At 33.8% G+C, this 72,089-nt stretch overlaps 3 protein-coding genes and 1 non-coding gene across 19 annotated transcripts; 3 read left to right on the forward strand and 1 right to left on the reverse strand.

Moving 5' to 3' along the window:
* The first annotated feature begins 26,909 nt into the window (after positions 1-26,909).
* LOC112804140 (vignain) lies at positions 26,910-30,129 on the forward strand. The gene is made up of 4 exons (XM_072198520.1): positions 26,910-27,831; positions 28,480-28,715; positions 28,988-29,132; positions 29,604-30,129. Exons 1-4 carry the CDS (start codon positions 27,390-27,392, stop codon positions 29,855-29,857), a joined length of 1,077 nt encoding a protein of 358 aa, XP_072054621.1. The 5' UTR covers positions 26,910-27,389; the 3' UTR covers positions 29,858-30,129.
* A 1,051-nt stretch (positions 30,130-31,180) lies between these two features.
* LOC112804157 (uncharacterized) lies at positions 31,181-38,412 on the forward strand. Of its 16 annotated transcripts, none has more exons than XM_072198521.1 (11): positions 31,181-31,321; positions 33,408-33,498; positions 33,664-33,824; positions 34,099-34,195; positions 35,397-35,564; positions 35,777-35,826; positions 36,065-36,128; positions 36,419-36,554; positions 36,761-36,904; positions 37,245-37,378; positions 37,981-38,412. In XM_072198521.1, the coding sequence occupies exons 3-6, from the start codon at positions 33,784-33,786 to the stop codon at positions 35,810-35,812; spliced, it is 342 nt and encodes a 113-aa protein (XP_072054622.1). In that variant the 5' UTR covers positions 31,181-31,321; positions 33,408-33,498; positions 33,664-33,783; the 3' UTR covers positions 35,813-35,826; positions 36,065-36,128; positions 36,419-36,554; positions 36,761-36,904; positions 37,245-37,378; positions 37,981-38,412. The 16 variants fall into 16 exon arrangements, 15 of the variants coding, with proteins under 15 accessions (XP_072054622.1, XP_072054624.1, XP_072054629.1 ...); XM_072198523.1 differs by having other exon boundaries at positions 33,721-33,824; XM_072198528.1 differs by lacking the exon at positions 31,181-31,321 and having other exon boundaries at positions 31,328-33,498; positions 35,744-35,826.
* Positions 38,413-39,942: 1,530 nt separating this feature from the next.
* Positions 39,943-46,378, reverse strand: LOC112726840 (uncharacterized). Its single transcript, XM_025776404.1, has 8 exons — positions 46,190-46,378; positions 45,877-45,895; positions 45,695-45,761; positions 43,097-43,149; positions 41,830-42,174; positions 41,435-41,670; positions 40,097-41,341; positions 39,943-39,960 (listed from the first exon to the last, which is right to left on the reverse strand). Exons 1-8 carry the CDS (start codon positions 46,376-46,378, stop codon positions 39,943-39,945), a joined length of 2,172 nt encoding a protein of 723 aa, XP_025632189.1.
* Positions 46,379-54,896: 8,518 nt separating this feature from the next.
* On the forward strand, positions 54,897-55,004 carry LOC112711639 (small nucleolar RNA R71). Its single transcript, XR_003157561.1, has one exon. It is a non-coding gene; the product is annotated as a small nucleolar RNA R71 (small nucleolar RNA).
* Positions 55,005-72,089: the final 17,085 nt, after the last annotated feature.

A 72,089-nucleotide genomic window follows, 5' to 3' on the forward strand; every position in this document is an offset into this window, starting at 1 on the left:
TTTATTTTTTATTATTTTTATTAACTTTTTATAATTATATTTTTATTTTAAATTTTTAAATAAAATAAAATAAAAATAAATTATATTTTTATTTTATTTTAATTTATTATCAAATAAATTAATTTTTATATTTTTATCTTTTGTATTTTGTTTTTAGTGTCTTATTTTATTCTATTTTCGTTACCATCGCAGCCTTAACTACGAGTTTTAAATTAAATTAAATTAAATGCGTCCCATAATTAAGATTGTTATTATTCATTGTGTTGTGTTGTCAGGTGTGTTCCACAGAAATAATAAATATTTCAATTTGATAGCTGCTTGTATAATTCGTGCTACCAATGTAGTGTATTATTGATTTGTATTAAAGCTAAGATAACACTGTTTCACTGTTTTGCATCGCCTAATTAGTGGGATCCTTAGTTCTTCTTTTGGTCAGAGATACGCACTCACACGCCTCATGCTGGGATGCTAACCTTAATACTTTTTATAAGAAGCCAGCATTTCAACTACTTTAAATACGTTTTAAATTCGAAAATTTAAACTCTAATAAGTTCTATTCCATCAAGGGATCAACATGAATATACTATACTATACTAAATATTTAGTACAAATTTACATAAAATTGTCTTTTTTATAAAATTGATGATTAAAATTTATTAATTAAAAATTTAATCAAACTATTAAATTATGTAAAACTGTTACAAGATTGATTTTCAGTAATTCACCAACCAGTATCTTTTAGGGTGTAGAAATTAATTTTTGCAGCAGTTTTCAGCAATAGCTAATATAACCATTGCTAATTAAATATATAGTATCAAATTATTTGACAGTATTTTAAACCACTATGATCGATATATCTAAATAGAAATTTTCTATTCATTTATAATCACTCCTAAATCCCATTTTAAATTGTCACAAAAATATTGTATTTTACAGCACAAATCACCACTATTTTTTATTATTTTTATTAATTTTTTATAATTATATTTTTTATTATTATATATATTTTTTAATTTTTTGTATATAAAAAGGTAAAAATAAATTAGACTTTCACATTTTGTTTTTTCTTACATTTAGTTTACTACAAAAAATTACAAGAATATTAATTTTTGTGTCTTATTATAATGTTTTGTTTTATCTTTTTCTTATAATCAAATTCAGTCTTAGAGACTAGCCATCCAAAAAACACTTCAATTTTCTTTTAAAGATTTGTATCCATCAGTTTTTTGTTTGGATAAAATTTTTATTTATTTTTAAAATAAAAAACTAAAATTAGACGACTATTTTTAATTTAAAACTTCTAAAAAATTTCAATTTCGACTTCATTTATATCAGGGTAAATGCTATTTGGGAGTGGATCATTTTCAGTAAAGAAAAAATTAGATGGTGTTAATTGTGATCTCTCACTCTTCATTGTTTTCTCTTTTATATTCAATTTTGGTCCCACTTATAAAATTAATAGTAAAAAATCATACTGTATTTTTTCAAGTGTTAAAAAAATTAGAAAGGATCTATTTCCTTACTCGATTTCTAATTATTTGTCTGTAGGACATATCGCATTCTAATCATTACTAACTTCAATTAAATTTCTATCCATCAATATAAGTGAACTGATCGATCCATATGATCAGTTACGAACAAGTTACTTAAATAATGTGTAAGTTAAAAATTGAGTTGTCAAATATAAGTACTATATGTCACTGAAAATTAAGTATATTTGATAATTTAACCTCTAACTAATACATCATATAAGCAATCTGTTCGCAACCAATCACGGAAATAAGTCAATTCACTTATATTAATAGGTGAAGACTATTAAAATTTAGTCAAAAACTGAAAAGGATACTTTTATATCACTTTCGTACATTATTATACATATACCTCAGCCACATATATATACAACATTAATTTTCATTAATCGAATGAATATCAATACGGTAATTACCTGGAAGACTAATGGACCAATATAATTTGACTGGCATTATATAATATCTTATTTCCCTTTAAAAACCATCATATATTTCTATGTCGGATATATAATTTACATTAATCGCAATAAAAGCGTATCCCATATTTGCTGGGTATATTGATTTTATTTTATAGTATATTTACTCACTCTTATTTTTTTTTAAAAAATAATTTCCAACACTAAAACGTCTAAAGTGTGTTAATTCTTATTTTAGTTCCTGAAATTAAAAATTTATATTGATTTAATCTTTAATTTTTAATTGTTACAATTTAGTCCTTCAAATTTAAAAAAGTACATTAATATAGTCTTTTGTGTATTTTTCGTCGTCAAAGCTATTAGCGAGATGACTCCAGTCTTGCCGACATATTAAAACAATGTCATACGTATTTTGCCCCTAAAAAAAGTACTAAGCGACGTTGTTTGAGAATTTGAACAATTAGTATTGTTCAAAAGGAAGGGGTATAACATTTTAATATTGTTCAAATTTTCAAACGACGTCGTTTAGTGTCTTCTTTAGCATCAAAATGCGTACAACGTCGTTCTAATATGTCCAGCATGGCAAAACTTGAACCACGTCACTAACAGTGTTAAGTTCCGGCTACAGAAAACACACAAGGGACTATATTGATTCACTTTTTTTTAATATAAAGGATCAAATTATAGCAATTAGGAAGTTAGAGAGTATATCAGTATAATTCACCAATCTCAAGGACTAAAATAGGACTTATTTTATAAGACTCCAGATTTTTAAAAATTAAATAATAAATTATTTATGATTCATTATATTTAAGATTATATTTTCAGAAATTTTTATATATAAATTAGAAAATTTATCATTTATAATTTAAAGTTTTAGTAATTGAAAAATAATGAGAATTTTATATGCTTTAATTTGAATATATTGATTTTGAACTTTATTTTATGAATAAAAAATTAGTTTGATTATCTCTAATTTTTAAATTAGAGTACTCAATTGAAAATAATGTGTAAGTTGAAGAATAATTAGTATTTTCAAAGCAAAATTATATTGGATTAGATTGATTTTAAATTATTACTCTACCCTTTAGTTTTTGTTAAAATTTCTATTCTACCCAAACCCCTAATTTCCAAAACAACTCACCAAATCTTAATACACACTACACTCACACCCTCACCTCTACACAACCGTCACTCATCCCCAGTGGTCAGAAGAAAGAAAACAAAAAGAGAGAGCGACCCCGCGGGAAAAGAGGAAGAAGAAGGAGAGGGGATGGAGAAATGGGACGATGTTGGCGGGACTGGGTGTTGCCGATACTGTCGTCATCAAACCAAGAGGAGGAAGAGAGAGAAAGATGTGACACGAGGGAGAGAGGAGTCGCTGCCATCAAGTTTCACCAAGTCCCAGCCGATTGTGTCCCATCACCACCGCTAGAGGGTCTCCGTTGTCGACACTTGGTCACCGTTGCCGAGCTGTACGTCGTCGTCGCTATCAGATCCACTGTCACATTGCCATCGCATCACCGCGAGAGAAAACTAGAAGGAGAATGACGCCGGAACTACCACAGCCGCCATCGAGCTTGCATTTTCGTTGCCGTCGAGCTGCTCCTGCCACCATTTAACTTTACCGTTTTCGTAGATCATTCTTGGTTAAAAAATGTTCTGGTTCCATTTTGTGCAGTATATCGTTTTGCTCCAAAAATGTTTTTAGTCGTTGTTCTGTTAAATGATTCTAAGCGTGATTGATTGTGAATATTATTGAAATGTGATAACTGACGGTGGTTTGTCCTGGTTATGTGATAAGGTTTAGGTGTTATTCCACTTGCGTGATATGATTTTGAGCACAATCTTATAAGGACGGTGATACGTAATGCTCACTTGAGATGTGTGCATAAGGCTCAGTGGGAACGACAATACATAATGCCCACTTTCTCTCAGGAAGGTGAGAGGACACTCTCCGTTGATGTGAGACGGCACTCTCCGTTGTTTGGCACGATTTATACCTCTAAGAGAAGGTGAAATGACACTCTCCGTTGAGATAATGGTACCATGATTTGTATAATTCCTCCTGGAGATGCCATTGGGAGACTGATCCAGGATGTCAACCAAATTTTGTGACGGGTTTAGCAGATAATCAGCATGTGAGCTCATGGCTAATAGGACAGACATACATCATACTGCATTTGTTTACATTTTTTGAGTCTGTATAATTACTTGGTTTGCCTAATTGATATTTTGTTAACTACTAATTGTGCTACTTGTTATACTTGCTCTTTTGTGCGATTATTTGATTGCTATGTGATTGTGACTCGTGGTTTCAGATTGTCGTGGTTTGTGTATATTTTGGGTCGGAGACCGTGATGTGATATTATGTTAGGCCAGAGGCCGTAATGTGATTATGTGTTGGGACGGAGGTTATGATTTGGTTATGTTATATTGGATGAATTAGCTGTGAGTTTGTTGAAATTACTTCTTCGATATATGTAGTGAAATGCTATGATATATTTGTTTTGATTGGAGTTTTTATAGGTTGAAATATAAATTTGGATTTTGAGTAATTAGCTGTTGATTTGTAAGATTCATAAGACGAGTGATGATCACTACGGTTATATATATATGTATATATATATATATATATATATATATATATATATACATATATATATATATTCTCTTGTTACAATTTTTAAAACTCCTCTGGTGAGATTGTGTGATTAGGTTTTTACTCCCTACAGCCCTCTGTTTTTCAAAAAATGGACAAAGAAAAAATTTCTAAGTATTTTGGTTGCGCTATATTTGTTTTTAATGCCTTTGTGTTGTTGTTGTAAAGAGGAATAGGAGTTGTGTAACACCCTAACTACCAAAGCTCACGCTTCCGGCTGCGCAACTCTGATAGCTCGGACATTACGATGACACTTATACTATTTAATACTAAAATATGAGCCTCTTTAAATCTTTAAACCGCAATACCGCTCCCAAGAATACTTTCATTCGACAACGTACATCCATAGATACCATATAACTTACAAAAACTTATAAAGGATACATCCATATAGATACATATATTTATATATAATATCACAAGCAGTATCCAATACAATTCCTATCCCTCTTACAGAATATCTCAAGATAAAGGCGAGGGTACAATAAATAATAATCTAAAGCAATACAGAACATCTCAACAACAATTAAATAAACTCTTTGTGACTTCTGCGCCCACATCCTGAAAGGGAAAAAATGTAGGGGGGTGAGAACATCATCCTCGAAAGGGTTCTCAGTAGAGGGTTTTTGGGAATTACTGTAATAGGATACATGAAGATAAACCGTACTAGTGATTTATAACCGTCTTATGCCTCTTTTCAAAAACAACAGTTTACAATAAAAGTAAAGTCGGAAATCCTTTCTAAAAGAGGAACCATTCAATTCTCAAAACTCAAAAGCCTTTCAAAAAGGTTTAACCATGCTGAACTAAATTAGCATTTCATACATTTCCAAAATCAGAAACACAAAACCGAAACCAATCATCGGTCCATCTCATTTCACCCACGGTCCTAGGCCCAAACAATCCAACCATCAACCAATCACCACAGTCCAACGGAGTCTCAGTAGCAATCACAAATAGGAAGATGCAAGTACAAACAAACAGTTATTGCAAGTAGAACAATTAGCAATTAATCACATAGGCAAACCAAGTACAGTATGCACACCAAAACAATGTCACATAGATGCATATGATGCATGCCTGTCCCTAGTGGCTGATAATATCATCTGTCGGTTATATAGCCAACCCGACACATCCTGGTAGCTAACCATGGACAGAAACACCCATCGCGGAACAAGTAGGTTTGAGCTACAACCCCATTGCTACTACCCGCTCAACCCAGAGCCAGTGGAATAACCACTACTGCGGCTACTACCCAGGCGGGTGTTTAAAAGCTCAACCTGGAGCGAGTGGAATCACCACTACTACCGCTACTACCCAGGCATCACAGTCTCTGACCTGGAGCAAGTGGGACGAACCACAACCCTTGCTACTGCCCAGGATCTCAATCATACATTCATTCAATTCAAAATCAATATTCATCCCAGCCATCCGGCTCACGGTTCAATACAGAACCAGTCAATTTATCAATATATACAGCCCTTCGGCTCAAACTCATAATTCATAATCAGCCATACGGCCCATAACTCATTCGGCAACCAGCCATAAATCAATATCATACACAGTCATTCCGGCTCACGGTTCAATCCAGAACCAGTCAATATTCATAATCATACACAGCCATTCCGGCCCATAACAAACAGCACTTCCGCCATTCAACATCATCAAATTCATAAAACCGGCATTTAAGCCATAAATCACTTTTCTCAAGCCATTTCACTTTGAAATCATATTTCAACTCTTTTCAGCTTTGGCTTTTAAGATCTCATTTCTCAAATTATCTCAAAGCCACTCCCGGCATTCTCTTTCCAAAACTTCCAAAATCATGGAAAGTTAAAGATTCATTTTGGGAACATTCAAAATCACTCATCCAACAATGGGATTTTATAACAAAAATTTCTCGCCAGAGTCCCGAGTCTTTAGGGAAGGTCAACTTATATAAATTCCTTAAAATTTGTTGAAACTCTTGAAATCATAGATTCTCGGTTCAAGTAAATAAAAACTGAATTTATTATGAAACCGATCATACAAAATCACAAGTTCCAACCCGGTCCAAAAATTGACTCATTTGAAACGGAACCGGTTCATTTGAATCAAACCACTTTCAGGTTTCTTTTTGGAACCCATTTTTCTAACTCTTTCAAAATGCCTCAAACTTGATTACTCAATCAAAAGTCTAGATTCCTTTAAAATCACTAAAAGCTCCTTTTTATATTGAAATCAACATTAGAGCATCATTCTTTCCTTCAGTGATTCAAACTATACAAACAGTTCATTTCTAAATAAGTCGAACTCAACGCATAAAGTTCATTAAATAAATTAAGCTTGAAAATATAAATATTCTCTTAATAAATCAAATAATACAATTTCTCAAATCCAACCCTTTTTAAATAACTTTACAAACAAGAGTAGGATTTTATAGAAATTTCGGCAGCACCTCCCCTAAAACTTGGACTTTTGCCACCCGGTTCGGGTCTCAACTAAACCATTTCTCATTCCTTTTCAACAGCTCAAAACCAGAAATCAATTCAAAAGCAAGCTAAATCCAATAGTCGCCTCAGTGGCATATCTCAAGGAAACCATTTCAAAATCAACTCAATATCAACAGATTTAACTCATTTCCAAAGCTTAAAAGAATCGGTTCAGAAATAAATCATTTGTCCAAAACCAAGTCAATTAAAGTAAACCAGGCTGAATTCAAAAGTGCATTCGACTTCTCAAATCATCAAAATAATTAACTCAAATCAAATCAATCCTCAACGGATTAAACTTAGATTTCAAATCTTTAAAGAATCAACTTCAAACATTACAATTCACAAAGTCGCACAACAATTCAGCCAAACCAACATCCATAATCATTCGAGTCAATCAAATAATACATAAGGCAGATACAATCACAAAATACATAATAACTCACATCAGTATCCATATTTAATAATTCCAATACATAAAACATAGTTTTTGGAAAGCGCCCCTACCTCAAAACGCAATTCCATAGCCCAAACTCGTTAACGGATTCCTTTTTGCTCAGCTCAAAATCACCGGCAATCAGAACCTCGGCTTTGCTTGCTCTCTCAAAAGCAGAAATAGCTACAAGTGGCATAAACGAACCGGGTTCTAACTCCTAAAACCATTAACATCGCAAATACTTTATCGCACAGAACAGAACACTAACGCAGAGCTTTCGAAAATAGATATACTCACCGAATTAACAAAACGGAACAGCTGCGATTACGAACCGGCTCGGCAACAGCTCCAGCGGTGGCCAGAAGCTCCGGTGGGTCATCTATAAAAACCGTGCAACATCAAAACCTTTTCGAAATGCCAAATGACCGAAACCACAAATTTAAAACCCTTACCGAAAGGTCGAAACTCGCAGAAATCACTAAACAGAGCAGCTCTATCAACGGCGGCTTGTACCACAACGACCCAGGCAGCGGCATCAACAGAACAGCAACTCCGATGCTACCATTCCAGTGTGTTTCTTACTTCTGCTGTGACACAGCAACTCAGAATAAGCATGGCTGCATCACATTCATCGACGGCGGCTCCATTAGCAACCACCATAGCATCCTGGCCTCAGTAGCGGCTTCCAAAGGCAACGGTGGCGTGCTCAACACAGAACCCAAACAAAGCAATGGTAAGAACGGCGGCTCACCCAGCGATACGAGCTCCACCACCAGTGACCGAAAAACACGACAGCGGCATTTTCCTCCACTCAATGGCGTTCTCTCCCTTCATTGGCTTTCCTCCACCTAGAAGCAGAAACGGAGCTCCACCATGATTCTCTTTCGGAAGCTGGCAAGGTGGACTGCGTGGTGACCTCGACGGCGGCGGCAAGGGGCGTAGTGGCATAGGCACCACCCTCTGCTCCTCTTGCATGACCCGCTTCTTCCTCTGGTCGCGATTCACGACGGGAGCGGCAGCGCGTCCTCCTTTACCTTGCGTCGTTCTCTTCTCCACGGTGGACTCCATCAGGGACGGCCGCAGTACCAACCACGACAGGTTGACTGAGATGGAACCCTTGGCGGCAGAACAAGACGACATCCAGGCACGACCTTTCTCCTCTCGGCGCGCCACAGTGGCGACCACTCGTCGGCAAGTTCGGAGCAAGGACGGCGACGGCTGCAGCCAAGCGCGACGACAGCGGCGCTATCTTTCCCTTCTTCCCCGTCCCTGTGTTTATGTGTTGACTGTGAGTGAGGTGGCGGCAGTAAGGGGGATTTGCGGCGCTGAAGGTGTTGAGGGAGGTTAGGGTTTCAGGCTTGGGTGAGTTTGCTGAGGGTGTTTGGTGTGTGTGTGTGTATGTGTTTTTTTTTTCCAAAAGTTAGGGTTAGGGGAAATATAGTAATTGAAACCCAAATAAAATTCAATACTAATTATATATAGGAAATACTATTTGTTTATCAATTTCATAAATTATTTTCAATAAAATGCCAAAATCCAACAATGGGAATAATATAATTAACTTCTCTATTTTCCCAAAACAGCAGTATTAATATTTAAAATATTACTTATATAATCCAACTCATGTAGAACCCCTATTATTTCATAACTGCCAAATTTATAATCGAAATATAGAAAATAATCCAATAATTATAAAATTGGATAATAATCATAACTCATCTCAAATTCAATAAATCAAAACTCGCCTTAATTATCTTTAATAAAATAATTTCTGAAATTAAGGCTATAAATAACCATAGATTTTGAGACTTGATCATAATAAGACTTTTCAAAAGTTCTGGATCTTACAATCTACCCACCTTATAAAAATTTTTGCCCTCGAAAATTGATAAAAACGAAAGAAATTTCATAACAGTTCACCCTTGAACACATTTAAGGAAAAAGCAAAAATATATCCCAAAATATAAACATATATACGATTTTCAAATACTTTGATGGTCGTATGCATAAAGATACAAAGGTAGGAGTGTGATTGCAAAGCAAACGTTACAAGATAGGCTTAATGCACAAGGTCATATAATCTCAAGGCTTTACAAAGACTTGAGGTGCCAAAATAGGTGCAAATCAAGATAGGCCTTCACAAAGCAAGGTGGTAAAAGGCCGCAAAGCATGTTGGTATTTAAACCGCGACATAACGTTCGCTGACAAATCTTGTTCCCACTTCAGAACTTCAATTTTCCAACTCCACCAATCATTTTACAACCTCATAGCCAATCATGAGCCTAACACACGCAAGCTCGTTTGCAAGGGACAAAACACCCACAACTCATAACAAGGTACACCTATCGTTTCACCTTCCATATACACATATCACGTCTTAAAGAACTAACGCATCACGCTACTACGTCTACAAGTCGCACGTGATATCAAAACAATTCTCAAGTCTACTCAGAAGGATACAAGATTTAGAAAGGAGAGTCAAATGTCAAGGATAGCAATAATAGATTTGAGAAAATGTATCCAATCCCAGATAACCAAGGATACTCAAGCAATGAAGTTTGCTAGACACAATTCAATTGACAACCTTAAAGATAACCCTTGAATCAAAGAAATCCAATGGGATCAACAAGGAGAAGGATCAACACATTAGTTTGAAACAAATTCAAGCTGAGTCGAAGAAATATGAGGTTTATAGAGAAGAATCCCTCAAACCCAAGACAAAACTCACAGAACTTCAAAAGCACGATTAAAAACACTTCCGAATATATTGTTCATAAAAGAATCAAAAACTTGCAGGAATATCACTTCGCAACTTAGAAGAAAGTTAAGTAATAAACATTCTTCAAGAGAGTAACAAAGGCACAAACGTGGCTTTCTTTGATACAATTTCATGTTTGAAGTAGATCATGTAGAATTTTAAAAACAAAGTGCACACAAGTTTGGCTAAGAGCTCAAACATTTCCTCAAATATTTTAGAAAGATCATTAGATGCACAACTTAACCAAAAGCAATCATAAAACTCGGAAGAGAAATCAAATGCTTGTTCAAAAATTCCCAAAATCCATATTCAACCAAGCGTGTATAACATTTATAGCGAGGACAAAAGAGGAAGTTAAACTCTCTTTAGAAAAGAAATTCTGAGGTAAAATTTTACTTACAATCTGGTAAGGAAACAAGCGGTGCGTTACAAAAGAACATGTTTCCATTAAACAAGGAAACTTTTCAAAACCTCATTTAAAATAGTGCATGTCAACTTTAAAAAAATTTTGTCAAAAATTGAACAATGGTTTCAATCTCAATCAAGCAACAGAAAATAAATTCTGTTTAGAATTTCTTCAAAGAAAATTCAAAACTTCTTTAAAAGTTCAAAACAAGACTCCAAAGTGTTCTTGAAATCACCATCTCAGAAGGATATTCAAGGAGATTAAAATGTACTTAAAAGGAGTCAAGCCATTAAAGAAGGAATCTTAAATCAAAATAGTTAAAACAAGATCCACTAGACGTGAGACATCAAACCAGCTTTCAATTGATTCAAAAGAATACAAAAATCGTAGGAAAAGACAACTCAATCATTAGTAACTTCTCAAGGATAAATTTTTTACTAAAAACTCTGTTAGAGACAATGAGAAGATAAACGATGCACTAATTCAAAACGAATCAAACTGACTCACATAAGGATGAAATTTACAAGAGAAGGAGAACCAAAACCAATGGTAATGTTCACAAGGTGCAAAAGATTAGTTAAAGACAAAGTCAAGTATGGCGTCCATAGAGATGGAAGGCTTAAGAGAGAATTTAGTCCATTCGTAAGAAGAAAACTATAAGTCCAACATTTTCAAAAAAAGCAGCAATGGCATAAACAATGTGGTATGCTAAATCAAACTCAAACCAAGAATAAATCAAGTGTAGTTCATCAAACGAAACTCAACCGAGACAAAAGTGAGAAATCCTTTCCAAAATTTTGAAAAATACTCGAATACACATTCACTTAAAGATGAGCATTGGAACTATAGTAAAATCGATAGAAAGTCAAATTCTATTTTAAGAAAGTGGAGTTCCATAACATAGTAAAAGCACAGACGAGGTATTAGAAATAAATAGTTGTCAAACTATATAAGAAATCTTCAAAACTGCCCATATAGATAAGTATATATCTTTTTAACAGCAATTTTCATAAAAATCTCAAAATTGGTTGTAATCACTGTCAAATAAGAGAAAAACTGAATCAACAATTTCTCTAAGAATGGACTCGAAATTCGGAGATAGAAGGCACAACACACTAAGACAAGTTCAAAGCTATAGCAAGGAACACGTGAATCAAGAAGAACTCAAATAGAGGAAGATAGATGCAACAAGGATTCTAAACGAGCATACATATTTAAGATCAGTCAAGAATACATATGAATAGAGGAAATAGAGTTGGAACATCAAATTACTTTCCAAGAGGAGTGGCAAACAAGAACCTCAAGTTAGGCTATGAAAGAACAAGTCGACTCGAACGGAATTCAAGACACACAACTGAATAGGCTCGAGAAATAGTTTCCAATGTTCCCAAAACTCGCGATTCGCTTTACTCGAAACTCGTGTATCACCTATGATAACCCATCGGTGCTCTCATGTACATAATTCACTAGTATTAAGCCGGCCAAACTTAATATCAGGAATTATGCAATGCAAGACTAACAGCGTTAATCAATAGGCCGTCATGCGTTTAAAGCTCTAATTCTCGTCATCCGACAAGACCTAATACATGACAAATGCTCAGAGTATGCAATTGAAGCATAGTCGGTCCATTCCTTAGGCTCTACAGGAAGGACTGCTCTGATACCATAATGTAACACTCTAACTACCAAAGCTCACGCTTCTGGCTGCGCAACTCTGATAGCTCGGACATTACGACGAAACTTATACTATTTAATACTAAAGTATGAGCCTGTTTAAATCTTTAAACCGCAATACCGCTCCCAAGAATACTTTCATTTGACAATGTACATCCATAGATACCATATAACTTACAAATACCATATAACTTACAAAAACTCATAAAGGATACATCCATATAGATACATATATTTATAAATAATATCACAAGCAGTATCCAATACAATTCCTATCCCTCTTACAGAATATCTCAAGATAAAGGCGAGAGTACAATAAATAATAATCTAAAGCAATACAGAACATCTCAACAACAATTAAATAAACTCTTCGTGACTTCTGCGCCCACATCCTGAAAGGGGAAAAATGTAGGGGGGTGAGAACATCATCTTCGAAAGGGTTCTCAATAGAGGGTTTTTGGGAATTACTGTAATATGATACATGAAGATAAACCGTACTAGTGATTTATAACCGTCTTATGCCTCTTTTCAAAAACAACGGTTTACAATAAAAGTAAAGTCGGAAATCCTTTCTAAAAGAGGAACCGTTAATTCTCAAAACTCAAAAGCCTTTCAAAAAGGTTTAACCATGCTGAACTAAATTAGCATTTCATACTTTTCCAAAATCAGAAACACAAAATCGAAACCAATCATCGGTCCATCTCATTTCACCCACGGCCCTAGGCCCAAACAATCCAACCATCAACCAATCACCACAGTCCAACAAAGTCTCAGTAGCAATCACAAATAGGAAGATGCAAGCACAAACAAACAGTTATTGCAAGTAGAACAATTAGCAATTAATCACATAGGCAAAGCAAGTACAGTATGCACACCAAAACAATGTCACATAGATGCATATGATGCATGCCTGTCCCTAGTGGCTGATGATATCATCTGTCGGTTATATAGCCAACCTGACACGTCCTGGTAGCTAACCATGGACAGAAACACCCATCGCGAAGCAAGTAGGTTTGAGTTACAACCCCATTGCTACTACCCGCTCAACCCAGAGCCAGTGGAATAACCACTACTGCGGCTACTACCCAGGCGGGTGTTTAAAAGCTCAACCTGGAGCGAGTGGAATCACCACTACTACCGCTACTACCCAGGCATCACAGTCTCTGACCTGGAGCAAGTGGGACGAACCACAACCCTTGCTACTGCCCAGGATCTCAATCATACATTCATTCAATTCAAAATCAATATTCATCCCAGCCATCAAGTTCACGGTTCAATACAAAACCAGCCAATTTATCAATAAATACAACCCTTCGGCTCAAACTCATAATTCATAATCAGCCATACGGCCCATAACTCATTCGGCAACCAGCCATAAATCAATATCATACACAGCCATTCCGGCTCACAGTTCAATCCAGAACCAGTCAATATTCATAATCATACACAGCCATTCCAGCCCAAAACAAACAGCACTTCCGCCATTCAACATCATCAAATTCATAAAACCGGCATTTAAGCCATAAATCACTTTTCTCAAGCCATTTCACTTTGAAATCAAATTTCAACTCTTTTCAGCTTTGGCTTTAAAGATCTCATTTCTCAAATTATCTCAGGCTCATAAGCCAAATTTTCTAAAAGTGAGTTCCCTTTTTAAAACAAAGCCACTCCCGGCATTCTCTTTCCAAAACTTCCAAAACCATGGAAAGTTAAAGATTCATTTTGGGAACATTCAAAATCACTCATACAACAATGGGATTTTATAACAAAAATTTCTCGTCAGAGTCCCGACTCTTTAGGGAAGGTCAACTTATATAAATTCCTTAAAATTCATTGAAACTCTTGAAATTATAGATTCTCGGTTCAAGTAAATAAAAACTGAATTTATTATGAAACCGATCATACAAAATCACAAGTTCCAGCCCGGTCCAAAAATCGACTCATTTGAAACGGAACCGGTTCATTTGAATCAAACCACTTTCAGGTTTCTTTTTGGAACCCATTTTTCTAACTCTTTCAAAATGCCTCAAACTTGATTACTCAATCAAAAGTCTAGATTCCTTTAAAATCACTAAAAGCTCCTTTTTATATTGAAATCAACATTAGAGCATCATTCTTTCCTTCAGTGATTCAAACTGTACAAACAGTTCATTTCTAAATAAGCCGAACTCAACGCATAAAGTTCATTAAATAAATTAAGCTTGAAAATATAAATATTCTCTTAATAAATCAAATAATACAATTTCTCAAATCCAACCCTTTTTAAATAACTTTACAAACAAGAGTAGGATTTTATAGAAATTTCGGCAGCACCTCCCCTAAAACTTGGACTTTTGCCACCCGGTTCGGGTCTCAACTAAACCATTTCTCATTCCTTTTCAACAGCTCAAAACCAGAAATCAATTCAAAAGCAAGCTAAATCCAATAGTCGCCTCAGTGGCATATCTCAAGGAAACCATTTCAAAATCAACTCAATATCAACAGATTTAACTCATTTCCAAAGCTTAAAAGAATCGGTTCAGAAATAAATCATTTGTCCAAAACCAAGTCAATTAAAGTAAACCAGGCTGAATTCAAAAGTGCATTTGACTTCTCAAATCATCAAAATAATTAACTCAAATCAAATCAATCCTCAACGGATTAAACTTAGATTTCAAATCTTTAAAGAATCAACTTCAAACATTACAATTCACAAAGTCGCACAACAATTCAGCCAAACCAACATCCATAATCATTCGAGTCAATCAAATAATACATAAGGCAGATACAATCACCAAATACATAATATCTCACATCAGTATCCATATTTAATAATTCCAATACATAAAACATAGTTTTTGGAAAGCGCCCCTACCTCAAAACGCAATTCCATAGCCCAAACTCGTTAACTGATTCCTTTTTGCTCAGCTCAAAATCACCGGCAATCAGAACCTCGGCTCTGCTTGCTCTCTCGAAAGCAGAAATAGCTACAAGTGGCATAAACGAACCGGGTTCTAACTCCTAAAACCATTAACATCGCAAATACTTTATCGCACAGAACAGAACACTAACGCAGAGCTTTCGAAAATAGATATACTCACCGAATTAACAAAACGGAACAGCTGCGATTTCGAACCGGCTCGGCAACAGCTCCAGCGGTGGCCAGAAGCTCCGGTGGGTCATCTATAAAAACCGTGCAACATCAAAACCTTTTCGAAATGCCAAATGACCGAAACCACAAATTTAAAACCCTTACTGAAAGGTCGAAACTCGCAGAAATCACTAAACAGAGCAGCTCTATCAACGGCGGCTTGTTCCACAACGACCCAGGCAGCGGCATCAACAGAACAGCAACTCCGATGCTGCCATTCCAGTGTGTTTCTTACTTCTGCTGTGACACAGCAACTCAGAATCAGCATGGCCGCATCACATTCATCGACGGCGGCTCCATTAGCAACCACCATAGCATCCTGGCCTCAGTAGCAGCTTCCAAAGGCAACGGTGGCGTGCTCAACACAGAACCCAAACAGAGCAATGGTAAGAACGGCGGCTCACCCAGCGATACGAGCTCCACCACCAGTGACCGAGAAACATGACAGCGGCATTTTCCTCCACTCAATGGCGTTCTCTCCCTTCATTGGCTTTCCTCCACCTAGAAGCAGAAACGGAGCTCCACCATGATTCTCTTTCGGAAGCTGGCAAAGTGGACTGCGTGGTGACCTCGACGGCGGCGGCAAGGGGTGTAGTGGCATAAGCACCACCCTCTGCTCCTCTTGCATGACCCGCTTCTTCCTCTGGTCGCGATTCACGACGGGAGCGGCAGCGCGTCCTCTTTTACCTTGCGTCGTTCTCTTCTCCACGGTGGACTCCATCAGGGACGGCCACAGTACCAACCACGACCGGTTGACTGAGATGGAACCCTTGGCGGCAGAACAAGACGACTTCCAGGCACGACTTTTCTCCTCTCGGCGCGCCACAGTGGCGACCACTCGTCGGCAAGTTCGGAGCAAGGACAGCGACGGCTGCAGCCAAGCGCGACGACAGCGGTGCTATCTTTCCCTTCTTCCCCGTCCCTGTGTTTGTGTGTTGACTGTGAGTGAGGTGGCGGCAGTAAGGGGGATTTGCGACGCTGAAGGTGTTGAGGGAGGTTAGGGTTTCAGGCTTGGGTGAGTTTGCTGAGGGTGTTTGGTGTGTGTGTGTGTATGTGTTTTTTTTTCCAAATGTTAGGGTTAGGGGAAATATAGTAATTGAAACCCAAATAAAATTCAATACTAATTATATATAGGAAATACTATTTATTTATCAATTTCATAAATTATTTTCAATAAAATGCCAAAATCCAACAATGGGAATAATATAATTAACTTCTCTATTTTCCCAAAACAGCAGTATTAATATTTAAAATATTACTTATATAATCCAACTCATGTAGAACCCCTATTATTTCATAACTGCCAAATTTATAATCGAAATATAGAAAATAATCCAATAATTATAAAATTGGATAATAATCATAACTCATCTCAAATTCAATAAATCAAAACTCGCCTTAATTATCTTTAATAAAATAATTTCTGAAATTAAGGCTATAAATAACCATAGAATTTGAGACTTGATCATAATATGACTTTTCAAAAGTTCTGGATCTTACATTCTACCCACCTTAAAAAATTTTTGCCCTCGAAAATTGATGAAAACGAAAGAAATTTCATAACAGTTCACCCTTGAACACATTTAAGGAAAAAGCAAAAATATATCCCAAAATATAAACATATATACGATTTTCAAATACTTTGATGGTCGTATGCATAAAGATACAAAGGTAGGAGTGTGATTGCAAAGCAAACGTTACAAGATAGGCTTAATGCACAAGGTCATATGATCTCAAGGCTTTACAAAGACTTGAGGTGCCAAAATAGGTGCAAATCAAGATAGGCCTTCACAAAGCAAGGTGGTAAAAGGCCGCAAAGCATGTTGGTATTTAAACCGCGACATAACGTTCGCTGGCAAATCTTGTTCCCACTTCAGAACTTCAATTTTCCAACTCCACCAATCATTTTACAACCTCATAGCCAATCATGAGCCTAACACACGCAAGCTCGTTTGCAAGGGACAAAACACCCACAACTCATAACAAGGTACACCTATTGTTTCACCTTCCATATACACATATCACGTCTTAAAGAACTAACGCATCACGCTACTACGTCTACAAGTCGCACGTGATATCAAAACAATTCTCAAGTCTACTCAGAAGGATACAAGATTTAGAAAGGAGAGTCAAATGTCAAGGATAGCAATAATAGATTTGAGAAAATGTATCCAATCCCAGATAACCAAGGATACTCAAGCAATGAAGTTTGCTAGACACAATTCAATTGACAACCTTAAAGATAACCCTTGAATCAAAGAAATCCAATGGGATCAACAAGGAGAAGGATCAACACATTAGTTTGAAACAAATTCAAGCTGAGTCGAAGAAATATGAGGTTTATAGAGAAGAATCCCTCAAACCCAAGACAAAACTCACAGAACTTCAAAAGCACGATTAAAAACACTTCCGAATATATTGTTCATAAAAGAATCAAAAACTTGCAGGAATATCACTTCGCAACTTAGAAGAAAGTTAAGTAATAAACATTCTTCAAGAGAGTAACAAAGGCACAAACGTGGCTTTCTTTGATACAATTTCATGTTTGAAGTAGATCATGTAGAATTTTAAAAACAAAGTGCACACAAGTTTGGCTAAGAGCTCAAACATTTCCTCAAATATTTTAGAAAGATCATTAGATGCACAACTTAACCAAAAGCAATCATAAAACTCGGAAGAGAAATCAAATGCTTGTTCAAAAATTTCCAAAATCCATATTCAACCAAGCGTGTATAACATTTATAGCGAGGACAAAAGAGGAAGTTAAACTCTCTTTAGAAAAGAAATTCTGAGGTAAAATTTTGCTTACAATCTGGTAAGGAAACAAGCGGTGCGTTACAAAAGAACATGTTTCCATTAAACAAGGAAACTTTTCAAAACCTCATTTAAAATAGTGCATGTCAACTTTAAAACAATTTTGTCAAAAATTGAACAATGGTTTCAATCTCAATCAAGCAACAGAAAATAAATTCTGTTTAGAATTTCTTCAAAGAAAATTCAAAACTTCTTTAAAAGTTCAAAACAAGACTCCAAAGTGTTCTTGAAATCACCATCTCAGAAGGATATTCAAGGAGATTAAAATGTACTTAAAAGGAGTCAAGCCATTAAAGAAGGAATCTTAAATCAAAATAGTTAAAACAAGATCCACTAGACGTGAGACATCAAACCAGCTTTCAATTGATTCAAAAGAATACAAAAATCGTAGGAAAAGACAACTCAATCATTAGTAACTTCTCAAGGATAATTTTTTTACTAAAAACTCTGTTAGAGACAATGAGAAGATAAACGATGAACTAATTCAAAACGAATCAAACTGACTCACATAAGGATGAAATTTACAAGAGAAGGAGAACCAAAACCAATGGTAATGTTCACAAGGTGCAAAAGATTAGTTAAAGACAAAGTCAAGTATGGCGTCCATAGAGATGGAAGGCTTAAGAGAGAATTTAGTCCATTCGTAAGAAGAAAACTATAAGTCCAACATTTTCAAAAAAAGCAGCAATGGCATAAACAATGTGGTATGCTAAATCAAACTCAAACCAAGAATAAATCAAGTGTAGTTCATCAAACGAAACTCAACCGAGACAAAAGTGAGAAATCCTTTCCAAAATTTTGAAAAATACTCGAATACACATTCACTTAAAGATGAGCATTTGAACTATAGTAAAATCGATAGAAAGTCAAATTCTATTTTAAGAAAGTGGAGTTCCATAACATAGTAAAAGCACAGACGAGGTATTAGAAATAAATAGTTGTCAAACTATATAAGAAATCTTCAAAACTGCCCATATAGATAAGTATATATCTTTTTAACAGCAATTTTCATAAAAATCTCAAAATTGGTTGTAATCACTGTCAAATAAGAGAAAAACTGAATCAACAATTTCTCTAAGAATGGACTTGAAATCCGGAGATAGAAGGCACAACACACTAAGACAAGTTCAAAGCTATAGCAAGGAACACGTGAATCAAGAAGAACTCAAATAGAGGAAGATAGATGCAACAAGGATTCTAAACGAGCATACATATTTAAGATCAGTCAAGAATACATATGAATAGAGGAAATAGAGTTGGAACATCAAATTACTTTCCAAGAGGAGTGGCAAACAAGAACCTCAAGTTAGGCTATGAAAGAACAAGTCGACTCGAACGGAATTCAAGACACACAACTGAATAGGCTCGAGAAATAGTTTCCAATGTTCCCAAAACTCGTGATTCGCTTTACTCGAAACTCGTGTATCACCTATGATAACCCATCGGTGCTCTCATGTACATAATTCACTAGTATTAAGCCGGCCAAACTTAATATCAGGAATTATGCAATGCAAGACTAACAGCGTTAATCAATAGGCCGTCATGCATTTAAAGCTCTAATTCTCGTCATCCGACAAGACCTAATACATGACAAATGCTCAGAGTATGCAATTGAAGCATAGTCGGTCCATTCCTTAGGCTCTACAGGAAGGACTGCTCTGATACCATAATGTAACACCCTAACTACCAAAGCTCACGCTTCCGGCTGCGCAACTCTGATAGCTCAGACATTACGACGAAACTTATACTATTTAATACTAAAATATGAGCCTGTTTAAATCTTTAAACCGCAATACCGCTCCCAAGAATACTTTCATTTGACAATGTACATCCATAGATACCATATAACTTACAAATACCATATAACTTACAAAAACTCATAAAGGATACATCCATATAGATACATATATTTATAAATAATATCACAAGCAGTATCCAATACAATTCCTATCCCTCTTACAGAATATCTCAAGATAAAGGCGAGAGTACAATAAATAATAATCTAAAGCAATACAGAACATCTCAACAACAATTAAATAAACTCTTCGTGACTTCTGCGCCCACATCCTGAAAGGGGAAAAATGTAGGGGGGTGAGAACATCATCTTCGAAAGGGTTCTCAATAGAGGGTTTTTGGGAATTACTGTAATAGGATACATGAAGATAAACCGTACTAGTGATTTATAACCGTCTTATGCCTCTTTTCAAAAACAACGGTTTACAATAAAAGTAAAGTCGGAAATCCTTTCTAAAAGAGGAACCGTTAATTCTCAAAACTCAAAAGCCTTTCAAAAAGGTTTAACCATGCTGAACTAAATTAGCATTTCATACTTTTCCAAAATCAGAAACACAAAATCGAAACCAATCATCGGTCCATCTCATTTCACCCACGGCCCTAGGCCCAAACAATCCAACCATCAACCAATCACCACAGTCCAACAAAGTCTCAGTAGCAATCACAAATAGGAAGATGCAAGCACAAACAAACAGTTATTGCAAGTAGAACAATTAGCAATTAATCACATAGGCAAACCAAGTACAGTATGCACACCAAAACAATGTCACATAGATGCATATGATGCATGCCTGTCCCTAGTGGCTGATGATATCATCTGTCGGTTATATAGCCAACCTGACACGTCCTGGTAGCTAACCATGGACAGAAACACCCATCGCGGAGCAAGTAGGTTTGAGCTACAACCCCATTGCTACTACCCGCTCAACCCAGAGCCAGTGGAATAACCACTACTGCGGCTACTACCCAGGCGGGTGTTTAAAAGCTCAACCTGGAGCGAGTGGAATCACCACTACTACCGCTACTACCCAGGCATTACAGTCTCTGACCTGGAGCAAGTGGGACGAACCACAACCCTTGCTACTGCCCAGGATCTCAATCATACATTCATTCAATTCAAAATCAATATTCATCCCAGCCATCAAGTTCACGGTTCAATACAAAACCAGCCAATTTATCAATAAATACAACCCTTCGGCTCAAACTCATAATTCATAATCAGCCATACGGCCCATAACTCATTCGGCAACCAGCCATAAATCAATATCATACACAGCCATTCCGGCTCACAGTTCAATCCAGAACCAGTCAATATTCATAATCATACACAGCCATTCCAGCCCAAAACAAACAGCACTTCCGCCATTCAACATCATCAAATTCATAAAACCGGCATTTAAGCCATAAATCACTTTTCTCAAGCCATTTCACTTTGAAATCAAATTTCAACTCTTTTTCAGCTTTGGCTTTAAAGATCTCATTTCTCAAATTATCTCAGGCTCATAAGCCAAATTTTCTAAAAGTGAGTTCCCTTTTTAAAACAAAGCCACTCCCGGCATTCTCTTTCCAAAACTTCCAAAACCATGGAAAGTTAAAGATTCATTTTGGGAACATTCAAAATCACTCATACAACAATGGGATTTTATAACAAAAATTTCTCGTCAGAGTCCCGACTCTTTAGGGAAGGTCAACTATATAAATTCCTTAAAATTCATTGAAACTCTTGAAATCATAGATTCTCGGTTCAAGTAAATAAAAACTGAATTTATTATGAAACCGATCATACAAAATCACAAGTTCCAGCCCGGTCCAAAAATCGACTCATTTGAAACGGAACCGGTTCATTTGCATCAAACCACTTTCAGGTTTCTTTTTGGAACCCATTTTTCTAACTCTTTCAAAATGCCTCAAACTTGGTTACTCAATCAAAAGTCTAGATTCTTTTAAAATCACTAAAAGCTCCTTTTTATATTGAAATCAACATTAGAGCATCATTCTTTCCTTCAGTGATTCAAACTGTAGAAATAGTTCATTTCTAAATAAGCCAAACTCAACGCATAAAGTTCATTAAATAAGTTAAGCTTGAAAACATAAATATTCTCTTAATAAATCAAATAATACAATTTCTCAAATCCAACCCTTTTTAAATAACTTTTCAAACAAGAGTAGGATTTTGTAGAAATTTCGGCAGCACCTCCCCTAAAACTTGGACTTTTGCCACCCGGTTCGGGTCTCAACTAAACCATTTCTCATTCCTTTTCAACAGCTCAAAAACAGAAATCAATTCAAAAGCAAGCTAAATCCAACAGTCGCCTCAGTGGCATATCTCAAGGAAACCATTTCAAAATCAACTCAATATCAACTGATTTAACTCATTTCCAAAGCTTAAAAGAATCAGTTCAGAAATAAATCATTTGTCCAAAACCAAGTCAATTAAAGTAAACCAGGCTGAATTCAAAAGTGCATTCGACTTCTCAAATCATCAAAATAATTAACTCAAATCAAATCAATCCTCAACGGATTAAACTTAGATTTCAAATCTTTAAAGAATCAACTTCAAACATTACAATTCACAAAGCCGCACAACAATTCAGCCAAACCAACATTCATAATCATTCGAGTCAATCAAATAATACATAAGGCAGATAAAATTACCAAATACACAATATCTCACATCAGTATCCATATGTAATAATTCCAATACATGAAACATAGTTTTTGGAAATCGTCCCTACCTCAAAACGCAATTTCATAGCCCAAACTCGTTAACTGATTCCTTTTTGCTCAGCCCGAAATCACCGGCAATCAGAACCTCGGCTCTGCTTGCTCTCTCGAAAGCAGAAACAGCTACAAGCGGCATAAATGAACCGGATTCTAACTCCTAAAACCATTAACATCGCAAATACTTTATCGCACAGAACAGAACACTACCCCAGAGCTTTCGAAAATAGATATACTCACCGAATTAACAAAACGGAACAGCTGCGATTTCGAACCGGCTCGGCAACAGCTCTGGCGGTGGCCAGAAGCTCCGGTGGGTCATCTATAAAAACCGCGCAACATCAAAACTTTTTCGAAATTCCAAATGACCGAAACCACAAATTTAAAACCCTTACCGAAAGGTCGAAACTCGCAGAAATCACTAAACAGAGCAGCTCTATCAACGGCGGCTTGTACCACAATGACCCAGGCGGTGGCATCAACTGAACAGCAACTCCGATGCTGCCATTCCAGTGTGTTTCTTACTTCTGCCATGACACAACAACTCAGAATCAGCATAGCCGCATTACATTCATCAACGGCGGCTCCATTAGCAACCACCATAGCATCCTGGCCTCAGTAGCGGCTTCCAAAGGCAATAGCGGCATGCTTAACACAGAACCCAAGCAGAGCAATGGTAAGAACGGCGGCTCACCCAGCGCTGCGAGCTCCACCACCAGTGACCGAGAAACACGACAGCGGCGTTTTCCTCCACTCAATGGCGTTCTCTCCCTTCATTGGCTTTCCTCCACCTAGAAGCAGAAATGGAGCTCCACCATGATTCTCTTTCGGAAGCTGGCAAGGTGGACTGCGTGGTGACCTCGACGGCGGCGGCAAGGGGCGTAGTGGCATAAGCACCACCCTCTGCTCCTCTTTCATGACCCGCTTCTTCCTCTGGTCGCGATTCACAGCGGGAGCGGCAGCGCATCCTCCTCTGTCTTGCGTCGTTCTCTTCTCCATGGTGGACTCCATCAGGGACGGCCACAGTACCAACCACGACAGGTTGACTGAGATGGAACCCTTGGCGGCAGAACAAGACGACTTCCAGGCACGACTTCTCTCCTCTCGGCGTGCCATAGTGGCGACCACTAGTTGGCAAGTTCGGAGCAAGGACGGTGACGGCTGCAGCCAAGCGCGATGGCAGCGGCGCTATCTTTCCCTTCTTTCCCGTCCCTGTGTTTGTGTGTTGACTGTGAGTGAGGTGGCGGCAGTAAGGGGGGTTTGCGGCGCTGAAGGTGTTGAGGGAGGTTAGGGTTTCAGGTTTGGGTGAGTTTGCTGAGGGTGTTTGGTGTGTGTGTGTGTGTGTGTTTTTTTTCCAAAAATTAGAGTTAGGGGAAATATAGTAATTGAAACCCAAATAAAATCCAATACTAATTATATATAGGAAATACTATTTGTTTATCAATTTCATAAATTATTTTCAATAAAATGCCAAAATCCAACAATGGGAATAATATAATTAACTTATCTATTTTCCCAAAACAGCAGTATTAATATTTAAAATATTACTTATATAATCCAACTCATGTAAAACCCCTATAATTTCATAACTTCCAAATTTATAATCGAAATATAGAAAATAATCCAATAATTATAAAATTGGATAATAATCATAACTCATCTCAAATTCAATAAATTAAAACTCGCCTTAATTATCTTTAATAAAATAATTTCTGAAATTAAGGTTATAAATAACCATAGAATTTGAGACTTGATCATAATAAGACTTTTCAAAAGTTTTAGATCTTACAAGTTATAATGAGATATGTATGAAATTTGACATATTACTTGTATGAAGGTTTCTTATATGTGTATGTGAGTATAATAAAAAAAAATATTTTTGATTTTTCCCACAAAATAAAATTGATTTTTTAGTTTAAAGTCTCCTACTAAAATTGTCATAATACTCTTCATTATTAAAATGGTACAGTCAAAAGTGTGACATTTTGATAATGTGGACTGTTACATAACTCCTCCCAAGTAACACAAGCATTTGTTTCTTAATGAAAAAATTTTCATTCATCTAAATATTGTAAGTACTCAATCCTTGTTCACAATATAAGATTGTTTTTTACAGGTATTGTCTTAGTTTTTTAATTATTGTTTTATATTTTTAATTTTTTTATTACAATCCTTGTCAAGTATCAATTATTCTATTTTTTTATTTTTTATATTTTTTTTATTTTATATTCTATTTTATATTTATAACAATTATTCTATTTTTTTTATTTTATGGCATTTGAATTTGACCATCTTATTTAAAAAAAAATCATATTTTTTGTATTTTATATTCTATTTTATATTTATAACAGTAGGTATTTAAGAATATAAGATGTATACTAAAATTTGTAAAAATATCTTTAACTTAGTATTTAATTTCACACACATAACATTCATAATTTTACACTCATATTATCCATAATTTCATAAATATAATTTTCATAGTTAATATGTTTTTACAATTAATATTACTCAATTTCAAGCTATTTATTTTTCAAATTATCTCACTTATGCGTTAATGAGTCATGATTTGAAATTATTTTATATTTTTATTTATATTTTTTTCTATTTTTATTTATTGATTTTAATCTAATTAGTTAATAATTATATTTAAAAAAAATTTCATAATTTTTTTCATGTTTTATTTCTAATTTTTTATTTTATAACATATAGTTTTAATGTATAATATGACTTACATAGTAGAAATGTTAAAATATCTCTAATTTAACATTCATAATTTTATATGTATAACATCCATAATTCAAACATATAATATTCATAATCAACGAATTGAGATTAATTTATTATTATTTATTTTTTATTTTTTTATTTTTCAGGTCATAAAATAATAAGTTTTTTATGTTTTTGTTTTTTCAATAAATTAAAACTAATTGAATTTGAGATATTTGAATTTTTTTTTATAAAATGTAGTGTATTGATTTAAAATTTTTTATTTAAAAGAAAGATTTTATAATTGTTAAATGTAATAATAGGAGCAAATGAATTATAACTTAAATGGTATATAATTTTTTTATACTCATCTAAAGATTATTAAGTTGAGTCTTACTCCTAATTAAAAAAAATTGTAATAATAAAAAAGAAAATTTTAAATTTTGATTTACATAAAATTTAGATTAACTTTTGGTGTAATTAAGTGAAAGAAAATAATTCTATAAAAGGAGATTAATTATGTTTATTATTAAATTAAGAGAGAGCATTAATCTCCTATAAATGATTAAGTATATATTTTTATTTATCATTGGTGAGTTTCTGACTACTTAACATTACTGTTATTAATTAGGAGATCCTATACGTACTTCCTAGCTATGTGGATATGCATAAATAATGATGCTGTTACGAACACACAATAAGACAAAGTGGTTCATAACTAAACGTAACTAAGGCACAAGTACACTCATATAAACCTACCTATCACTCTCCATATGGTAATAGCGTGGTCGGCATGCAATCGAAAGATGACTCTTGAAGCACACAAATTAAAGATATCATTAGCCAAACACATACCCCAATTATGCACCAACTCTTATATTTATTTTATTATCCATAAGAAATCAAAACTTCTCAACTTTCCTTCCTTTATTTGATTATCTATATATCTAAAATCTTACAGGTGTGATATCGATGTATACAACGTGTACCAACAATAAATTAGTCTATCTCACTAATTGAAGTCCTTATTGCTTCCATCTTTATGCAAAATCAATACAAAATAATAATAATAATAATAATCCTTTTTTCTTTTTAAAAGAATGATAATACCATTCAAATTTATGGGTATCTATTTCATTCTTATTCGTTTGGAACGGATAATTATTCATTCTATATCAAAATAGATTTTTGGCTGAACAGATTTTTTGGGCAGAAGTAGGTATTATCTAAATTTGATTATATATATATATATATATATATATATATATATATATATAACTTTAATACATAATATGTAAAATAATTAGTAAAATAATTAATAACATTCTATTATATTTAAAATTTTATTTTAATTTATGTTATGTATGTGGTAATGGTTATATAAATTTTGAAATATAATTTTATTTATTGGATTTTAATAATTATGGGACGAGTAGAGACAGGCGAGTACCCACAAAAAATGGATTAAAATTCAACTTTTTACTATCCATAAATAGAAACAGGGCAGATTTTATGCGAGTTATCGTAGACTGAGACGGGGTCGGATAGAGCAAAAATCCGCTTCTACCCGTTCCATTGCCACCTCTATGGTTCTCTCTTAGCTTCTCCATAATCCTAGCTCAGTGTTCAACGTATAGTCCATGGCACGATCATGCATGATCATTATCATTATCGATGATTAATTGTTGATTCCCTTAAGGAACATGTAACTTCTTCCATTCACATTATCCATTGTTTTCTTCTTCTTTTTCTTTTCATTTCATTTCCCTAGCTATATAAAGCATCCCAAGCTCTTTGTTTTCTCCAACTTCATTCACATTCATCCATCGAATAATTGAAACCAAAAGCACATATACAAAGAAAAACACAATGAAGAAGCTCTTGAGTGTTATTCTATCCCTCGCTTTAGTCATAGGATTCTCCGAGAGCTTCGAGTTCCACGAGAGAGAACTCGAATCGGAGGAATCCCTGTGGGACTTGTACGAGAGGTGGCGGAGCCACCACACGGTTTCTAGAAGCCTCAACGATAAGAAGAAACGTTTCGAGGTGTTCAAGGCGAACGTGATGCATGTCCATGAAACAAACAAGTTGGACAAGCCTTACAAGTTGAAGCTGAACAAATTTGCTGACTTGACCAACCATGAGTTCAGGACCATCTATGCTGCCTCCAAGGTGGGACATCATAGAATGTTCCGCGGCATGCCACGTGGCAATGGGACCTTCATGTATGAGAATGTTGAGAGGGTTCCTGCTTCTGTGGATTGGAGGAAGAAAGGTGCTGTCACTCCTGTAAAAGATCAAGGCCAATGCGGTACACCATTATTTATTATTATTATTATTATTATTATTATTATTATTATTATTATTATTATTATTTTGCTCGAAGCGAGTTTTGTGATTTTGAAAGGAAATCTTAAGAGGCTAATAATATTTTTATTAATATTAATTTATATTTTAAATTAATATTTTATTTTTATACTATTAAAATTTGTCTAAATATTAATATTAAATTTTATTAATCGTATAACCTTGCTTATAAAAAAATATGATTAACTTAATAATTAATCAACAACTCACGTCATCATCAGAAATGTTAGAATATATATTCTAACAAGAAAAAGTGTGTATCACATGATGATATCATTTTTTATATTCCTAACAAAAAGTATTAGATTCAAAATTTTCTTCCTCGGCCCTTATTTTCAATTCCATTCATTAATTATTAGATTTTTTTTAGTAAATTGTCATGATTAAATTATGAAATGAAGCATTAAGTTTGAGTAGTATATATAATGTTTGAGGTTCAACATTCAAATATTGATAATTTTAAAAAAGAAAGTAATTTATAAAAATATGTTAGCTGTATGTACTATATTTTCAATTAAAAATGTTTAGCAAACTCCTAATGATGTTTCTGTTTGGGTTAAAATGAAAATTTTTTTGTGGTGTGGTACATCAGGTAGCTGCTGGGCATTTTCAACAGTGGTAGCAGTTGAAGGCATCAACCAAATAAAGACACGTAACCTAGTATCCTTATCTGAGCAAGAACTCATAGATTGTGACACAAACCAAAATCAAGGATGCAATGGTGGCCTTATGGATTATGCCTTCGAGTTTATCAAACAAAAGGGTGGCATTACAACCGAAACTGATTACCCTTACACTGCACAAGATGGCACCTGCGATGCATCCAAGGTACCTAACATATTTTAATCTTTTGAACTATCAACGGATATCAGGTATTTTAATCTTTTTAATTATATAATAATATGTCAGTAAAATAATTACATTTTATATTTATTGTATAAATAGTCATTTAAAAAATATGATTAAATTATCATGTAAAACATTTTACACCAATGTATCAATCTTAAACTCATAATTAAATTAACTACAGCATACAAGGTACTTGTTAGTATACAGCTAAAATTCTAACCCTTGTAAAAACACTTGATATATTGATGCAGGCGAAGAAGGATGTAGTGTCAATTGATGGACATGAGGATGTTCCAACGAACAATGAGGCGGCATTGCTGAAGGCTGTTGCCAACCAACCTGTGTCTGTTGCCATTGAAGCCTCGGGATCTGACTTTCAATTTTACTCTGAGGCAAGTTTGTTTATTATTAAGTAATGCTACTTTTAAACGACTTTTTAATTTTCAAAAAATTTTAATAATCAAATGATCAATTTTTAATTTTTTTGTTAGACAAATTAATCTTCCAATTAATTCTGAATGAAAAATTAAATAAATTAGTCTTTATTATTATTTAATAAAAATATAATAATTTTTTAAATTTTATATAATTTTTTTATATAGACAAACAATTTGATATGAAAATATATTTGTTTAATAAAATAAAAATTTATTAAAAATTAAAATAATCTATTAAAATTTTGTAAAGACTAATTTGAAATATTATTCATTATTATTATTTAACGCTCCATAGTTACAGTAGATTATTTAAATTTTTAATTTTTAATTTTTAATTTTTAATTTTAAATTCTAGAATTAAGTAACTAAAAATTGATTTTCTATAGTTTAGTTGGAATGACATTAATGTTTGCAAGAATATTGCAGGGAGTATTTAATGGGGCATGTGGTACTAACCTAGACCATGGGGTTGCAATTGTTGGGTATGGAACAACAAAAGACGGATACAAATATTGGATAGTGAAAAATTCATGGGGACCAGAATGGGGAGAACATGGATACATTAGGATGCAAAGGGGCATATCCCACAAGCATGGTCAATGTGGCATTGCAATAGAGGCTTCCTACCCTATCAAAACCTCATCTACTAACCCTTTACCATCGTCTCTTAACGACGAGCTTTAAATTAAATTAAATTAAATGCGTCCCATAATTAAGATTGTTATTATTCATTGTGGTTTAGTTGATGTATGTGTTGTAAAAGGATTGCTTAGTAGAGATAGATAGGAACAAAAATATTTATCTCCATCATTGCTATTGTTGTTAGGTGTGTCATACAGAAATAAATATTTCAATTTGATTGCTCCTTGCATAATTCGTGCTACCAATGTAATGTATTATTGATTTGTACTAAAGCCAAGACAACATTAATTATTTCACTCTTTTGCATCGCCTAATTGTGGGATCCTTCATTTTTCTTCTTTTGGTCAGAGATACGCACTCACACGCCTCACAGCTGGGATGCAAACCCTTATCTATTAATCTATTAATATATAAGTAGTAGTAGGTTGAATACTTGACAAGTCTATAGTCTCTTTAGACGATAAATGTCCAATTTATTTGTATGATAAGTAGCACAAAAAATTAGGAAAAACAAGACTACACGAAGAAAAGGTTTTGAGCGGAATCTTTTCCAAAAAAATCAGAATTTGAACAAAATATCATTGTATTTGAAATCAAAAATTGAGTGAACAAAATTTGAATTTCTGCATCTCTCTTTTATTTCTTTCTCGTTTTCTCTTTCACCGGCAAGATAGAAGGAGTTTGCGATGATAAAAGGAGTAGTTGGAAGAGAAGATAGAGAATGGCGGTGGTTGAAAAAAGACTTCTCCAACGACATTGCAAGAAAAGAGGGTTGAATAGTGAGAGAGACACAACGAAACAGATGAAGAAAGCATCGCAACCGCTCTTTCGTAATCGGAGGTAGGTACTGCAAATGTGATAAACTAGTTCATTAGTGTTGTACATTAAGTGTAAGATTCCTAATTTTAAAAATTAAATAATTAGTTATTTATAAATTTATATTATATTAAAATCTTGTTTTTTTTAAAAAAATATTTTTGTTAACAAAAATAATTAAATAAAATTTTATTATTATTAAAATTTAATTTGATTATAATTTATTTTATTAATTTAAATTATTTATTAAAAATTATTTTAGTAGACAAAATTTAAATTTATTATTATTATTATTATTATTATTATTATTATTATTATTCCATTTAACTAACCAAAATCACTAAAAGGAACAAGCTGAGGAAAATGGATTTGAGAACGTGACTTTTATGCATAAATGCACGTATACAACCATGACACTTCATTAGTTTCCTTCATTAAGTTTATATAATAATATAATCATCCTTCATTAAAGCCAAACGTGGCTTATGCCTCATTACATATATATATATATATATATATATATATATATATATATATATATATATATATATATATATCAAAAGGTGACACCTAACCACCCTTCTTTGCCCAAATCATCATCGAATCCATTAAGCACATTCATTGTGCAATAACCGAGCTTGCATGTTATCCAAACAAAGGAGAGAATGGCCGAATTTCATAGTGAAAACCGTGAGTTCCTTCTATTTTCTCTTTTCGATTTTTTTTATTCATAACTCCAATTAAAAATCTAATCCGATAAAAGTATTTGTATTTTTTTTCTCTACATATTGACATTATTTTTGTCTAGTAGAAATTGACGGTGACGTAGTTTCCCTTCCTTTTAAGTTCGGCCAATTGGAATTTTAAACAACACAGACGATTTATAATATTTTCCTTTTTAGCAGCTCATTGAAAAAATTTCTCTGGAACTTTCGTTGATTTTGATGTCATACGGAAGTATAGAATTTATTTTTTTAAAATTAAACGTTTTTAACTTAGAACGTCTACAAAATTAATTAGATAATTACAAATATATCTATATATATTAATTATAGTAATGTTATTAAGTATGAATTATTGTTGTAAATGTGACTGGTTTGATTGTTATGAGAGATTAATTGGTGGAATTAAGTTTAGATTGAGGTTGTGAAAATGTGATTGTTGTGTAATTCAGATTTACTTAATGATGGTGGATATTGTTGCAAGCTTGTTTAAGAAATTATTAGTTATTGGATATGTTAATTTGATTGGATGATATTGTGTTGAGCGTTGAATTGATTTAGGCTTGTGCTCGGTTTGGATTTATTGTGATGACGGTTTATTTGTGACTGTTTTCTGATTATTAAAGATTTCGTTGATTTGAGAATTGTTGAGAAAAAGGCTGGTGAATTGTTGAGGAATAGAGAACCCATAAGGGTGGTTTAGTTCAAACTTTAGAGGAAATGTTGCTGAAATTTTATAAAATCTGAGGTTTTATTTGAAAAATTATTTTAAAAGATTTGGTTTTGGAAAATTAAATTATTTAAGATTTATTTAGTTGAGAAAAGGTGTACTCTATTTTTAAACTCGATTTATTAAGAAAAACATAATGTTTTAAATCTAATTTTGTAAGGAGAGATTTTGTTTTAAGTATTGTTTTGAGCTCGTTTTTTTAAGAAAAGAAATCTCTGCCACAGGAGAGTAGAGAACAAGGATTTAAAGAATATATTAACTTAAAGAGATTGTCTGCCACAAAAGAGTAGACGTGATATTGTTTGGGTCTTAGTGCCAAATGTATAGTGGAAACGCTCACACAGTGAGAACTGTTTTCCAAATGTAAGCACATTGAAAGTTACATTGTATGCGGCTTAGCCGTAAGACTTATAAGCACACTAGATGCATCTAAAAACCATATCTGGGACTCGTATCTGGGTAATGTCGGGAGCGGGTAGGCAACCGACAGATGAGCTCATGGCCTGCATTAGGAATAGACATGCATCATGTTGTTTGCACATTTGCATTTGATTGCGCTTGCTTGTCTTATTACTTTGTGATTGTGCTGTTTGTCTTGTTGCGACTTCCTTGTACATTGAATTGAATCTCTTGCTTGTACTATTTGTTTGTGAATGTATTAAAGTGATTACGAATTGACATTTGACTGAAAATTAACTATGTGGCTGATAGAGGGACAATGTGACTAGTTTTATATTTAAAATTTGTTTTGATTTTAGAGATTTTAAAAAGAGGTAATTAGTTAGCTAAAGTAAAATCAATAGTATTTTCAAAGGGTTCGATAAAAATAAAGTTTTATAGAGTAAAGTTAATTATTTGCACTTTATTTCATTACTTTTACGGCATTCCCATTCCCTACTGAGAACGCATGGTTTGTTTTCACCCTCAAAATCTTCCACCCTTTTAGTGACAGGTTTGAAGGTTCATTATGAAGCTGCAAACGAGAAGTAGATTTACTTGTGATTTCTGTTGTTTTTATAGAGTTTCTTCGCCCTTGTTGCTTTAGCTTTTATTTTATCTAGAGGGATAGGTATTGTATTCGAGTTTTATATTGAATTTATTTGTATAGAACTTATTATTATTAATAATTATGTGATTATTATTATTTGAAGATCTTTGATATATGATTTTAATTACGAAAAATAATTTTCTGGAAATTTCTATAAAACTGAAATGCGATATCGAACTAAAGGCTCAATATTAAATAGTAAATAAGAAAAGCAGGGTAATAACGCCTCACTTTTGGTACGATCATGATGTGCTAAAAGTTAGGGTGTTACATCAGGGATTTGGACCCTGAGGTCGACCGACAAGAGGCACCTCTACAATTTGTTCATCCAAGTCCGGCAAGTGGTTTCGGTTCAACCAAGAATGAGGTACTTAAAATCTTTCGTGTTTTCTTCCTATTTTTTCCTTCTTATGCCGACAAAAATAGGCGACTCTCCATTTTATTTTTTGATTTTTTTGATTTTCTGTAATTTTTGTTTGTCTTCATGATGGTATTATTAATAATTTGTTTTGATTGGTGATGTGTTTTGTAGTAGTGGTTTAACTGAAGTGTGTTGGTTGGTGATTACCATTTTTGTTGCTGGGTGCAGTGTCATCTCCCAAAGATGTTCCTGACTTGAAGAAGCTTGGTGTCGAAGTTGTAGTTTTTCTGAATGAACCGTATGAAACGGTGTTGCCGTCATCATTGTATCATGTAAGTATCTAACTTGGAATTTACAAATGTTTCTGTATATCCATGCCCAGGAACTCCGAACAGTTTTCAATTGTGCAAAGTCTTTAACTCACTTATTACTTAACAAATTTGTATGGCTTTTCTATATACGGGTCTTTAGATTGTTGAGAACATAATTTTTTATTAATGGTATATATACATTTTTAAACATACGACTAAATTACTTTCCTTTTTATATTAATCTAATTCAATTCAATTCAGTTCATGTTTTTGCAACTTCATTTGTTATACTCAGTGTGCCTCCCTCATCAACTATAAAGATGTTGGTCTTAACTAATGCTGCTAGTAAAGTGTTAAGTAAAGGAGAGGCAAATATAGCTATTATCAGGAAGGTTTGTTCTTCATAATTGAATTTATTTTCTTTCACTGAATGTTTTAGGGGTTAAATTGTTTGTGCAGAATATAATTAAAAATGCAAAATATGTGAATACTAAGAACTCTGTGTTTGATGAGCTGGGCAAAAAAACATTACATGGAACATGCTGAGTTGATGGATTCAGTACTTGATGTGGTGAGGAAGGAAGTTGAGAATTGTGATTGCCTTCGTTGTGCATAATATTCTTTTTGGTCAAGTGAGGTGGTTTTTAAGTTATCTTTCCTCTTTCAGTTCACTTTTTATTATTTATTTATGGGCTGGTTTGTTTTTATTATGATGTAATTAATATTTTGTTTTCTGTTGTTGTTCATTATTTCTTCATCTATTTTTATTGTTTTAAAAATGTAATTAAAGCTTAAAGATTATTTTACGAAGTATATATCTTTAAAAATAGTTACTTCATCATTTAAAAGCATGGGTAAGAATTAAAAAAAATTTTGGTTTAATTAAATTAAATTTTGATGAACATAGGGTAGTTTATTTTTTGTTTGTAACTTAAACATGTGATGCTTTGATGATATAGTTCCATTGTAATTTTAGGATTTGTATATTGAAAATAGGAGAGTAAAAGTAAGAATTGAGCTGTGTTTTTTTCTTCTCCTATTCTTTTTCGTCATTAAATATTTTTTTATTGAAATGCAGCATGTTGAGTAAAATATTAATGAAATTTATACTGTGTGAGAAGGACAGAAACTAGCGTTAAAAGATTTTCTCATTGGATGATTTTGTTTGATTTCCTTCTCTTTTATTTGGTGATACAAGCTTTAGCTTTCCATTAAGCTGGCCTGTTAGTCGAGTTTTAATAAACTAAAAATTGAAAAGTGTAAAGAATATTCATACACATCATGAGAGGAAAACCTATATATATAGAGAGAGAGAGAGAGTACGTCTGAGGACTAAAAAAAATAGTCAAGTTTGATTATTAAACCGTATTATCATTGTGATTGTTTATTAGCCACCTATTCAATGTAGCTTTATATTGCTAATTAGGTTGCGGATGCAATTTAAATCTCTATACATATATACTTTTACATGTAAATATATAATTTCTTTTAATACATTAGTCTCAACAGAAAAAATAATTAATTGCTTTCTTGACTATAAACTGCAATTAAAAGCCAAAGAACCAAAAGTATAATTGTTGATCTGTTCTTAAGGATACAAGGGGAAGCACACAGACAAACTTTTGGTGGTTTGAAGTCACTCCTTCAAAGCATCAGAATGAGTTTCCATCAATGCCTCCCGTAAATTCAGCTTACTCTATCCAGTCCGATGCAGTTGAAAATGAATCATATCAAAGCTTCCCAAAGTACCCTAGCAGACAGGTATTATTCTATCATTTTATTTGTGGATTTTAATTAAATTTTGTTATACTTTTTTCTATCCTCTTCCGTACTGTTGATATTTCTATTTATTTGGGTTTGATGCCTGTAGTCAGCAGTCCTTATTCTATAACATATAGAGAAGACTATGAAGTTACTTTTGTATGTTATGCCCATTTCAGTTTAACTAATTGGATCCAAGACTAAATTAACAGAGTGTTATGGATTCGCAACCAGCATCACATTGTTAGAAATTTTTCATTTGGTATGTCAATCCTCTCATCACTAACACTTTACATATGCCAATAAAAATATTCTAGAAAAATATTTTGAGTTCTCAATTTATTAGCTGGAATTGGTTTGAATAAAAAGGATTTCTTTTTGGAAATTCTATAAGAGATAATTTTGGAGTAATGAAGATCATCAATTAAGCAAAAATTAATTCTATAAGAGAATTTTATGTTAAAATGTGAACATGTGTGTTGTGCATGTCTTGGTTCAAGGGAGGTTTACTCTTCAGAAGTAGTGCTGCGAGCTGAGTTACTTTGAGTATACTTTTGAGTATTGGTAAGTGGTTACTAAGAGCTTTGTCCCTCTCTTTTGCTTCTATAAGAAAAAATTAAAGAGAAAAAAAGAAAAACAAAGAAGGCTCTATTTTGAGCATACTTTCAGGTAAGATGTTTTTGTTAAAGCGGTTCATCTTGGATTGTTTCTGATGTTACATCATTAATACTATTAAAAATCCTTATATTATATAGATTAATTTTGTGGATTACAAGACAAGAATATTACAATAGGCTAAGGCCTTTGAGTTACAGACAAGCTGATGTGTTTCCTTTGTATTTTTCTCTCATCAGCAAGCCCAGCTGTGAGGAACCACTTCATTACACGGTTGTTGTACGTTGGAGATTTAGACTCTGTTGTCAACGAGAGGCACCGCCACTATTTGTTCATCCAAGTCCGACTAGGGGTTTCAGTTCAACCAGGAACGAGGTACTTAAAATCCTTCATATTTTTCTTCTTATTTTTTCCTTCTTTTGCCGAAAAAATAAGAGACTCCCTATTTTGTTTTTTTGGTTTGCTAGAATTTTTGTTTATACTGCAAAAATTTGCAACTTTTGTGTTTTTGATATAGATTATAAGTGTATGATAATGATGCTAATGGAAGTGAGTATTTTGTCATGGTTGTGAAAAAGAAGAAATCACGATGATGATGAAAGGAAGCTTGACGAAAGAAAGAGAAGAGGGTGGCGATGATGGAAATTCAGCTTACTCTGTTCAGTCCGATGCAATTGAATATGAATCATATAAAAAGCTCCCCATAGTACTGTACCCAAACACATGTATTATTCTATCATTTCATTTTTGGGTTTTGATTAAATTTTGTTATACTTTTTGTTATCCTCTTTATTACTCTTGATTATTCTATCTATTTGGGTTTGATGCCTGTAATCAGTAGCCCTTATTCTATAACATATAGAGAAGAAAGAATACTTTGGTTTTGGACATTCTATAACAGATAAGTTGGGAGCAATGAAGATCATTAAGTAATGCAAAAAAAACTATAAGAATATTTTTTTAAGGTTGTGTTGGCTTGTACAATATTTAAAATTAGTGTGTAGCTGATCAGTTTTTCATCTTTTAAATTTGTTCTTCATTTGGTCAAATTTTGTTCTCCTGCAGATTGCGCATACTCTTCCTGTTTCACTAAATAACATTGGAGGTGTATTCATGGGAGCCTGTTCTGTATTAATGGAATGTTTTTGGGATACTCATACTACTGAAACTTTGTTGGAGTTTGGATAGCAGATATATTGGTAGGATTATCTTTTGCCAATCTGTTATAATTTAATTTTTTGAGTTTAAGCCATCATTGACTTACTTCTTGGTCTCATATATGTGTTAGGTAAGTAGCATTGTGTTAATTAACAATTTTGGTTAGTTGAGCTAAATTATTGCACTTGGTTTAGGCAGTGACTTGACCACTCGCTGATGATCGTTCGGTTGATGTTACGTTAATTAGTAAGTATAGATGATTTATGTGTGAACTGCTTTGATAAGAACAATGCCTTGAGATAAAGGCTAATTCTTTGTGTTTTTATGAGTTTGAATCAAGAAACAATAAGTTGAAAGCAATCTTTTCTTATTGGAGTTGTCCATGATTCCTTTAAAAGAAGAGGTTAGTTTAGTAATTTTATTTCTGGTGGGTTCCAAGTTTGGTAGTTTTGATGATGAATTCTTTTTATTTTTTCATTATGCCGAGAAAAATAGGCGGTTCCCCGTTTTGTTTTTATTTTTGGTTTTTATTTCCTAGAATTTTTCTTTGTGCTGAAAAAGTTTGCAACTTATGTGATTGTGATTTAGAGTTTAAGTGTATAATGATATTAATAAAGGCGGAAATTTTGGTTTGGTTGTGAAGGGACTATGTGACTAGGTTTCAAAAGCTCAAGAAGAAAAGGAGAAAGGTGGCACAAAAGCAGTTCTAAGGAGAAAACATATGGGGCTACGTGTTTGATTACTAATCTTTGCACTTTTATAATTTTTCTTTATTTTACAATGATAAAACTGTTGTTTTTTTCTATAATAAGTTTTATGTAAAGAGCTCGTCCAATGAAATATTCATTACCAAGATTTAAAGGGATATCTGACTTTATTATTAGTTTTTTACTTTTGCTAAGATAGGTATTTACTTTTGTGATTCCTTAGTGTGTGGTTTTAAAATTATGAAGTGTAGAGTATGGAAGAGGACAGCAGCTTAAGGCCATTTGTTTTACGGCGAAAGATTTTAATGTGGATCACTTTTTGTAAATAAGTTTAATTTTCGCTGATTCTATTTATTTTTTAAAGGTTAGCTTTTAGGATTTGCTTTAAAACTTCTCTCATTTTGATTTTTTTGGCTTTGTTTTGTTCCAATATTAAAGGATTAATTCGTGTGTATGGAATGTTCATTGTTTTTTATTCATATTTTCTAAAAGGATTTGGTATGGAATGTTCACTGTTTTTAATAAGTTCTGTAGGTTAGAAATTTAGAGTTATGCATGCGTTGGATGGAAATTAGATAAAATGTTAGTGTGTTTTTTTTGTTTCACTTTTTGTTTATGTATTTTTGGCATCTGAAACATGTATTGTGAAAAGCATTTTTATGAGGTGATACTTTGCTTGATACTGATTTTTATTGGTTTAAAGTTGATTGAGTTAAGTTATTGTAGTGTATTAGACATTGACAATTGATCTATAAATTTATTAATATTTGATGTCTATGACCAATTTGAGTACAAGAAAATAATCTCACTTCATATTATAAGCATTAGAACTAATAACATTGTCATAGATAATTGGGTATTAGGTAAGAGAGATGTTATACTTTTGCTTCATTTATAATTAATTTTGAGATTGGGTTATTATCTCTTATTAGGTTTATTGAACTTAATTTTAACACTTTTAAACTGTTAGCTTGGATGTGTGTGTATGTTTTAACTATCAGTAAATCTTTTGAGCTTGATTTTCACATGACCTTTAGTTTTTTTTTTTTTGCGGTATTTCGTTAATTAAAAAGATTTTCTACTAACTGAATTGTATTATATTAGTTGTTATTTAATTTTATTGTTTTTGAATATATGTGCCCAATTGATTATGCTAAACAAGTGTATAACTCATATAGCTTTTTAGACAATTAAATACTATTATCTTCATAATTAATTTTTGTCCATTCCTGTACTAATTTTTTTTCCTATTACTTGATAACTGATTTTTGTTCTTTTTTAGATCTATATTTCAATTTGTGCCCTTTTTTCTTGGTATATTAATTTTTTGTAACAAAAAGAATTTTATTAAAATGTTAGTTTATCTAAAATTGCTGTGAACATTTTTTAGATCTTTTTAAGATTTTTTTTATTATTGCAATGGGTGGTTGAAATAATTTTGGATAGAAAAATTACAAAGGCAAGTTATTTTAATAAATGTGATCAGGGACGGATCCAGAAATGTTATCATGGGGGGCCAATAACATATATAATATTAAAAATATATATAAATAAATTATAATGTAAGATGCATTACAAAAATATACCAATAGAGAATATATTTAAAGTACAAAAAAATATGTATACTTTTTACTAACGAAGTGGTACACGTCGATTCTTCATATCATAAAATTCATCGATAATAGAATCGGTGTCAAATCTTTCAGCAATCTTCTTCTCAATATAAATCAAAAGACAATTAGCAAGAAATTCATCTTCCATTTTGTTTCTGAGTCTATTCTTCACAATATTCATAGCTGAAAAAGATCTCTCAGTTGTAGCAGTTGAAACAGGTAGAGTTAATTCCAAGCGAATCAAACGATCAATCAAAGGATATGTTAAAGACTTTCCTGTCTTCGTTAATCCTTGACATAACTCTGAAATTGTGCACAAGTTAGTTAACTCAATATGATTAGGAACATCAAGTTCATAATGTTGAGCTTGCATTCTAATGTGAAATTTCTCTTGGTCACTGAAGTCGCCTGGATAAAACCGTTCTACTAATTCACATACTTTGTTGACACTGAAGAGCTTATAATTTTCTCTGGGATCTAAAGTTGAACTTAAAGTAAGCAATTCCACCATATTATCATTGAATCTTCCATTAATCTCTTGCAACTGTGTATCAATTACAGCCAAAAATAAATTAACACGGTAATGATGCTCCACTGAAATTTGGTCAACAATTTTGCGAGTTCGGCCTCTTCTAGGAATATGCATTGCATTCATATCAGGAACTTCAACTTCATGTTTCTCACAAAATAATATAACTTCTTTTATGAAAGCTTCCCAACTTGATTCTCTCATTCGTTGGATTAAAGTCTTGGTAGTAGAAACCAGAGTTAAAGCATTCAATATGTCTTGATTTTTTCGTTGCAAAGCTTGACAAAGATCATGACTAACTTCCAAAATATTTCTCATCAAATGCAAAACAAAGACAAATTCAAAGGATGTGATAGCATCACAAGCAGCACTAGCATCACCACGAGTGGAGAAATTACCTTCTTCACTGTTTTTTTCAAGAACTTCACAAGTAGCATCAAACATGCATAGCAAGCTACGTACAGAATTCAAATGAGATCCCCATCTAGTATCTCCAGCTCTTTGCAAAGTACCAATTTGATTAAGTCCACTACCTGTCACAATTTGATCATTGGCAATTAAGTTTGCAACATTATTTGCTTGAGCAACCCTTAACTGATCATGATGTTTAGGAGAAACAGTCACAACATTCACAATTAGGGTAAGTTTTGAAAAGAATTGATGAACATAACAAACTTCTTTGGCTGCAGAAACAAGTGCTAATTGTAATCGATGAGCAAGACAATGAATGTAATAAGCAAAAGGGCAATCTTTCAAAAATAGAGCTTGCAATCCATTCCATTCACCACGCATATTACTAGCTCCATCATACCCTTGTCCCCTAAGATTTTGAACATCAAGATTATGACGAGAAAGAACTGATGAAATTTCTGTTTTCAATGTCAAAGAACACGTATCAGAAACATGTATAAGATCAAAAAATCTTTCTTGAACACAACCGTGCTTGTCTACAAATCTCAAAACCACAGACATTTGTTCTCGCTTTGACTCATCTCTTGCTTCATCAATAATTATACAAAATTTAGAATCACCAATTTCTTCTCGAATTGTTGCACGCACTTTTCTAGCAAAGATATGCAATATATCTTTTTGAACACCGGGAGATATATATTGAGCATTTCCAGGAGCATTTTCAAGGACAACATTATTAACATTCTGATTTCATGAAGCTAAAAGCTTAATTAACTCAATAAAATTTCCCCTATTCAAAGATCCAGGACTTTCATCGTCGCCTCTAAATGCACATGCTTGAAATGCAAGCCATCGAATAGCATCAATAGATGTCTTCAACCTTAAGCGATTATTTGCAATAGTTTCATCACTATGCCTATCAAGAACTTTGTCTATATGCTTAGAATGAGCCATTAAATCATCACAAGATTTCACACATAAATTATGGGGAGAATTAGGAATAGAACCCTCGTGACATACAAATGCACAATTCACTCCATTATTTACTTTCTTCCAATTACTAAATCCTAACTCTGAAAATGCATTTTTTCCATCATTGCGAGCACCATAATGTTTACTAAACAAGTAGCAAGGCAAACAATAAGCAGCATCTTTTTCTGGTGAATATTCTAACCAACTTGGAAATTTCTTAAACTAAGAAGATTGAAAATATCGACGGTGATTGTTATTACCAGAAGCTGGATAACTAATATTTGTTGGTTGGTATGACCCAGCTATTATGTATGCTCTACGAATCTTATCACGTTCATTGACATTATACTGCCAAATTGGACGTCGCTTTCCTAGATCCCTTTCTAGTAAAGAGATATCAACATCTCTTTCTAATCTTGGAACTTTGGATTCATGTTGATGTGCATTTTGAGTAAGATTAGAGAGTTCACTTACTTGAACTTCTTGTGAAATAAGATTAGAGGGTTGGCTTGTTTGAACTCCAACATTATCAGCAACTTTTCTCTTAAAAATTGCATCAATTTTACTTTGCTTTTTCATCATAAAATGTTCTAGTTTCTTTTTACCTGAAAAAAATTCAAATAATTATATACTCACATGAATAAATAAAGTCTAAATATTTTTTATTAATTAAACATCAATAAAAAATTAATAATATTTTTTTACTAAATCAATATCAATTTTACTAAAAATAAAAAATAAAAAAACTACTAAACAAATTAATAATATACATAATCACACTGTAGTACAGTACATAGAGTCATAGAGATATTCAGATATATCAACAAGAACAATAAATCTATATAGTAACTATTTAAGATATATAATAACAAATTTAAAATTTAAAATATATAATAAAATGTACCTTGTGAGATAGTAGTCACTAACTGAGTGGAGTAGAGGACTAGAGGGCATCGCGTCAGTCGTCACTATGGCTTCAATTCAAAAGGAATGCTAAGCGTCAAAACCAAAAGGAATGCTAAGCGTCAAAACTAAAAGGAATAAAAGAAGAATAGTGTTTCACTGTTTCTGTTTAGTCAATTTAGGTTTTTAAAAAATTTTTAAAAATTATTATATTTTATGGATTGGGCTTCTTAAATTAATTTTTTTTTTGTAAAAAGCTGGGGCCCAGGCCTCCACTTTCCCCAATGTATCCGTCCCTGAATGTGATGTTGTATAACTATTGACACATATTTATTTATCGAAATTCACTTAGATTCATATATGTCTATACGAGTATAAGTAGGTGATTAGCATCTTATTATTCATATGAAATTTTACTACCTTCTATTCTTTTATTTACTATTGTTAATTTTTTTTAATTCCTAATCTCTACAAACTATTCTTTACAAAAAGGTAAATTGTGCAACTTACAAGTTCATTTTTTTGTACATTTTTTAGACTTTATAAAATGCATTACCTATTTTTATTTGTCATTACTCGATCCTTACAAGTTCTGTTATTTGTTTTTGTTATCTATCACCATACCATTTTTATAAGTGTAGTTGCTATCTTTTTTCAAAGTTTCAAATTGCTGCTCACTGTTAAATGGAAAGCATATTCATATCATAAGATAAATAATTATTTTTGTGATTATTTTTAGTTACATTGGATTTGAGCAATTTTCTGTGAGCTAAGTAACAATGGAGAATTTGAAAATATGAATGTTACTCAGTTTCATTGAAGTGAGTCTCATACATTGTTATTGTCCTTTCTTCCCTTTTTTTAGTTTTTCATTCAAAACATGTGAATCCAAAGCATTGTATCATTAGAATGTGTAATATTTCTTAGAATTTTTCTTTTCTCAATACTTTTTATGTTTAAACATTTTATGTTAAACTAAATAAATCCTCTTTAAATTAAAAAAAATCATTTTCGTGGCATCTAAGTTGACATTTTATTTTAATATCAAATAATTGACTTAAATAAATACCAATTTAAATGTGCGATTGAAAAAGACTTATATAATGGAGTGAACTAATAAATTTATAAAATAACAAATTAAAAAAATTTTTTTGTTGCATTGTGTTTTGACAAGGTATTAGTTTTTAAAAGGTAATATCTCAATTTTATCATTTTTATAATTATTCTGGTAAGAAAGTGCATATTTTAATTGCTATTTTTTTATCATTTTTGTCATAAAATTGATTCTCCTACTAAGTTTCTCTTTGCTTATGATTTTAGGCTTTGATAGAGTAATTTTACTTCTTTATCATGTTCTAAAATAATTAAAATGAATCACATTCAGATTATCAATCTAATTAATATAATAACTTAAAATTTCATTGAAGATCACTTAACATGAAATAAATACCGTGAGTACTCCTATTTTATATAGATATTTTTTTAAGATGGTACAAATAGTAAGTGTTTCTCATGTAGTATTAATAAAGGATAAAATTTTAAGATTTTATTTTTAAAAAATAAAAAGCATTTTATGTTGGTAAAATAAATAAATAATTAAATCTCATTTAACTCACAAAATACTTACCAAATAATAGTAATAAAAAATATTAACTATCAAATAAGCAGAAATTCAAAAATTATGTAAAAATTACATCGTATTAAAATTATTTATTTTTCACTATTTATTATTTTCTTATAATTAGTGTTTTTTGTTAATAATAATAATAATAATAATAATTTTTTTATAGAATAGAAAAATGATCTCATATTTAATTTTTTTTGTAATTTTTATATTTGTGTAGGCGATAATGGTAGTATGTAATTATGTATTATTACTATTTTTGTAGGAAGTATTTTTATCTTTCTATTTTAAGATATTATGTAAAAATATTCTATTGAATAATTAAACAAACAAATAAAATTTATTGTTTTTATTACTGCTATCATGATAAATAATAAATTAAATATATTTTTTATTTTATTCAAAATTTAGGTAATGGTGGATATATTACAATAAAAAGTAAGATATATTTATGAATTTATTAGTAATGAATATCTAAAAGAAACAATTTAAGTGATTAATTTTTGTTATCCTAATGTATATAAATCTTTATAATAAATACTATTTTGATACCAATATTTTTTTAACAAATATACACAATTTTTTGTTTTGTTAATTAAAAATAATTTAGATATGTAATTAATTAATAATAAATATATTTTTATATAGGTACAAAAATATGTTTACTGTACAAATAAATTTTTTTTATGTATTTGTATTTTAATTAATATAATTATTTTTTTTCATTAAAATAGAATTCCCTTTAAAATGATACACAATTTATTTTATTCGTTATTTGTGTGGTTAGAATATAAACTATTAAATTTTAATTTTTTTGGATAGTATAACAGGAATTGCGTAACAATATTTATTTAAAAACACAAACATAATAATTTTTATATTTAAGTAGAATCTACTAATACAAACTAAAAAATAACAACATTATTTTAGCTTTAATTAAATAGGGAATAAAACAGTTTTATACACTTAATAATTGACTTTTATATATAAAACTTTTTAAGTTAAAAATAATAATTATTAATATCAATAAATAAATATAATAAAATAATATTTGTTTCGGGCGTAACCCGGATTTTACACTAGTTACCTTTTATAAGAAGTGAGTATTTTAACTACTTTCAATACGTTTTAAATCAAGGTACTAAAAATTGGACTGGTTAGCGAAGTACTTTAGTCATTAATTTATTAGCTTATTGATCTAACTAGTTTAACTATAGTTCAATTGAATAAATTATTTTAAAATAGCATAATAAATAAATTATAAATAAACATTCTAAAATATAATTATAATTTAATATAAATCTTAAAATATTTTTTAAATTTAAAATACTACATAAAATATTATCAACATACCAAAGCTATATAATCTTATTAGAGTACAAACTCAAATATTTCTTTATTCTATGAATTTTGCCTCCATTAAAAACTTGTAGACAAAATAAACATTGATATTTTGGCTTTCTATTTACTACTTGTAAAGTAACATATTTTCAAACTAAATCTTTTTTTTTTCGTAAATTAGAAGAAGCTTGTGATTGATTACCGTTAGAACTAGGAGGATTAGAATTAATAGCATCATTCGAAATAGGAAGATTAACAGGCAATTATTATTCTCAGATGTATTATTATTAACAATTGCTTCTTGATTAATACTATCATCTATAACTGAAATCAATAAATCATTAACACAGTCAAAAACAGCAGTAGCACAGCAGAACAGAAATCAAATAATCATTCAATAAATAATTATCCATAACTAAAATCAATAAACCATCATTACAGTAAAAAGCAGCAGCTCTCTTCAACACAATAAAAAATGTAACAGCACAACAGAGTCAGAAATCAAATAAATCATCAATAAAAATTTAAAAATAGCAACAATCAACAAAAACACAGAACCCTGAAATCCATAAATCATCAATAAAAATTCAAAAATAGCAGAGCCAAAAATTCAAAAGAGCAGCAACATAGCAAAGTCATTTTTTATTAATAATTTCAAGAAAAACACAAAATTGCTGTAATCTTATCAATGATTTCACTTTTAGAACAGAGAATAAAAAGAAAAATGAATTGTTTTGAGCACTGCCACTAACCTTCGAGAGGGGTTGAGCGCGACGAAGATTAGGACAACGAGACGATGGCGACGAAACGAAGGCGACAACATGACGGCAAGCAGGACAAAGACGATGGAGGATGGACACCGAGCGAGGAAGAACAAAGCAAACAAGGGGTTGAGGACAGGACGAATAGAGAAGCCTCGGACAACCACGGATGGTAGCCATCGCTCACTCCGTTCGGCGGTGGTGGAACCGTGGAAGCAAGCTAGGGTTTTGAGTTGAGTTCACCTTTTATTTCTCTAAGTTGAGGAAGGAAAGAAAAACAATTGAACGAGGAGGGGGTTTGGGGTAACGCATTCTGTTATTTTTTTTTTATAATTTTACAAAACGTCGTTTAGGGAGAACCGGCCAGTTCTCGATCCGGTCCAACTGGTCAGTTTCTGGCCAATTCAGTGGCTTGTGGCCGGTTCTGTCTTGAGCGGTTTTAGACATAAAACCGAACCGTTGGCATTGCCGGTTATTTGTTGGACCCACTCGACTGGTCGGTTCGGTCCGATTTTCAGAACCAAATTTTAAACTCAAAAATTTAAACTCTTAAGGTCTTATCAATATAAATATAGTATACCAAATATTTACGGCAAGTTTACATGCAATTATCTTCATATAAAGTTGATAATTAAGATTCGTAAATGAAAATTTAGTCAAATTATCAAATTATCTAAGCTGCCGCAAAACTGATCTCCATCACTTCGCTAACCGATGTCCTTTAGGATGCAGGGATTAAATTTTGCAGCAGTTTCTATCAACCAATGGTATAACTGCTGCTAATTAGATGTATCACGTCAGATTATTTAGCGACAATTTGAAACCGCCGCAATATGTCCAATTAGGAACTTTCAACGGGCATAAATTACCACTATTTGGAGCTATTAATTTTCTTCAATTTTTTGGGGGGTGGTTACTAATCACTGCTATTTGAAACCGCACAATTTTTAAATTTATTTTTGTCTATTTATAACGCCGCTAGATCCCATTTTAAATTGCTGCAAAATATTGTATTTTACAGCACAAATCGCCACTATTTTTCTTTAAACATTAAGGTACTTTTTGTGTTACTTTTAGGGGGTTTGTGTTTTAATAGTAAAAATCTTATTTTTTTTCCTCTAAATATTTAAATCGATAGCAAAAACTTATGAAAATATAACTGCAAAACAAATTCAAATATTTATAAATATCAATAAAGTATACCAATAAAGTATATTTAAAAATAATGTATATAATCATAATCTCTATTTTTTGCTTTGTCCTTCCAAGGAATACATCCTTGCAGCGATAACTGGTAGCAGCTCCTCAGCTTGCCATTGAATTAGCTATCTCAAAACACTCTCTATTGCTTGCCTATTTATCTTCTCTACTGTTGACTACCTCATCCTCCACTTTCAATTTCTTTGCCACTACCTCTGCCTGTAGTTCAAGCAGCACCCTTTGGATCTCCTCTATTTGGACTCCATCGCCCGACTAATGTGAATTTGGACCAAAGAGTTGACTAGGAGTCAGCCCAAAATTCACACCATGCACTCTTTCAGAGTACTCTTTTTTGAGAGCTTGAGCAAGTAAATCATTTTGAGATAACACTCTAGAGAATTCATCATGTTGCTCAATTTTCACAATTCTTTCCTATAGACATAAATAAGCAAACATAAGTAATTATGGGCTAAATCATAATCGAATAGACTTTGAACACAATTTTGTAACTAAAACCAACGGAAAACAAAATGAACAATCTCAACGTAGTATTTACACCAATGGCCCGAGCTTCTTTATGGATATAGGGGCAATCACTTCGTTTTTACACCAAGTTCCATAACTTTCCTCCCTTGTAGTTACTACGGTAACAATATAGTTTATATCATTACCATATTTCACCTAAATAAAGAATATGTAGATGAAGATATACTTCAAAAAGTGAACACAAAATTTTGTTCAAATGTCTTTGTTGAGTCATAATACTGATACAACCTGCTCCTTGTATCCTTTCAAGACTTTCCTATATTTTTCAAAATTGTACTCTTGATATTTAAAAACATCACATAACTATAAGAAACTAAACATAATACTTCTAGCAGATATTTGATATTAGGGGTGTTTGGTTTGCGGTTTAGTTCAGTATTTTGAAAAAAAAAAAGTCATCTGAACAAATTATTTGTAAAACATTCAATTTGGTTTAATTCGGCTTTTTTGGTGAGGCTAACCAAACCAAACCAAACCAATTAAAATGTCCTGTTTGATTTTTATTGATTTGATTCGATTTTTCAGTTTTTATACTAATTAAGAAAAAAATAAGATGTCCTAAACTCTTGGTCATATCCATTGATTTGATTCGATTTTTCGATTTTTACACTAAGCTTTTTTTTAAACACTTGACTCCTTTTGTTCCTCATCTTCACTTGTCAATTCAACAAAATAGTAAGCTCCGCTTTCAGTCGTATACACTTGTTTTTCTTTTTCTCTTTGCGCCTCATTACACAATGCATTCTTTTCTTTGCTTTGTTCATTATTCTATATGTTTTTTCCACTAGTCTTGACCATTTTGCTACTCTCCCAGCTTGGTACCATGTTGCTGAATTTTTCCTTTAACAATTCTTTTATGTTCATTGGTGCACGAAATTGTGATCCTCAATGGCACCATCAACATGGTACGCTCAATTGCAATCTCAACTCTTTATCACAACTTCGCACAACTAACCAGCAAGTGCACTGGGTCGTCCAAGTAATAAACCTTACGTGAGTAAGGGTCGATCCCACGGAGATTGTTGGTATGAAGCAAGCTATGGTCATCTTGTAAATCTCAGTCAGGCGGATTCAAATGGTTATGGAGGATTAATGATTAAAAGATAAATAAAACATAAAATAAAGATAGAGATACTTATGTAATTCATTGGTGAGAATTTCAGATAAGCGTATGGAGATGCTTTGTCCCTTCCGTCTCTCTGCTTTCCTACTGTCTTCATCCAATCCTTCTTACTCCTTTCCATGGCAAGCTGTATGTTAGGCATCATGGTTGTCAGTGGCTACAGTCCCGTCCTCTCAGTGAAAATGTTCAACGCGCTCTGACACAGCACGGCTATTCATCTGTCGGTTCTCGATCATGTCAGAATAGAATCCAGTGATTCTTTTGCGTCTGTCACTAACGCCCCACAATCGCGAGTTTGAAGCTCGTCACAGTCATTCAATCCCTGAATCTTACTCAGAATACCACAGACAAGGTTTAGACCTTACGGATTCTCAAGAATGGCCGCCAATGGATTCTAGCTTATACCACGAAGATTCTGATTAAGGAATCCAAGAGATATACATTCAAGCCTTGTTTGCATGTAGAACGGGGGTGATTATCAGGCACGCGTTCATAAGTGAGAATGATGATGAGCGTCACATAATCATCACATTCATCATGTTCTTGGGTGCGAATGAATATCATAGAACAAGAATAAGCTGAATTGAATGGAAAATAGTAGTAATTGCATTAATACTCGAGGTACAGCAGAGCTCCACACCTTAATCTATAGTGTGTAGAAACTCCACCGTTGAAAATACATAAGTGATAATGGTGATCATTGGCTTCGGCCCCACCTTAATCTATGTGTAGAGACTTTTCTTGGAGTTAAACGCCAGCTTTTGTGCCAGTTTGGGCGTTTAACTCCCACTTCTGTGCCAGTTCCGGCGTTAAACGCCGAGAATTCTTGAGCTGATTTAGAACGCCTGTTTGGGCCATCAAATCTCGGGAAAAGTATGGACTATTATATATTACTGGAAATCTCAGGATGTCTACTTTCCAACGCAATTGAGAGCACGCCAATTGGGCTTCTGTAGCTCCAGAAAATTCACTTAGAATGCAGGGAGGTCAGAATCCAACAGCATCTGTAGTCCTTTTTCAGCCTCTGAATCATATTTTTGCTCAGGTTCCTCAATTTCAGCCAGAAAATACCTGAAATCACAGAAAAACACAAAAACTCATAGTAAAGTCCAGAAAAGTAAATTTTAAATAAAACTAATAAAAATATAATAAAAACTAACTAAAACATACTAAAAACATACTAAAAACAATGCCAAAAAGCGTATAAATTATCCGCTCATCACAACACCAAACTTAAATTGTTGCTTGTCCCCAAGCAACTGAAAATCAAATAGGATAAAAAGAAGAGAATATACAATGAATTCCAAAAATATCTATGAAGATCAGTATTAATTAGATGAGCGGGGCTTTTAGCTTTTTGCCTCTGAACAGTTTTGGCATCTCACTTTATCCTTTGAAGTTCAGAATGATTGGCTTCTATAGGAACTCAGAATCCGGATAGTGTTATTGATTTTCCTAGTTAAGTATGATGATTCTTGAACACAGCTACTTTATGAGTCTTGGCCGTGGCCCAAAGCACTCTGTTTTCCAGTATTACTACCGGATACATCCATGCCACAGACACATAACTGGGTGAACCTTTTCAGATTGTGACTCAGCTTTGCTAGAGTCCCCAATTAGAGGTGTCCAGGGTTCTTAAGTACATTCTTTTTGCTTTGGATCACGACTTTAACCGCTCAGTCTCAAGTTTTCACTTGACACCTTCACGCCACAAGCACATGGTTAGGGACAGCTTGGTTTAGCCGCTTAGGCCATGATGTTATTCCTGTAGGCCCTCCTATCCACTGATGCTCAAAGCCTTGGATCCTTTTTATTCTCCTTGCCTTTTGGTTTAAAGGGCTATTGGCTTTTTCTGCTTGCTCTCTTATTTTATTTTTTGAATTCACTACTTTTTCTTGCTTCAAGAATCATTTTTATGATTTTTCAGATCCTCAGTAACATGTCTCCTTTTTCATCATTCTTTCAAGAGCCAACAATTTTAACATTCATAAACAACAAATTCAAAAGACATATGCACTGTTCAAGCATACATTCAGAAATCAAAAGTATTGCCACCACATCAAAATAATTAATCTGTTATAAAATTCAAAATTCATGCAATTCTTCTCTTTTTCAATTAAGAACATTTTTCATTTAAGAAAGGTGATGGACTCATAGGACATTCATAACTTTAAGGCATAGACACTAAGACACTAATGATCATAAGACACAAACATAAATAAAACATAAAGCATAATTTTCGAAAAACAAAAAAATAAAGAACAAGGAGATTAAAGAATGGGTCCACCTTAGTGATGGCGGCTTGTTCTTCCTCTTGAAGATCTTATGCAGTGCTTGAGCTCCTCAATGTCTCTTCCTTGCCTTTGTTGCTCCTCTCTCATGATTCTTTGATCTTCTCTAATTTCATGGAGGAGGATGGAATGTTCTTGGTGCTCCATCCTCTTCTTAGTGATGGGCTTGTCCTCATCAATGAGGATGTCTCCCTCTATGTTAATTCCAACTGAATTACAGAGGTGAAAAATGAGATGAGGGAAGGCTAACCTTGCTAAGGTAGAGGACTTGTCCGCCACCTTATAAAGTTCTTGGGATATAACCTCATGAACTTCTACTTCCTCTCCAATCATGATGCTGTGAATCATGATAGCCCGGTCTATAGTAGCTTCGGACCGGTTGCTAGTGGGAATGATTGAGCGTTGGATAAACTCCAACCATCCCCTAGCCACGGGCTTGAGGTAATTCCTTCTCAGTTGAACCGGCTTCCCTCTTGAATCTCTCTTCCATTGAGCGCCCTCTTCACAAATGTCTATGAGGACTTGGTCCAACCTTTGATCAAAGTTGACCCTTCTAGTGTAAGGGTGTTCATCTCCTTGCATCATGGGCAAGTTGAATGCCAACCTTACATTTTCCGAATTAAAATCTAAGCATTTCCCCTGAACCATTGTAAGCCAATTCTTTGGGTCCGGGTTCACACTTTGATCATGGTTCTTGGTGATCCATGCATTGGCATAGAACTCTTGAACCATTAATATTCTGACTTGTTGAATGGGGTTGCTAAGAACTTCCCAACCTCTTCTTTGGATCTCATGTCGGATCTCCGGATATTCACTTTTTTTGAGTTTGAAAGGGACCTCGGGGATCACCTTCTTCATGGCCACAACTTCATAGAAGTGGTCTTGATGCACCCTTGAGATGAATCTTTCCATCTCCCATGACTCGGAGGTGGAAGCTTTTGCCTTCCCTTTCCTCTTTCTAGAGGTTTCTCCGGCCTTAAGTGCCATAAAGGTTATGGAAAAACAAAAAGCAACGCTTTTACCACACCAAACTTAGAAGGTTTGCTCGTCCTCGAGCAAAAGAGGAAAGAAAATAGTAGAAGAAGAGGAAATAGAGGAGATGGAGGGGTGCTTTGTGTTTCAGCCAAGGGGGAGAAGTAGTGTTTAGGTTGTGTGAAAATGAAGGGGTGAAGATGGGTTTATATAGGGGTGGAGAGGGGGGTATGGTTCGGCCATTATGGGTGGGTTTGGGAGGGAAAGTGGTTTGAATTTGAATGGTGAGGTAGGTGGGGTTTTATGAAGGATGGATGTGAATGGTGGAGAGAATGGTGGGATTTGATAGGTGAGGGATTTTTGGGGAAGAGGTATTGAGGTGATTGGTGAATGGGTGAAGAAGAGAGAGAGTGGTGGGGTAGGTGGGGATTCCGTGGGGTCTACAGATCCTGAGGTGTCAAGGATAGCTCATCCCTGCACTAAGTGACGTGTAAAATGCCCTTTCTGCCAATCCTGGCATTAAACGCCGGGCTGCTGCCCTTTTCTGGCGTTAAATGCCAGTTTGGTGCCTCTTTCTGGCGTTAAACGCCAGTCTGGTGCCCCTTTGTGGTGTTAAACGCCCAGAATGGTGCCAGACTGGGCGTTAAACGCCCATTTGCTGCCCTTACTGGCATTTAAACGGCAGCAAGCTTTTCCTCCAGGGTGTGCTGTTTTTCTTTCTTTTTTTGCTTTTTCAATTGTTTTTGTGACTTCACATGATCATGAACCTATAGAAAACATAAAATAACAATGAAAAATAGATAAATATAACATTGGGTTGCCTCCAAACAAGCGCTTCTTTAATGTCAGTAGCTTGACAGTGGGCCCTCATGGAGCCTCACAGATGTTCAGAGTAATGTTGGAACCTCCCAACACCAAACTTAGAGTTTGAATGTGGGGGTTCAACACCAAACTTAGAATTTGGTTGTGGCCTCCCAACACCAAACTTAGAGTTTGACTGTGGGGGCTCTGTTTGACTCTCTTTTGAGAGAAGCTCTTCATGCTTCCTCTCCATGGTTAAAGAGGGATATCCTTGAGCCTTAAACACAAAGGATTCTTCATTCACTTGAATGATCAATTCTCCTCTGTCAACATCAATCACAGCCTTTGCTGTGGCTAGGAAGGGTCTGCCAAGGATGATGGATTCATCCATGCACTTTCCAGTCTCTAGGACTATGAAATCAGCAGGGATGTAATGGTCTTCAACCTTTACCAGAAAATCCTCTACAAGTCCATAAGCTTATTTTCTTGAATTGTCTACCATCTCTAGTGAGATTCTTGCAGCTTGTACCTCAAAGATCCCTAGCTTCTCAATTACAGAGAGAGGCATGAGGTTTATGCTTGACCCTAGGTCACACAGAGCCTTCTCGAAGGTCATGGTGTCTAATGTACAAGGTATTGAGAACTTTCCAGGGTCCTGTCTCTTTTGAGGTAATCTCTGCCTAGTCAAGCCATCCAGTTCTTTGGTAAGCAAAGGGGGTTCGTCCTCCCAAGTCTCATTACCAAATAACTTGTCATTTAGCTTCATGATTACTCCAAGGTACTTAGCAACTTGCTCTTCAGTGACATCTTCATCCTCTTCAGAGGAAGAATACTAATCAGAGCTCATGAATGGCAGAAGTAAATCCAATAGAATCTCTATGGTCTCAGTGTGAGCCTCAGATTCCCATGGTTCCTCATTAGGGAACTCATTGGAGGCCAGTGGACGTCCATTGAGGTCTTCCTCAGTGGCGATCACTGCCTCTTTCTCCTCTCCAAATTCGGCCATGTTGATGGTCTTACACTCTCCTTTTGGATTCTCTTCTGTATTGCTTGGAAGAGTACTAGGAGGGAGTTCAGTAACTTTCTTACTCAGCTGACCCACTTGTGCCTCCAAGTTTCTAATGGAGGACCTTGTTTCAGTCATGAAACTTTGAGTGGTTTTGATTAGATCAGAGACCATGTTTGCTAAGTCAGAGTAGCTCTGCTTAGAATTCTCTGTCTGTTGCTGAGAAGATGATTGAAAAGGCTTGCCATTGCTAAACCTGTTCCTTCCACCATTATTGTTGTTGAAACCTTGTTGAGGTCTCTGTTGATCCTTTCATGAGAGATTTGGATGATTTCTCCATGAAGGATTATAGGTGTTTCCATAGGGTTCTCCCATGTAATTCACCTCTTCCATTGATGGGTTCTCATGATCATAAGCTTCTTCTTCAGATGAAGCGTCCTTAGTACTGCCTGGTGCAGCTTGCAATCCAGACAGACTTTGAGAAATCATATTGACTTGCTGAGTCAATATTTTGTTCTGATCCAATATGGCATTCAGAGTATCAATCTCAAGAACTCCTTCCTTCTGATTCGTCCCATTGTTCACAGGATTCCTTTCAGAAGTGTACATGAATTGGTTATTTGCAACCATTTCAATGAGTTCTTGAGCTTCTGCAGGCGTCTTCTTCAGATGAAGAGATCCTCCAGCAGAGCTGTCCAATGACATCTTGGATAGTTCAGACAGACCATCATAGAAGATACCTATGATGCTCCATTCAGAAAGCATGTCAGAAGGACACTTTCTGATCAATTGTTTGTATCTTTCCCAAGCTTCATAGAGGGATTCACCTTCCTTCTGTCTGAAGGTTTGGACTTCCACTCTAAGCTTACTCAATTTTTGAGGTGGAAAGAACTTTGCCAAGAAGGAATTGACTAGCTTTTCCCAAGAGTTCAGGCTTTCTTTAGGTTGTGAGTCCAACCATATCCTAGCTCTGTCTCTTACAGCAAAAGGGAATAGCATAAGTCTGTAGACCTCAGGGTCAACCCCATTGGTCTTGACAGTGTCACAGATTTGCAAGAACTCAGCTAAAAACTAATGAGGATCTTCCAATGGAAGTCCATGAAACTTGCAATTCTGTTGCATTAGAGAAACTAATTAAGGCTTAAGCTCAAAGTTGTTTGCTCCAATGGCAGGGATAGAGATGCTTCTCCCATAGAAGTCGGGAGTAGGTGCAGTAAAGTCACCCAGCACCTTCCTTGCATTGTTGGCATTGTTGTTGTTTTCGGCTGCCATGTCTTCTTCTTGTTTGAAGATTTCTGTTAGGTCCTCTACAGAGAGTAGTGCTTTAGCTTCTCTTAGCTTTCGCTTCAAGGTCCTTTCAGGTTCAGGGTCAGCCTCAACAAGAATGCTTTTGTCTTTGCTCCTGCTCATATGAAAGAGAAGAGAACAAAAAAATATGGAATCATCTATGTCACAGTATAGAGATTCCTTGAAATGTCAAAGGAAAAGAAGAATAGAAGGAGGAGGTAGAAGAAGAAGAATTCGAACTTATCAAGAGAGATAGAGTTTGAATTGTCGATAGTGGAGGAGTGTTAGTCCTTAAATAGAAGGATGTGAGAAGAGGGGAAGAATTTTCGAAAATAAATTAAAAGATTTTGAAGAAATTTTGAAAAATTGAAGAATAATTTTTCGAAAATTAAAGTTGGGAAAGAAATAAAGTAATTTTTGAAAAATATTTTGAAATTAGAAATAAAAAAGATATGATTGAAAACTATTTTGAAAAAGATGTGATTAAAAAGATATGATTGAAAAACAATTTAAAAAGATTTGATTTTTAAAATTAATGACTTGGCTAACAAGAAATTTAAAAGATATGATTCAGACATTAAACCTTTCTCAACAGAAAAGGCAACATACTTGAAATGTTGAATCAAATCATTACTTGTTAGCAAGTATTTTTGAAAAATGGAAAGAAATTGATTTTGAAAATATATGATTGAAAAGATATGATTTGAAAAAGATTTGATTTTTTGAAAAATTATGAAAACTTGAAAAAAATTTGAATTAAAAATAAAATCTTCCCTCTTGTACCATCCTGGCGTTAAACGCCCAAAACTCTACCTTTTTGGGCGTTAAACGCCCTGGCTAGCGTTTAAACGCCAGTTTTCCTTCCTCACTGGGCGTTTTGAATGCCCAACTTTTTCTGTGTAATTCCTCAGCTGCATGTTCTGAATCCTCAATTCTCTGTATTATTGACTTGAAAAGACACAAATAAAATTTTTTTTTTTGAATTTTTTTAATGATGAAGAATAATCAAAATGCAACTAAAATCAAATAAACAATGCATGCAAGACCCCAAACTTAGAAATTTGTATACTATTGACACTAACAAATTGAGAATGCATATGAGAAACAACAAAACACTCAAGACAAGAGAATTTAAAGATTAGAGCAAGGAAATCATCAAGAACAACTTGAAGATCAATGAAGAACATAATGCATGTAATTTTCGAAAATTAGAAGACTAAAAACATGTAATGGACACCAAACTTAAAATTAGACACTAGACTCAAACAAGAAACATAAAATATTTTTGGTTTTTTATGATTTTAAATTTTTTTTATTTTTCGAAAATTATGTGGAAAAAGAAAAATAAAGGATTCAAAATTCTTATGAGAATTCCAGGAATCATGCAATGTTAGTCTAAAGCTATAGTCTAAAAAGATTGGACATGGCTAGCCAAGCTTCAGCAAGACATTACATTCAAGAGCTAAATTGATGAAAATCAATCAGCTTTGGTGATGATGAAAACATCATCTGAAACTATAGAATTCATTCTTAAGAACTTTGAAGAACAAAATAAAATAAAATTACCTAATCTAAGCAACAAGATGAACTGTCAGTTGTCTAAACTCAAACAATCCCCGGCAACGGCACCAAAAACTTGGTGCACGAAATTGTGATCATCAATGGCGCCACCAACATGGTACGCTCAATTGCAATCTCAACTCTTTATCACAACTTCGCACAACTAACCAGCAAGTGCACTGGGTCGTCCAAGTAATAAACCTTACGTGAGTAAGGGTCGATCCCACGGAGATTGTTGGTATGAAGCAAGCTATGGACATCTTGTAAATCTCAGTCAGGCAGATTCAAATGGTTATGGATGATTTATGAATAAAGCATAAAATAAAGATAGAGATACTTATGTAATTCATTGGTGAGAATTTCAGATAAGCGTATGGAGATGCTTTGTCCCTTCCGTCTCTCTGCTTTCCTACTGTCTTCATCCAATCCTTCTTACTCCTTTCCATGGCAAGCTGTATGTTGGGCATCACTGTTGTCAGTGGCTACAGTCCCGTTCTCTCAGTGAAAATGTTCAACGCGCTCTGTCACAACACGGCTATTCATCTATCGGTTCTCAATCATGTCGGAATAGAATCCAGTGATTCTTTTGCGTCTATCACTAACGCCCCACAATCGCGAGTTTGAAGCTCATCACAGTCATTCAATCCCTGAATCCTACTCAGAATACCACAGACAAGGTTTAGACCTTCCGGATTCTCAAGAATGGCCGCCAATGGATTCTAGCTTATACCACGAAGATTCTGATTAAGGAATCCAAGAGATATACATTCAAGCCTTGTTTGCATGTAGAACGGGGGTGATTGTCAGGCACGCGTTCATAAGTAAGAATGATGATGAGCGTCACATAATCATCACATTCATCATGTTCTTGGGTGCGAATGAATATCTTAGAACAAGAATAAGCTGAATTGAATGGAAAATAGTAGTAATTGCATTAATACTCGATGTACAGCAGAGCTCCACACCTTAATCTATGGTGTGTAGAAACTCCACCGTTGAAAATACATAAGTGATAATGGTGATCATTGGCTTCGGCCCCAGAGAGGGAACCAGAAGAACCAAGATGAAAATACAATAGCAAAAGGTCTTATTTATAGAGAACTAGTAGCTTAGGGTTTACAGAAATGAGTAAATGACATAAAAATCCACTTCTGGGCCCACTTGGTGTGTGCTTGGGCTGAGAATTGAAGCTTCTATGTGTAGAGACTTTTCTTGGAGTTAAACGCCAGCTTTTGTGCCAGTTTGGGCGTTTAACTCCCACTTCTGTGCCAGTTCTGGCGTTAAACGCCGAGAATTCTTGAGCTAATTTGGAACGCCTGTTTGGGCCATCAAATCTCAGGCAAAGTATGAACTATTATATATTGCTGGAAAGCCCAGGATGTCTACTTTCCAACGCAATTGAGATCATGCCAATTGAGCTTCTGTAGCTCCAGAAAATCCACTTCGAATGTAGGGAGGTTAGAATCCAACAGCATCTGCAGTCCTTTTTCAGCCTCTGAATCAGATTTTTGCTCAGGTCCCTCAATTTCAGCCAGAAAATATCTGAAATCACAGAAAAATACACAAACTCATAGTAAAGTCCAGAAAAGTGAATTTTAAATAAAAACTAATAAAAATATAATAAAAACTAACTAAAACATACTAAAAACATACTAAAAACAATGCCAAAAAGCGTATAAATTATCTGCTCATCATTCATCATTTTGTTTATTTCCTAATCCATCTTCTCTTGGGCCTCTTTGTATTTCTTGATCTAGTTACTGTCCTCTTTATCAATCTTGTTCTCCTTTAGGCCCTACTTCTTTCTTATAAACATTTTCCCTTTCTCCATGGCTTCTTGGTGCATAGGACTCTCTACTGTATATGTTGGACTGGATGAATTATTGGACTGATTATTGTTCCTACCTCTATTTGGGCCAGCTCTTTCTTGTTGCGTTTTTTTGATTTTATATTTATTCTCCTTCTTTTCTCTAATAATTTTCTTTAAAAAGTCCTTAGGCCTCTGATTCATTGTCCCCTAGTTTGATCTTTTTCCCAAAAAATTTTCTCTGACAAAGGAAATATCCTCTAATTCGACCCGGTGCACTTGCCGGTAGTTTTGCGAAATATTGAATTATAAATTCTGTATCAAGTTTTTGGTGCCATTGCCAAGGATTAATTGTGATTAACAAACCATTGGTTGATCGGTTACCTAGATTAGACACTTTTTCTTTTTTTTTTAGTCATTTATTTTCTTTTAATTATTTTTTTCTTTTTGTCACTTAACTATTTGGTGTTATTGTCTCACTAAGAAATCCTTACTTGTGACATAAAAATTTCAATTTCTCTTGGTGATTGTATTTGTCATAGAGTAATCAAGGAAGAATGGAGTTTACATCATCCTTTGGTCAAGCAAAGTACATGGGATATTTTCCACCCCCACAAAATGATTCAAGCTACTATGCTAATAGTGATTGGAGTATCAAGAACAAGGAATGATGGGTTTGAGCAATCAAACCACATGGGATACTTTCCAAGGCCACAACATGATTCATGCTTTCATGAATGGAGCAACTATCCAAATGGTAACTGGAAAGATCATTACCAAAGAGATTTCAATATTTCATATCCCACTCATCAAGAGTCATCATGTTTTGAATGTGCCATGAATGAACTAGAGCAATCTTTTGCTGCAGTTAGGCAAGACTTTCCACCCTCACCTCCTGATTGTTCATATCAAAATTCTTCACCACTTGAGTATGTCTCAGCACAAAATTCTTTTCGAAATTCATGAAATTCATTTCACTACCCACAAAATCCATCCTACTATATATAAACCTCATTTCAAATCCCACAAAATCCATTTTAAAATCCACAAAACTCATTTCAATACCCACAAAACTCCTTTCATACCTCCTAGAACAACTTCAATACAACACCTATACCCTCACAAAGTTCTTCAAAGTCCTCTCTGAAAATTGCAATGGAACAATTTATGGAGGACACTAGAGCCAACATGAAAAATCAAGAGGCAACCATAAGGAACCATGAAAGGAAAACGAGATAAATGGCCAAACATCTTGCTGAGAGACAAACCAATATTCTCCCTAGCAATGCGATTTTCAACCCAAGGGAAGAATACAAGATCATAAGTGGAGTAGTGCTTAGCAAGAAGATTGAAGATTAAACTGAGGCTACAAAGGAGGAGTTAGAAGTGCAAGAGCAAGACAAAGAGGCTCTTGCACCAATTAAATTCCCAATGAAGAAGGAGATTGTGGAGGCATACAAGTCTAGAATTTCATATCCTCAGAGGCTACATGAAGTGGTAAAAGAACATGCAAAGTCCGTCCAAAAAAATGCAAGATCCTACCAAATAAAGGGAGAAAATCAACCAAGAGAGTCCATACTCCAATTAAGCAGAGAGTTGCATGGAGGGTGATTTGATTGAACCATCAGTCCAAGAAGTTCTTGATGAAAGATATCTTTCAATAATTACACAACACTTATACCTTGAAAAGGAAGAAGTGAAGGCAATCATGGAAAGCACTGAAAGAGGGATTGTGACCAATAAATAAAAGACAATATCCATTAAAAAGAGAAGGTCAACAAAAAGCAATCCAACCCCTACTCCAACAAGCAAGTTGAATCAAGTTAATAACAATAAAAGAAAGCTTGTTAGGTGGAAATCAAATCTAGGGCCATCAAATTTCTCCTCTCCTTCATTGAAGTTATTCCTCTTAACCAACTGGAAGAAGAGGAAGAAATTCAAGAACCAAAATTCAAGCTAATGACATTCAAAGAGCATTTATTGGGAGACAACCCGACTGTTGGTACCAATTTTTTAGTTAGATTTACTTTCAAATAATTTAGCATGTGATTGCATAAAATAAGTTTGGTGTTTGATGAGTGAGATTTGTGCCGGTTTAGAATTTTACTCTAGAAAAGAGAACTTCTTTGTTGATAGCATAGTTCAAACCAGTAATGAAATCCCAACATCAAAGTTTAAAATAAGAATTGTCACAATTCAAAACAAGTATAAACCAGGAGTTTGAATTCCCAGGTCGTTCTCCCTAGGAATTGCAATGAAGTGCTCAATTATTGGCTGAGGGATTAGGGTTTTGATGGCAAGAGGCAAGAAATGTAAATAACAAAAAATTAAATAAGTGAACAATAAATAAATATAAAAAGAAACTAAACTCAAGGCAATCAATCAAAAGAAAGGAAAATTTAAATGCTAAAACCTCTTGGCAAGGAGTGAGAGTTAAGGTTACCTATCCTAGCCATTGACCACAAACATATGATGATTATGAAGAGTTAATCCTACTTAGTCAACCCTAATATCAAGGATAAGTCAAATAGGTATAATTGATCTCAATTCACAAGTCCTAGCCAACTCACTAATTAGCTTAGTGAAAGACCGCGTTAGTGGAAATCAAATCAAATTAACTAACTACCCTAATATATCAATCAAGAATGGACATCAATGACTCAAGGTCACCTAAGTTCTCAATTCCAAGCCAAGAGTGTGGAAAACTATACTAAAAACTAAGCCAATCATTTTATCAAACACTTGGTGTGCATGAAAATAAAAGCATATTAAATTACAATAAAAATAAATTCTAAAACTACCAAATGTAAGGAATTAATAATAACAACTTAATCAAACATCAATAACATAAAAATATTAAATTGCATTCAATAAAAATTAAAATTAACAAAAGTGTTCATAAAATAAAAAGTGACATAAAAGAGAAATTATTAAGAAGAACTAAGAGAATTAAGACAATAGATCATGGAAAAGAAATAAAACTACAATAAAAAAAAGAATTAAAGAGAGAAATTAAAAAGAAATTAAACTAAGAAGCTCTAATTTCTAGAGAGAAGGGGGAGCTTCTCTCTCTAGAAAATGACCTACAATATGATACTAAGCTAAACCTAATTGCTCCCCCCTTGTTTCCTCTTGAATTCTGTTTGAAATAGCTTTAGAAATGAGTTGGATTGGATTTTGAAGGCACAGAATTCGCCCCCAGCATATTGCATTTAATGAGGTCACGTGCTACTTGTCACACGTACGCATGGGTCACGCGTACGCGTCACTTGACAAACTCTGGTCACGCGTACACCTCGCATGGCAGATTTCCAAGACTTCATTTTTTCATGAATTCTCCTCTTTTACATGCTTTTTTTCTTCATTTCTTCAATACAATATTTGCCTTCAAAACTTGAAATCACTCAACAAATACATCAAGGCATCAAATAGAATTAGAGTGAATAAAATTTAGCAATTTTAGGGCCTAAAAAGCATGTTTTCATTCTTAAGCACAAATTAGGAAGAATTTACAAAACTATGCTATTTTATTGAATAAACGTGGAGAACATTGATAAAATCCACCCAATTAGAGCAAATAAATACCATGAAATGTGGATTTATCAGTGTTGCCATGCAACAATTTGATTTTCAATCTTCACTGGGTACTTGCATCATTTTAAAATGAAAGTGTCACACTAAGTTTGGTGTTACCGCTTACCTTTCATGCAATGTACATGCACAACCCACTCTCAATGCAATCACATTTTCTCTGTTTCTTTTATTGCCTTTATTATTGTCTTTAATTTTGTTTGCTTAAATACATGCATTACGTACATCACTATTTGAAGACATTCATGATTAATTCACAATCCCATCACCACTGTTCTCACTTGTTGTTTGAGGACAAGCAATCATTATAAGTTTGATGTTGGAGGGAGAGAATATGAGGAAAATGACAACAACAATAATAATGAGGATCTAAGGTGGTTAAGTTCTTTTTTCTCTTATTTATTTTCTATACTTTTAATTCAATGCATGATTGTCTTCTATTTCTGTTATATGCATGTGTTCTCACTTGTTGCTTGAGGACAATCAATCATTATAAGTTTGATGTTGGAGGGAGAGAATATGAGGAAAATGACAACAACAATGATAATAAGGATCTAAGGTGGTTAAGTTCTTTTTTCTCTTATTTATTTTATGTACTTTCAATTTCATGCATGATTGTCTTCTATTTCTATTATATGCATGTGTGCTATTCCTTCTTAGATAAGCATAATTATGAGTTGTATCATGTTTTTGTTACATCACTATATTGAAACTTGTCGAGTCAAAGCAAGTAAGAATCATGAACATAAATGAAAACAAGTAGGTGTTAATTAAAGAAGAACCTAGCATGAGCATATGAGTTTTGGAAGGCTAAAATAACTATTTAGCTCAACACAATTGAATCTATTTGTTTGAAGTTTTCATCTAGAGAGCTTTATGAAATGATTGCAAATTTTGATAACTTTGAAGAAGCAAAAGTCATTAATTTATTATTAAAGGGAAGAGTGAGAAAGCTGAAGGCTCTGAGTACCGATGACAAATCATTAGTCAAGTACTTGTGGTGTTTATGTATCAAGTATAAAACTTGAAAACAAAACATTTAGAGTCAAGGCTAGGCTCAAGAACAAAACACTCCCTCAAAACTCAAGACGTTGAGCATTAATGACTAGCAAGAAAGAAACAAACAAAGAAAAGGCTCAAAGAGTCCTCTAGTTACATGCTTGTGGTGCATATATATCAAGTGGTAATACTTGAAAACAAAGTATTTAGAGTCGAAGCTAGAAATAAATGGTGCAAAGCACCCAAGAAGCTAAGCTAAGAAAGAGAAGAAAAAGACAAAAAGCTTGCTTCAAGGTTGAGAATAAGGGAAATGATCTCATAAAGTAATTAAGATGAAAACCTTAAGCACTTGGAGTTCTTTTGTGAGTGATGCATGCTTAAGTGAAACGGCCAATCATAAACACTAAGAATCGCTAATATTCACACCCTTAATTGTTAATGTTGATTGCATGATTCTTTATTTTCTTGAGGACAAGGAAAGTTCAAGTTTAGTGTTGTGATGCATGTGCATCATGATGTATTTTTCTATGCTTTTCCATATAAGAAGTCAAAGCATAATACTCAATCATGAAATGTTTTAGTACTTTAATTTGATTTCTTTGGAATCATAATTTTTGTAGGAAAATGTTATGAAAAGAGACAAAACAAGAATCAAGAGAACAAAGGAGGAAGCTTAGGACACACTTTAAAGCCATAGGACATAATTGAAACATTAGGTCATGCTTTTGGAACCCTCAACCCATGGAAGGATCAATGTGGCACTCAAAGTGGCGTTAGTAACGCCAAAAGAACAAAGCGGTACCTCATGCGTACGCATGAAACTAAGTTCGCATCTCAAAGTTCTGAAGCATTAAACACACCATTTGTAAAAGCATTAGTGCCACAAACTCCATGGATCCTGGGAGCTCAACTTTCATCATTTTTGAAGCGTTACGTCAATTTTGTGAAGCGTTATCCTCAATAATGCCTATGACAAGCCCTCAGTCCTGGAGCTTCATTTTGGCACACTTTTTAAAGCATTAGTGTCACCAAAGCAAGGAAGCGTTGCTTCCAAATAACGCCAGCTTCATAAATCAACCCTGGAGCCTTCATTTAGTCCAATTGTCACACCTCTAAAATCCCCTCTAACTTCATGCAAGCAAAGCCCACAATTGACAATCAATCAAGGCCACAAGAATCATCTAGAACTAGTTAGGAAATTTTCATTTGATTGTAATTTGAATTTCATTTGAATTTGTAATTTATGATAGCTTATAAATAGGACTTGCACCTTTAGGCTGAACAACACACTTTGGAGGGGAAACTTCAAACTCTCTCCTCTTTCTCATTTTCTCCCTCTCTTCTATTTTCTTTGATACCCATTTTGTAATTCTTTAGTTATGAGTTTCTTATTCTCTTAATTGGGAAAAATAGCTCAATTATATTTCGATGGATTAATATAATTTCTTCTTCATCCTCAATGCATCTTTCAATTGCTTCTTTAGAAAGAATCTTCGTTCTTCATATCAAGGATTCAAATATCTTGGAAAAGAATTTGAATCTAATTTGAATTTTTTGAGAACTTGAAAAAGGGATCCTCTTTCAATTGCTTCTTTAGAAAGAATCTTCGTTCTTCATATCAAGGATTCAAATATCTTGGAAAAGAATTTGAATCTAATTTGAATTTTTTGAGAACTTGAAAAAGGGATCATAGGATTTGATCTTGAAGATCTTTCTCTCAATTATTGTGAATTTGGATATGGAATTGATACATGACATATAATCAACCCATATTTGGATTCATGAAATTGTGTGGCTCTAAATAAGAGAGTTCTTAATCTCTTTTCATGAACAATTAATCAAGGAATTGGCAATTGATCAAGTACTCAAGAGAAATTAGATTGTCAAGGAATTAGAATTCAATTACTTATGATTTGCCAAGAGATCAATAATTACATGATTGAAGTGGAGACGAGAGTTATTGATCCTGAGAATGCAATATCTCTTGATCCCAATGTTCTTTCCATTCTTAATTTCTGTTATTTACTTTCTAGTCATTTACTTTCTTGTCTTTTATTGCTTTATTTTTCATTCTTTACAAGTCATTTAGATTCTAGCTTTCGTTTACTTGCTCATCATCCAAATATGAATTGTCTAGCTAGATAATCAATTAACTATTATTTTCTTAATCCGTTAATCCTCGTGGGATCGACACTCACTCACCGTGAGTTTATTACTTGATGCGACTCGGTGCACTTGCTGGTAGTTCTGTGGAATATTGAATAATAAATTCCGTATCATTGAGTCACTAATGTCCGAATTAATTGAAAATTTAGAGATTTTAATTAATCTCATTTTTATTAATGAGTAAAACCTATAAATTGAGATTGATTATGCCTGGTTGACTTATCTCACTATTAGAGATTGACTAATTGAGTTTGCTCTTGTAATTGTCATGTCGTGGTTAGTGACACAAGAGTCATTGATATCCAATATTGATTGGTGATTTAGGGTTGTTAGTTGTTCTTGTTTCCATTGATGAGTAAGACCTATGGATTAAGACTGACTATGCCTATTTGACTTTCTCTCGATGTTGGAGATGACAAAATGGCATTAACTCTAGGTCATTGCCATGTTTGTGGTCAATGACTTAGTTAGAAAACTTTGATTATCAATCCTTGTCGGGCGCGTCTTTTAGCATTTATCTTCCTTTAGTTGTTAGCTTTACTTTCTTGTCATTTAATTTCTTGTCTGTTTATCTGCAAACCCCCTTATTCACGACCGATAATAGGCACACCTCATTGCAATTTCTTTGAGAGATGACCCAAGATCTAAATACTCTCAATTTTTTTTGTTTGCATTCATGACAAACAAACTAAATTTTGATTCGGGTCATTTGTTGGTTTGAAACTATACTTGCAACGCAATTTTTTTTGTAAAAATTCTAAACTGACGTTTGGCTTGTGTTAGGACTCATTTTCATTAAGCTGTTCATTAAGCCCAAAGTCTTTTTCTTCCTAAATTCAAGGCTTAAATTGGATATCTGGTTGTTTGTTTAATTTGTTTCAACAACAGATAAAGTTTATTTTTTTTAAGTGATTTACACATAATATAGAATTCAAATTGGAATATTTTCTGTTAAATTTTGCAAATAAATTATAATGGATGAATATTGTCTTTAAAATTTTTTTTGTTCAAATTAATTGCCACGAAATCAATTTGTGCTACTTTCAATGTATATAGAGCTTGCATTAATCCAAACCTAGATTAAATATTTTAGAACACCGAGGATAATGCTAAACTTTCATTGGTTACTAAATGGAATGGTGTTTCTCTTTTTATGGATAGTTTGAGTTTGTCTGATAAGATCTCTTTAAAATTTTAAACTTACTTTTACAAGTGCAAAGAAATATTACCAACAAGGAACGGGAAGATTTCACACTTCACGAAGTTATAAATGTTCCTTTTTACCCTAAAGACCATTTCTTTTTTTTTTTATACAAGTTACTTGATGGTTAGATGCTTTATTATTATTATTTTTTTACCATAACTTCATGGATATGTAGCAACTTTGGTATTGCACATCTTTTGTGAAAACCAAACCTAATGCATGTGAGCCATCAAGCTTGCCCATATACTCACCTAGCAAGAAAATTGATGCAAAATACAGAGAGGAATCAAGGTGAAAACTAATTATTGTTCGTTAGTATAGTTATTGACAATGTTTAGTTGACCACATTTTCTCTAATATTTTTGGATTTTCTCTCACATGGTATATGAGAATGGTAATACTAAGAGAAACAAAAAAATAGTCAAAAATTATTTTATTTAGTATTTATTAATTATTGCAATAATTAATAAATATTATATAAAGTAAGTTTTAACTGTTTTTAACTAATTTATTTTGATTAGCAAACATTTCGAATATGCGAATATCTCCATGTTCATTTCACTTTAGTTTTGTCTACTACTACCCAGGTTTGTAACTACTATACTAATTATGCTTTTGTTCCATTATTATACTAATTTAGTTTTGTTCAAGATGGTGTGATTCAACTTCGTATGCATTATCAAGGCTAATTGAATTCTCTTTTTCCTTAATATTTTTCCTCTTTGATTATCATTGTTATTATGTTGTGTACATATTTTTGGTTCAGATGTATATCTTTCTTTTTTTATTTTTATGACTTTTCTCTTTCAAAATCTATTGCAATTTGAATACTACTATATATATAGTGAGAACAAGCTCTTATATTCTAAGCTAGATAAGAAATAAATCTTACAAATGTAGAATGAAAAATAATTTTCTTCTAGACTAACTTCTTTGTTTAACAGCAAATAACTTTTTGTTGGATTTATTGACTTCTACTCAACTTTTAGGTGTTTTATTCATTTATCCAAAGAAAAAATATTGACCTTACGTGTTTGTAGAACTTGATGATACAAAGTTAAAAGAATAGCTTTTTTTCCCTGCTACTATTAACTCTAACAACTCCTTTGCATGTTGCAGCTGTGCATTAACCTAATTCCCCTGTTCCTACAAAAGCAACTATGGAGGAAGATAAATCGAGGCCTTGCAAGTTGAGATTGGTAGGCTATACACTATATTCGGCAAGTTAGAAAGTTACCACACACTCTCAAGTCAGTTACAGGTCTCCAGAAGTTTCTGAGTTAGTTACAGTTTGTTAGGAGTAGCACAATTCCTCTATATAAAATATATTCTCTATCACTTGTAAAATTCAATTTTCAATTCAATGAAGAATTCCTTTCTGTAACAACTCTCTCTCCCCCCCTCTCTCTCTCTCTCTCTCTCTCTCTTTTCCTTTCTCTCTATCACTTTAACCTCTCTTTCTGATACCTCACATGGTATCAGAGCTCACGTTCTGATCCATGGATCACCCCACACCCCTCGCTGCGACTCAAGCTCCAATGAGCACAACAATGACGTCAATCGCAAATTTTTCAACTACGATTAAACAAGACGAAGACAATTTCAGAGCGTGGAAAAGGCAAGCACTATCGTGCATCAAAGCTAACAAGTTACAAAATCACCTCAACAGAGAAGAAATTCCAAGAAAGTACAATTCAGAAGCAGATCAAGCAATCAGAAAACTGTCACCCGAATTTGAAGTGTGGGAGCAACATGATGAATGCTTAGTGGCATGGATACTTGACGAACGGATTTTTGCGTGGTCTAGAATTTTACAAATAAGCTCTCGTTGAAAGTATAGCTTCTAAACCAACAAAAATCCTTTCGTACAAAAAACTTGTTTGTCCCTAAAGCAAACCCAGTAAAATTTATAACCGAAGTATTTAAACCTCGGGTCGTCTCTCAAGGAATTGCAGGGAGGTATGATTTATTATTGGTTATGGAAAAGTATCTTTTGGGTTTTTTGAAAGGTTTGAACAAGGAATTTAGATGGCAAGAAAATAAATTAATAACTAGAAAAACTATTGGCAAGGTATGAGAACTGAAAATTCCATCCCAATTATCCTTATCAGTTGTGATGAGAATTATTTATTGCTCCCACTTAGTTAACCTTTACTAAATAAAGGAAAGTAAAGTGGACTAATTAGTTTGATTCCTCAAATCCTAGTCAACTCCTATGGAAAGACTAGCGTTAGAGGAATCCAAATCAATCAGCAAATTTCAATTTTCAATCAGCACCGAGTTTGATAACTCAAGTTGTCACCAATTACTCAACCAAAGCCAAAGGGAAAAATATCCAAATTATTTATATCATAAATAAAAGAAAGCAATCATAAATCTAAAATACCTCAAATTATATTAAATATAAAATCAAATCTAACATGAGAATTCATAAATCAAAGTAATAGAATAAATAAAAATAGAAGAGAAACCAAAGTAAAGGAACATTGAACTTGGAATGAAGAAGAAGTAAACCTAACCTAAGAGAAATTCTAAATCCTAAAAACTAAGAGAGAAGAGAGAGCCTCTCTCTCTCTAAAAAAACTACATCTAAAACTAAAATTGTGAATAATGAATGTATCCCCTTTTCCCTTGATGAATGAATTGATTTGTTGATTGATTCCCTCATTCTCCAGCCTCTATTCTGTGTTTATGGGCTTGGATTTGGGCCGAAAAGGAGTCCAGAAATCGCTGGGAACGTTTTCTGCAACTTTCTGCACGTAGCGTCTGTCACGCGTGCGCGTAGGTCACGCTTGCGCGTCATTTGCCGTTTTTTCCTTGTCACGCGTACGCGTCAGTCACGCATACGCGTCGCTGGTATTTTGCACTTGGCACGCGTCCGCGTTGTCCATGCGTGCGCGTCGCTCGTATTCTCCGATAAGCACGCGTCCACGTCATCCATGCGTGCATGTCGCTGCCATTTTCGTCAAAACTTTATTTTCACGCGTTCCTTCCACTTTTGCATGTTTTTTCTATCCTCTAAGCCATTCCTGCCTTATAAAGCCTGAAAATACTTAACACACGGATTACGGCATCGAATGGTGATAAAGGATAATTAAAATTAACAGTTTTAAGGTCCAAGAAACATGTTTTCACATACATCAATGAATACGGAAGGAATTGTAAAACCAAGCAATTTATATGAATAAGTGAGCAAAGACTTGATAAAAAAACCACTCAATTGAGTACAAGAAATATCATAAAATAGTGGTTTATCAATGCTCTCGTGCATGGATGAAATGTTCGTCAACAAGGTAGTAGAATACAGCTATGCACATGAAATCTGGGAAGCTCTAGAAGAATACTTTGCGGCAAGGTCAAAATCAAGGATCAAAATGCTGAAAACTCAGCTAAAGTCAATCAAGAAATTCGGATCAACCGCCAGGAAGTACCTCACGAAGATCAACAAAGTGGTGAGTTCTTTATCGGCACTTGGAGCACCTCTCTCAAGAGAAGAGTATCTTGAAGCAGTCGTAGCAGGCTTAGATGAAGACTACAGCGCGTTCATTACAATGGTGAACTCAAGATCGGAATACATATCTGTTAGTGAATTCGAATAACAGCTTCTTGCTCAAGAAAAAGCGAATGAAAGATTCAAGAAACTAGAAGGAATCATAGCACAAGCAAATATGGTGCACAAAGAACCAGAAAACAAAAAAGAAATTGAAGAGCACACTAACTTTGGAGGCCATGGAGTCTACAATCGTGACTTTCGCAAAGACAGCAACTACAGCAGAGGATATGGGTACAACTACAGAAGAGGCAGAGGTAGGTTTATACGCGGAGGAAGATCACAACCATGGTGGCAAGGCAACAGGCCTCAATGTCAGCTTTGCAGAAGAATTGGGCACACAGTGTGGAAATATTTCCACAGGTTCAATCAAGACTTTCAGAATTCCCAATTACAAAACCTAACCACACCCCCACCACCCAATGACTCTTTCCACAATGGTAACAATTACAATGCCCCTCCACACAACTACAACAGTCAGCAACAAAGTCAACAAAGCCAACTTCCCAGATCAAACACAGCACCTCAAGCCTATCTCACTGCTGTCTCAGACCCAGGCTGGTACCCAGATTCAGAAGCTTCGCATCACATCACCTTCGATCAGATGAACTTAATCACATGCTCAGAATATGAAGGTCCAGAGCAAGTGTATCGAGGTAATAGAAAAGGTATACGCATTACTAATGTTGGAAGTTTCATTATGCATTCATCTATATCAAACCATCTTTTCAAACTTCGGAACTTGCTACATGTCCCAACCATATCTAAAAACCTGATCAGTGTATCAAAGTTTGCACTTGAGAATGGTGTATTCTTTGAATTTTGGCCTTACCTGTGCACTGTCAAATGCCAGGATTCCAAGAAGATTCTGCTTCAAGGCAAACTTCATAAAGGCCTATATTGGTTTGAAGGCATTCAGATTCAAAGACATTGGAAAGATGAAACAGAAAAGAACTCCTCAACCACAAATAAAGCTAGTGCAAATCTAGTCACTGCATCAAAAGGAATAGTTAGCACAAATTGTAATAGTGAACCAGTTTGCTTAGAAAATAAATCCTTGGCAAATGCAAATGCAAATTGCCAAAAGCATGAAAAATATACAAATACAAACTCCAGTGTTGTACTTTCAAATAACTCAATAAATAAAGAAGTTGATACCTTTACAAGTGCCAAGTGCAATACCTAAAGCTAACACTGTTGTTAGTAAAATATTCATAAATACTAGTCTTGACAACCACAGTTTCCAGTCCAGTAAACCCCTCAATGCATTCCTCAGCCATATCATAGAAAAACCCTCACCTAAAACCTTGCACAACAGGCTTGGCCATCCATCTCTCAAAGCCCTGCATCATGTCTTAGCTAGACTCAAAATTCCCTCCACTAACCTACTAATTAAGCCTACCTCTTGTGATGCCTGCTGCACAAACAAAATTCACCAATTTTCTTTTTCTCATTCACAGACCAAATACACTCAGCCCTTAGAACTAGTCCATTTAGACCTTTGGGGACCAGCACCTCTGTATAGCAAGTCAGGATTCAAATACTACATCTGCTTCATTGATGCTTTCAGCAAATATACCTGCACCTACCTTCTACAAAACAAATCACAAGCCTTCACTGCCTTCCTTCAATACAAAACACTTATGGAAACCAAAATCAAACACAAACTCACAGCCTTGCAAATTGATAATGGAGCAGAATACCTTTCAAACCAATTCACAAATTACTTGATCACCCAAGGCATTCAGCACAAACTCAGTTGTCCCTACACTCATAAGCAAAATGGCA

Source organism: Arachis hypogaea, chromosome 1, assembly GCF_003086295.3.
Source record: "Arachis hypogaea cultivar Tifrunner chromosome 1, arahy.Tifrunner.gnm2.J5K5, whole genome shotgun sequence".
Taxonomy (NCBI): domain Eukaryota; kingdom Viridiplantae; phylum Streptophyta; class Magnoliopsida; order Fabales; family Fabaceae; genus Arachis; species Arachis hypogaea.

Coding starts and splice junctions, on each gene's coding strand:
- LOC112804140 (XM_072198520.1), top strand. CDS start 27,390: ATGAAGAAGCTCTTGAGTGTTATTCTATCCCTCGCTTTAGTCATAGGA. Junction 27,832..28,479: donor AAAAGATCAAGGCCAATGCG/GTACACCATTAT, acceptor GTGGTACATCAG/GTAGCTGCTGGGCATTTTCA. Junction 28,716..28,987: donor GCACCTGCGATGCATCCAAG/GTACCTAACATA, acceptor ATATTGATGCAG/GCGAAGAAGGATGTAGTGTC.
- LOC112804157 (XM_072198521.1), top strand. CDS start 33,784: ATGAACCGTATGAAACGGTGTTGCCGTCATCATTGTATCAT. Junction 33,825..34,098: donor TGCCGTCATCATTGTATCAT/GTAAGTATCTAA, acceptor TGTTATACTCAG/TGTGCCTCCCTCATCAACTA. Junction 35,565..35,776: donor CAAAGTACCCTAGCAGACAG/GTATTATTCTAT, acceptor CTAAATTAACAG/AGTGTTATGGATTCGCAACC.
- LOC112726840 (XM_025776404.1), bottom strand. CDS start 46,378: ATGGCTACCATCCGTGGTTGTCCGAGGCTTCTCTATTCGTCCTGTCCT. Junction 43,150..45,694: donor TCTGAGAATAATAATTGCCT/GTTAATCTTCCT, acceptor TCCATTTAACAG/TGAGCAGCAATTTGAAACTT. Junction 41,671..41,829: donor TATTAGTTATCCAGCTTCTG/GTAATAACAATC, acceptor ATGCATTTTCAG/AGTTAGGATTTAGTAATTGG.